This window comes from Sphaeramia orbicularis, chromosome 12 (genome assembly GCF_902148855.1).
Source record: "Sphaeramia orbicularis chromosome 12, fSphaOr1.1, whole genome shotgun sequence".
NCBI lineage: Eukaryota > Metazoa > Chordata > Actinopteri > Kurtiformes > Apogonidae > Sphaeramia > Sphaeramia orbicularis.
Window position 1 is genome coordinate 44,799,489 of NC_043968.1, and position 72,089 is coordinate 44,871,577.

The 72,089-nt window shown below is 38.2% G+C and overlaps 1 protein-coding gene and 1 non-coding gene across 3 annotated transcripts; both read right to left on the minus strand.

Annotated features, from left to right (window-relative positions):
* Window positions 1-6,685: 6,685 nt before the first annotated feature.
* pthlha (parathyroid hormone-like hormone a) lies at window positions 6,686-30,810 on the minus strand. Of its 2 annotated transcripts, none has more exons than XM_030151089.1 (4): window positions 30,699-30,810; window positions 13,958-14,078; window positions 9,115-9,642; window positions 6,686-7,390 (listed from the first exon to the last, which is right to left on the minus strand). In XM_030151089.1, the coding sequence occupies exons 2-3, from the start codon at window positions 14,062-14,064 to the stop codon at window positions 9,138-9,140; spliced, it is 612 nt and encodes a 203-aa protein (XP_030006949.1). In that variant the 5' UTR covers window positions 14,065-14,078; window positions 30,699-30,810; the 3' UTR covers window positions 6,686-7,390; window positions 9,115-9,137. The 2 variants fall into 2 exon arrangements, with proteins under 2 accessions (XP_030006949.1, XP_030006948.1); XM_030151088.1 differs by lacking the exon at window positions 30,699-30,810 and adding an exon at window positions 14,356-14,803.
* trnat-ugu (transfer RNA threonine (anticodon UGU)) lies at window positions 10,972-11,044 on the minus strand. The gene has a single exon. It is a non-coding gene; the product is annotated as a tRNA-Thr (tRNA).
* Window positions 30,811-72,089: the final 41,279 nt, after the last annotated feature.

Below are 72,089 nucleotides of genomic sequence, written 5' to 3' on the forward strand. Positions count from 1 at the left end.
TGACATTCTTTTGACCTGCCCCAGATGTTAGTTTGCCACACATTTATTAGGAGCATTTTAAGATTACAAAAGAAAAGTGTAAAAATGCCAGAATATAACAGTATCGCTTTAATGCATGTCTTTGGATGGTGGGAGGAAGCCAGACTACCTGGAGGGCAATACGACAGCTCAAGCAAATGAAACACACAAGCAACTGGATCCCTTGTCAAATCTTTGCCAGCATCCCCCTCATTAAGGTGAATAACAAGTTACACACCGATTATGTAACTTCATCCAGTAAATCTAATACAGGAATTTAGTTTTTTGGTTTTTGCTTTTGCTACTGACCCTGATCTGTTTGAGGTCTGCTTGTAGTGCACACAGGGAATGCAGCCACAAGTTGCGGTAATTGGCAATGATTGCAGTTAGTTAGCAGCTAAGTGCAAAGTAAATTCACAAATATTTGAAAGTATTTGTATCATAGTCTGTGTAGAGCGTGTTTGAGAGAGTGAGTAAAAGAGAGATAGGGAGAATAGAGGCAAGGCCTAAAGTGATCTTATATGTGGGAGCACTTTGACCTCATTGCCCCAACAGTCTCTGGCTGCGCAAGCATTTCCCAGTTTCTTTCCAAATATTAGTATTTTGTTTATATATTTTGTATTACTATCTGTGCAGTTTCTAAGTATGCAAAACTTAAGTTTTTCTAAGTATGCAAAAGGATATCTCTATTACATACAGAATTTTACAATGGCATAATCAAGGTATAACACAAATATATTATCAATGTCTTTAAAAGAATAAACACAAATTGCAGGATGAACATAGAATCCTTATTGTTATACATAATATTCCATCACTGTTTCCTGACACCATACCCTTTATTGTTCCATTCAAATGCTATGTTGAATGTTGGCCAACAGATGTCCCCGTATCGTTAGCCTCATAGCATAAATGCCTAAGTCATATTTTTTGGTCTAATTGTGATATCTGCACAACTTTGCTCTTCTAACACTCCTTCATTTTATTTAGATATCACAATTTGGCCAAAACGATGACTTAGGCAATTATACTACAGGGGTAATGATATTTAATTGTATCAAACGCTTTGAAATTCTGAACACATTACTTCATATTGATGTAGTGATTCAGAAAGCTTTGGTTTCTCCATCGCTACGGTAATCAATATGGATGTCAATCAGCCTGCTAGACAAGTCTACCTCACTTTGGAAGAGGGGGAAAGTGGGTTTGTGGCTTTTAGTTAATTTTGTCTTTTGGTATTTCTTTAGTTATGTTATGTAGTTCAACTGTATGGTTAACTGTATGTAAACTTGAATAGCTCCTCTGTGCTGGCTGTTAAGATGGACCAGAGAGTTTATAAGCTCAGGGCAATTAGCATTCGCTCTCACTGGGTTTTTTGCTGTTGCTAGAGATTATTGTGTGAATTTTGTGTGAATCCCTGGACACACACACACACACACACACACACACACACACACAGAGGCCACTTGGCTTTTATAATATCGATGAAAGCTTTTCATCAATCCATATTCCTAAGTCATTATAGGAGGACACCATTTCAATCAATGTACCAGCAGATGTAAAAAACCTGATGTCTGAATACTTACTTTGTTAGATTTAAATCATATACATTAAAGAAAAATAAATATGCTGTGTGGACAAGGCCAGGACAAGCCCCTTCCTTTTCTAACAAAATGTCCTGCAGTAATACATGTTAGACCTGTCACCTCAGGCAAATGACAGTTCTACTCTACATGGAACATAATGTGTAAGTAAGTTTCCCAACTCCGTATTTAGTGAGGAGAGATGAAAATACTCAAAATGCAAAGTAACTGACCTGCTGAGAAATATGCAAATCACCACATACCTTTAGATGAAAATCATCAGAGGAGTTGAAGCTTTCATCAACTGCAGGAATGATCTTGGCAGAGACAGAAATGTTTCAGAGTTCTGCTCTGGTATCAGTATTATCACCTTATGAAGTTGATGAAATAATATCAATCTACACCATAATGTTTTATTTTACTACAAATTGGTTTGAAGTTATGAGAATGCACTGCAGCCACCAGATGGCGTTAGTGTCTGTCAGATACTGTATACCAGTGGCAGATTCACTGATTTTCAATGATGCACTTTCTATTTTGTGCCATGTTAACCCATAAGGATCCAGACATCCACCACTGACCAAAACCATCTACTGATCTAAACTGTTTAATACCAGTTAATCCATTAATCCTATCAATACATGAAAATAATTGGTGTAAAATACAGTTTGTCATCTTTTCATGGCCATCAGATATGACCCATTTGGATGTTCAGAGGCTCTGTAGTGAACGTGGAAACACATCATCTTCTACATTAATTCACTAGTAAAACCCATGGAGTTGGACCAATGACAGTGGATGGAGACACTTAGTTTTCTGTTTAGTTAATGATATCTTTGCAGAAAAAAGTCCCTTTTTCTTCAGTTTTCTCTGTTTTTACATAACCTTTGAAATTACTTTGAGTTTTCATGATCATCCAAATCAAATATCGAAAATTCAATATAGGAAAATACATGATTTAGAGTGAAAAATGCGATATGTAGAGGATAATATTATAATAAATGGTGATAAATTGTGTAAGAAATGTTAAATGCAGAGAAAAACTCATTTGGGCATGGCCACCAAAGTAGCTCTGGGCCTTTATGGGTTAAAGCAAAAATACATGACAAATTTGTTTGGTTTGCCATTCAGTGGTCGGGTCCATGTAGATCTGGACACAGATGTTGTACTTTTGCTTCTGTACAACACCATGGTGGATCCGAAATGGAGCAAACGAGATATAATTGAAGAGTGGACTTGCAGTTTTAAATCCACAGGTTTAGCAAAAAATATTGAATTAACACTTTAAGAATTACAACCATAATACATTTTTCTTTGGTTTCTGCTGCCAGTGGAATTTTGTGTATATTCATGAAACTTTATTCATTTATTTTCCAAACCTCTTAGTCCTTGAGAGGGTCACAGCTGTCATATATAGGCGAACAAGCACTCACCCTTCACCAGTTAACCTATTGTGGTGCATGTCTTTGAATGGTTTGAATAAGCCAGAGAACCACAGGAAGAACATGCAAACTCTGACCTTCTTACTGTGAGGTAACAGTGCTCACCATTGCACCATCATAACGCCTGATTTTGCTTTATTGTAAATTAAATTTCACTTTTTGTAATGTTACACAGGACTGGTATATTTTAGAAAAGTGAAGCACAGCATATAGCATTAAAAAGAAAATTAAATGATTATAAGAACATTTTTGTACATGGATTTATGAATTCATTCTTCTAGCTCAGTCATCTAATCCAAGTTTCTGTTTTGTTTGAGTGTCCAAAGCTTTCTTCAGTCTTTACAGAAAGACCAAGTTATTTCATCAATACAGTATCATAGAAAGGTCTCAACCTCAGAAATCAATTATTTCCATGTGGTAATAGAAGGAGGATCAGAGTGAGGAGAAACATACAATGGATTTAGTGTTTTTGTTTTGTTTTTCTCTCAAATCTTAGGCTATTCCCATATTTTTTTTTTTTTTTTTCGAATCTTAACCAATTATTTTTGGGCCTAAACGTATTCAGTCTTCAACTATGTCACTGTCACAGCCTTTATGCAAAAGTTCTATATATTTTTTTTACACAATCAGCAGTATTTTGTGTCTTTTGTATCATGCATACATGTTGTTTTTGGGAGTGAGTGGATATCGACCTTTACTGACAGGTAGGAAGATTTGTTGCAGACTGAGGGAGAAGCAACAGATGCTGTGCAAGAAAAGTCAGTGATTCTTTTTAAACTGGTTAGAAAATAAAAATAACTTGTGTGAACACGTGTCAAATGTAAAGCTCTGCTGAATGATTGGAACAGTGCTGTATAACACATTGCTTCAATTCTCAGACAAATGAATTCCTTGAAACATGCAATCCTAGCAGAGTTCATATTCACAGCCCAAATCCAAATTCATTCAGCTGATGTCACATCATTACAGAAAAAAATGAACTGCATTTTGCAAATAAAAGAATGAAAGCAGTGATCTTTAATGACTTTCCATCTCAGCTCTACAACCCTAAACCCTAAAAAGAAAATGTGTAGTCCACCCAGTCAGCTCTGTGTGGGATAAATCTGGACATCTTGAGGTATTTTCACTTTCGCTGATGTGATCGGTGCAGATGTTTCCCACGCTCACAGCCGATCAGTTTGCTTGGTGAGCTGAGGGTTTTGACTCATGCCAGGATCGATCCAGATGATATTATGGACCCAATAGTCCATCTGTCTCTGTAAATCTGGGCCTGGACTCCAGCTGCAACACTCAGGAGCTGAATGGACCGCAGGATTTCTGATTCTGCTGTAGGAATAAAAGAAGCTGACACTGTAATTGGCTCCTTTTTCGTCCCTCCAGATAAATGTCATCCAGACTGAACTCCCGTCCAAAAAAAGGCTGGCGTTAATGAGCTATGACACAACATGAATGGAGGGAGGCTCCTTCTCCATGAGCCAGTGATCAGTTTTACATGTCACTTACTCTTTGTTATGGGCAGGATTAGTCATGCTGTTTTATTTTAGCTCTGGAAGATTTTCAGTAATTCCTTTAAAGTGCAGCCCATTGGGATTTTTTTTTTGTTTTCTTTTAAGCTCTTCTCTCATCTGAACAATTTAAGGACTTAAAGACTCCCCAACTGAGAATCTGCTTCCAGGCAGAAATGTTTCCCTTGCGTTTGCAGAGTGGAAAATGCACATAAAAACTTAAGGCAGTGATTTGTAGAAGGATTTAGACTTGTATTTCATCATATATATTATGAAGACAAGATATTTTTTTTAATCAATTTTGCCAGTGGATCATCACAGGACAATTTAGAACTAGTCCTTAGTTGGAAAGAGCTGATGTGAACAGGTTATTGTTATCATGATTTGATACAAGCAGCATCCAGGAAAAGCACAGTCCTTCAACAACAAAGATAAGCAGATGGGCACAAATTTGCTCAAAAATGTACAAGAAAACACTGGAAAAGAACTAAAAGAGTTAAGGAATCAGAGCAATTTCTGTGAAAAAATGTTGTAAGTCAAAGGTGAATGCCCCCCTGACCTCCACTTGTTTTATCAATATGTGATAAAAAACACATGGGCCCAGGATTACTATGGAAAACATTTGTCAAGTCCTACTTTACCTCTGCCTGACATTTGTGGAAAAAAGAATCCCTATGTTGACTGTGAATGCCTCTGACTTCTGATCCATGATGGAGAACAAAACACATTTTCACAGTGTGATGATATGGAAACGATGTATATGTACGATTCAAAACTGAATGACTTTTCCACAGCATGTTCCTGTTGTATGTTCCACAATGTAAGCTTTTGTGAGAAGAGCAGGAGTTTTGTCACTGACATGTTAGAGCAGGGGTTCCCAAAGTGGGGGTCGCGAGATGATTTTCAGAAACTTCTTGATGTGGTCCCTGAGGTGGCTGTACCAAATTTACCCACATAGTGTGCATGTGTGAAAAAACCGGAAGTACAAAAATAATACTGGGGTAAAAATCATATGTGACACTGCACCTTTCTGGGGTAATCGGAAGATAAGCGTGTGAAGGTATTTTTTTCTACACTGAGTAGGCCTACTTATCCTACTTATTGAATAAGTAGGACAGAAACCTGCCAACCCATGCACCCCCCTGGGATGACACACTGCTGCCGCACCAAGAGATATATTTCACATGAAAACAGTGGTATTATTCTGTGACTCCTGTATGCACGTTTTTTTATTTTTGTTTTTGTGTTTGTTTTATGTTTCAGTCACTTCGGGGATAGTGGGGGTCACCAGTCTCCGGCACCGTTATTTTGGGGGTCGCAAATTTAAAAGTTTGGGAACCCTTGTGTTAGAGGACAGGATAAGAGGGGACTTTACAGTGGATTACCCAGGCCTGGGACAGGACTCCAGATTTTTACCCAATTCTTCACAATCACAGTCCAGCCTCCATGTATTTTTCATGATGTACTTCTCTGGTGTTTCATGACTATGATAATCTACTGGAATAGGCTTGAGCTACTAATGTGAATCAAACCGACTCTAACATGTTCTTTATGTCTGAATCTTGTTCATGTGTATATTAATTTATCAGTGCATGTCTACTTGTGTTTAGAACATAAACCTGTACTTTATGATCTATAATTCACCATAGAGAGTTTCTGTGCAGTTACATTCGTTACAATAAAAACACCTACACATCTCTTAAATTACAACTGTTAATTTTATACTTAAGAATTTTTATTGCTGTATATATATATATTGTTGGGTATATATCAGACGTAGCTGCTACTGTTTTACTTTTTATTTGTCAACAACTAACCACTACTATCAAAGTATTTTAACAACCAAACTAAACCATTGAACCATATCATACAGTTACATTTATCACTTCCTCCAAAACATAACCTAACATGAACAATGATGTAAAGGCTAAAGGTGATGGATGTACCTGTGGTAGCTGTTTGTTAAGACATTACCTATTACAACTTGATAATCTGATGATATGTGGAAGATAGTATCAGTCAGGTTTTGGGTTTGTTGTTTTCCTTCTTTTCATTGATTAAAAAAACAGTGAGAAACTTGTGATGCTTAATAACTGTCACAGGCACAAGAATAAATGACATCAAAGATTGAGCAGACTCAGATACTGTCAAATATTTAATCCGTTCAGTACAGGGTCTTTATCTCAGTGCAAGTGCCAAAAACAACAATATTAAGCCATTTACGTGTTCGGTTTATGTACAAATATGGACTTTGGCATCGCGACGCAGAGCTGGTCGTGGAGGAAACACTGAAGGTAGCAGGTGGAGTCGGAGTGAGGACGCATTGTGGACTGAAAATCTTCAGGAAAAACAGCAGCAAAGAAACAAAAACTGGACAAAGTAAAGAGTCAAGAATCGAACTGAAAAATAACACAGAATGACGACCATCGTCTTTTTCTTCATTTCAATCAAACAAATCAATCAACAAAATTAATGGTATATATATTTATATTTATATATCTAAAGTGCATTATGGTACAAAAATATAGAAGGTCAGCAGCACCTCGATACATTTACAAAATAAATACACCATTCAGACAAAATAAATTACTGCAAAAAAAGAAAAAAATCTGACATAATTGGAATAAAAAAAGAAAAAAGCAAGGATTCACAAAGATTAAAATCTGTTGCCCCACAGGGCATCCATAAGTTTTTTTTTTTCATATCATATTCTGCTATCTATTCTGCTATATTTAGAATATTTACAGACAATAAATATTTTCCAATTTCTTTCCAAACAATCACGATTACAGAAGACTGTAACATGAATATTTAGGAGTCTGCTCCAACTGTCCATGGGTTTCTGAAAGACAAACAGAGAGACAAAAGCAAGTGAGTTCACTGTTTTTATTTTAACAGTAAGAAAATGCACACATTAAGAGCAATCAGTCTATTAATGCCTTTGTTATGGAAACCTGGACTTTAAGTGGGTAATATGATAAAGCTTATTATACTGATCTACTAACGGAATTAATACTTTGACAAGACAAAAAATGATTTAATTGCTTCTGCTGAAACTTGTTTCATTAGATTCTATGTTTGGTACCACCTCAAGAGTCTGCTATAAAGAAATAATATGACTGTGTTTATATAAAGTGTCAGGTAAATTACAAGTGAGTTTTGAAAAGTTGCAGAAAAGAGTAAAAGAAAACAGAAAATGAGAATCAGACATCTTTCCATTAAGTCATTTAGAGCAAACAAACTTTGCTGTGTATTCTGTTGCTGTTTTCTATCTCTGAGGTGGAGGATTAATACAGTCCCCTCATATTCACATCAGTTCACACAACTCGTCATGTTTTAACATTTTATGGGAATATCCAGGAAGATGGCATTAATAAACGATCAGTCCTGAGAGTAAACATTCACTATAATAACATGAAAAATGTAATTCCGTAAGCACAAGAGGTAAAAACCATCTAAAGGGGTAGTTTGATCAACATTTACTGATTCAATAATTGAAAATTCACAAAAAATATGCTTATAAAATATGCTAATAGATCAATCAGGACTGAATATTCAATAAGTCTGTGTAATAACATGCCCTATGTGATAAGTAAAGGTGATCCATATACTGAATACAAGCCTCATTTCCAGAGTCATAACTGACTCTGTAAAGCCCTTTGAGATAACCTTGTTGTGATATTGGGCTATACAAATAAAGTTGAATTGAATTGAATTGAATTGAATTTCCCTTTTTTGCCTAAATCATCTCCTCATCATGCTGGTAAAATCCCCTACACATTATGCGATCCAACCCCTAAAATCTAAGATTATTGCAGAGTGTCAAGAGTGTGACATGGGCCTGGTTAAGTTATTAGTGAAATCTGAAACAATGAGTTATTTTGGGAAGATGATATTCGATAGATCTTTTGTGGTAAGTAAAGTAATATCTAGTTTAAATATGGACATATGAATATATTATTACTATATAGGACAATATGGAATATTATATGTATTTATATTATGTATGTATGTGTTTTTGTTTGTTTTGTTTTTCTTCTGTTTAGTTTTTATTAATATCTGGTATTCATGTCTGGTAGGAAAAGTTGTAAATGGGTATTATCATATTAGTGTATATAGGTAAAAGGATGTGTGATATTGCTTTTATTATTGTTGTTGCTGTTGTTATTATTATTATTATTATATTCATATAAAATAATAATTGCTATATAATGATCAGTAGGAATAGAAATTGGGGGTAGGAGCACATACATTTTTACTTCTTCCTACTCCTTTTCGAGCATGTATAATTTCATTTCATTTGTTTTATTATTATTATTATTTACTATTATTTATTTATTTATTTATTTAGTTGTTCGTTTGCTTATCAATCATTTATATACCATTACTTATATTTTGTTGGTTGATTTTTGTTTTGATTTCACTGTCTACATGTTCGAAATAAAGATTTCATTCATTCATTCATTCATTCATTCATTCATTCATAAAGGTGGTGCATGAACTCCAGTCCTGAACACAGGTGACAGTTTAATGTGTTAATAAAGTGGTTGATTCAGTCCCTCTCACCTTTGTCAGAGTCTGACAGCGTTTTAGCGTTTTAGCGCCCTCTGTAGGCCGAGCAGGGACCTCCACTCCAGGTGGAAGCCGCTCCCGTGCTCGTCCTCGTGCCCCCAGCCCAGGGAGCGCGCCCGTCTCTTCCTCTTCTCCCCCTCCCTCCTCTTGCCGGACCTCCCTTTCTTCTTCTTCTTTCCGGGGGCCTTGTATGTCTGGGACTTGTTGGTCTCCTGCGGCAGGTTGGTGCCCTCCTCCTCCTCCAGCGGGTAGGTCAGGATGTTCTTGGTCCCCCCGGGGGGCTTGGAGTGCAGGGTGCTGCCAGTGGTGCTCAGGTGGATGCCCAGGCCGACCCCCGGCAGCCCGACGCCGGCGCCGCTGCTGCCGCCGCCCCCGCTGGTGGTCCTCACAGGCACAGGGAGCTCTCGGATCTCGGCCGTGTGCACCTCGTCCAGCAGCTCCTGGAGCCACATGCGGCGTTTAAAGTCCTGCAGCGTCCGGCCTTTGTCGTGCATCAGCTGGGCGTGAGTCACAGAGCGCTTACTGCAAAAACACACACAGAAAAAAACATCCATTATTCCTCTGGATTAGTTTACACCACTCTGAACTGCAAGAAGTAAAATTAGGAAACATCTGTAGTAGTAAGAACAAGTTTATGTATGACCATAATCACGTGCAAAAGTAAAGGATGTAGGATTTAAGTGAAGTATTGTAGATTGCAGCCACATGGAATCATTATATCCTCTTGAGACCCAGCAATGCATTTTTATCCTCTTTTGGGGACAAGTGTCACAGCTTTACTAAAAACAAATGCTGTCCACTGCAAAGGACATTCCCTAAAATATGTCTGCATTATGCTGTTTCCAATCAGGACAACTGTGTGATGTAAAAAGGTCAAAACCTTATCTTTCCTGGGTCTCAGGAGGATATTTACATATTTTCAGGTCGCACAGGAAATAAAAAGTAACATATAATTGGTTAAAGTCAAATATACAGGTTATTTTAATGCTATATTGATGTTATGTAATGATTTGTCTATGAAATACAGTACATACAAGTAAAGACTTAATCTGATTATTTAGATCATTTAAAGATTTAAGATGATTTGTTGCTGTTCATAAAAAATAATTGATTTGTTTAACCAGAGGAGGGCAGTGTGAAATAAAGAAGCAGCACAGAGACTTCAAACAGCTGAGGAGGATCAAAAGGCAAGATTTTCTATTTATTTTTCAAGTTTTTTGGTCTCAGGCCACAGAGGAACCATCAGAGATGACTTCTGTTCCTCTTATGCTCTCTTTCCTCCCTTTGTTAAAAAGGTTGAACTCTGGTCAATATTCCCCCAAAAATCTCTGTTAAATTCATGCAGTGAAATCACCAACAACATGATTCATCAAACCGCAGCAGCTGAAGTCATGTCCAAGTTGAGGTTTCTTCTCTTTCACTTTTCACAGGAAAAGCAGTTTTCCTTTTGATTGTTCATTAAAAAAACATCTTCATAAAATCGAGGGAACAGTGAAACTTTGGTCCTTTGCGTTTTATTCGTTTGAATATTAGCTGACAGATTAATGGCAGCCAGATCCTGAGGGGTAAAAACTGGCACCATGAATGCTGCAAGCCAATTATTTGTGGTTCATGAGCGAAAAAAAAAAAAAAAAAACATCAAAGACTTTGTGCAAAATAAAACTGAACAGTGTAAGAGAAGTTTTTGGTAAAGTATTTTATCAAAATAAGTGCAAAAGTGAACAACTCAGGTGGTTGTTGTTCCTGTTGGGTGAAGGTGGCATAATTTGTCACATTCACATTACAACTTCAGAATGATTGAGGGTGTGTTTGTTTTGATGTGTCTTCAAAAATGAAAAGTGAAACCTTAATAGGCCCCAGTGAGATTTAAACTCACGATCCCTGGTTTACAAGACCAGTGCTGTAACCCCTGAGCTATGGAGCCCTGATATAAGGCAATTAAGCCCCACCCACAAGAGCTAGGCCACCAATCAACAAACGCTTCATACTACACCGTCTATGCATCATGAATCTCCACAAGGGGGCGCCATCTGCACACAGACACTCGACTACAATAATCACTAATTTCTCTGCATTTCCAGTTCGATTTGAACCCATTTGTTCTCCAATTTGCTAGAAACTAAAGTAAAGTGTTAAGAGAGTTGAAAAATATTCATAATTCAAAAATGGTGATAACTATGTTCAGTGTTTGTAAAATGCCAGGCTCATTTTCACCAAAAACTAGAGAAAACAACTAAAACCACAGCAGGACTGTCACCAAACTTCACTCAGTTTTTTTGCAATTTGTGAATAACATGAAGATGTACAGACAAAACTGTTTAATAAATTATTATACTGTCCAGACTGAGTTTCAAGGCCTGAAAGTAGGAGAGGAGGTGAGTGGACAGAATAGGTCTGATTCTCACCAGATGGGACGAGGCAGTGGCTGACCTGTTATCTTTCACATACAGTGGGAGCAGCAGAAGGATCGGGGCTTTGCTTTGCCGCAGTGTCGCGTTACTCAGAGCCTTAACTCTTAGAAAAACAGAGAGGCAGAGGGCACGGCTTGAAGCCTGGGAACAGCCGACTCTGCAACGCCGGCCAAACACTTCAGGTGTCTGAGCACACAAACACACTGCCTTCAATGGGTATGAGCGGCAGCTGACTGGAGATGAGTCAGACTTTCCCATGATGCCCTGCTTTTATCAGGAGGGTGTGTAGCTCCATGGGATTCAATATGATTGGGAGATTCTACGACAGAGGCCACCACTTTGTTGGAAAAACTGAAGCCTGTTGATCAGCAGGAGTATGTCATTTCAATTTCTTATTCAGCTCCCCCAACGTCAAAGTGTATTTTCCTGATGAATAATAATAATATCCTGAACAAAACTCACCTCCCAAACACAGAGGGAGCCCCTGAGAGCCACTTTTGTTTATATGCATACAGATATTTCCTGTAAATCGCAGCCTAAAGAGAGAAAAAAACACACACGCAGCCGCTTTGAAAAGTGATCTGGCTCTGTTTTTACCTGTAATAAAGCTCACATCAAACACTTTCCAGAGAGAGGAAAGTAGGAGGAAAATGGCCCTGATACATCCTGAGGTGGCAGCCGTCCAGCGCTCCCTGGCCTCAGTCTACCTGATGTTAATTGTCTCTCTCTGCAGGAGACGAATGAAAGAAGAAGTGTGTTTCCTAAAAGCGGCAGTGCTGCCGGGTGGAAGCCTGTTGACTCAGTCAATAGTTTGCCTCAGATATCGACTCGTCCTGTCAGGATGATACCTGTATGTAACATGTGTTTTTTAACACATCAACTCTGATGAAGAGATCATGTTCTGATTAACGGGACAGGATAATAGCAATAAGTGACTTTTCCAGGTCAGACAGTTAAACGTTTCACCTCCTCAGGCTTTTTCTTTTCTTTTCCATATGTGATGCTAAACTGGATATGTTTGGTTTTGTATTGTCAGTTGAATAAGAAAATAAGCAATAGAATAGATCTCCTCATGTCACCGTCTCATATTTCTTGAGATTTTATAAACAACAGGATTCATGGAAAATACACAACACATTAAGTGATAAAATAAAAAGTGATCCTTAATTGCAGCAGTAAGTGTTGCTTTTTCTCAAAGTTAAAATTAAATGGTTTTGTGTGTTTAAAAAAAAAAAGGTGCTCCAGTGTCAAAAGTCTCTTTACAGGCTCATAAAAGTTCAGCTTCCCTAACATTATGTGTGAAATTCAGACTAAAGTTAAATCTGAAACTCCAGAAGAGTTCCTGAATAAATCCAACTGATCCACTTCCTTTATAAAAACCATCCAGAAGGCCACAGCCGCAGATGAAGGAGGGTCAAAGGTCAGCAGCTTCCATCGTCGTGTGATTTTTACCTCACCGTTTTCATCACGCCTGTATTTTCCTTTCCACTCAGGTGGCATTAACCCTGTCCTGAAATCCTATTAAGTGCATATCACACAACGGCCAGAGCGGCGTTTCCCCTGACATAAGCATAACATCCCACACACATTCACGTAAACCTGGACGACACTGTAAATGACTCCTCTCTTTTCATTCATCCACTGGTTTTAAACTAAAACTGCTGCCAGCAAAATGCATTTCAGATGTGATCTTGCTTGACCAGTCAGGAGGGACAGAGGGCTGATGGGAGATCCGAGCCCTACAGCATCCTCCCACTGCTTCATTTAAATCTGATTTCATCCAAAAATCTCTCAGCAATATTATCTATCCAACAGGAAAAGCCTACCAAACTGTGCTTAGCATTCTGGCTTCACAACTTGAAAGAACATTTATTCTGCTTGGCATAAAACACTTCGGCAGGAGCAGCAGGTTTGGTTTGGTCCACGGCCGAGCTGAACATCAGCATTATTCATTTCCCTCCTTTACAGAGACTCAAAGTCTTTGTCCAGAGAGGGATACTAGAAGCAGGCAGAGGAAGGTTCAGAAAGCCCCAAACCTCAAAATGTCAGGTAAAAGAGAAACAACAGCAAACATCAGCCCTCCTCAGTGAGGGGGGTCAGCAGGTTTCAGACGGGGCTGCTGGGAGTTTATCACACTGAAACGCTCTCTGCTTTAAGTAAACACACAGGTGGGCGAGGGCTAACTAAACAGCTACCGGCACGTTTCACAAATGAACACATTTTCCAGCCTCTGCTCGCACACCACGCAGGGGGGAGCATGGAAATACATGAAAAGATGTCGGAAAAATATCATTTGAAAGTTTAGTCTACTTTTTCCCTTTTTAGCTTCTGCGTTCAGGTTTGGGAGCATAGACCTGACAGTGGATTACAGATGAAATGAGAGTGGAAAAGGTTGAAAAGTGTGAAAAAATAAAACTCAGACTTACATTCTGTTACTCAGGGCATCAATTGGCCGCCCATAATGTGGAACTGGAGAGCAGAGTAAGAAGAGAGCGAAGCACCACTGTTGCAGGACTCTACTGGAGCAGAACATCTTGGAGATAAATTCTGTAAAGACACAAAAATGCATTTATTTATACCTGGTAAAGTTTGCTTTAAATGCATGTCAGGCTTTAAGTTCAGCCAGCTGAAGAGTTTTTCTCTGAGCTGTAGTTGTTGAAATGATTAACAAAAACCTCTGCTTCACTTCAGTAAATGCAGACGAGACGACTGCAGAAACCAGTCCAACATGTTTAAGAGCAAATTCCAAATAAAACCACAACAAAGCCAAAATTTAACAACAAAAGAGGAGGAGAAAAAGAAGAAGAGTTGAGGGGAAACTTACTTTCCCACAGCAGTGTGTCCCGCACACAAATAGATAAACACAAATTAATCACTTATGTCCTTTCTCAAACTTTCCAGTCTGAGTTTTGATGCAAAATGTCTCAGAGAAAATCCAGGTGACACCTCGGGGAAAGAAAAAAAAAATCCCCTTGAGCCCAAAAAACATCCACACGTTTGGCTTCTTAAAGCAGTTCCTCAGTTTAAAGACTCCTCAAAGTTAGAGAAGAATTGTCCAGCTGCAGCTCCAGCAGTCGTCCAGGTGTCCTACAGTGGAAGGTGTGTGTTTGGTGATGGCAGGGCAGACAGCGGCGGGACGGACTGGGCATGGGCTACTGCTGCTGCTGCTGGTGCTGCTGCTGCTGCTGCTGCAGGTCAATCTGATGGGAATGTTTGCTGCATGCTGCCTGAGTGCCTGAGCAGGTCAGAGGCTAAGGGAAGGGGAGGACTTAATAACAAAGAGGAGGGCTTCCATCATGTCTCTGCCCCTTAATGTGTGTGTTTGAGTGTGTGTGAGGAGTCAAGTAGTGAAGGCAGGAGAATATGGCAGGTAGGTGGCGCCCGAGCAGCACTCAGACTAGGTCTAAAACCTCAGCCACAAAGTATGAGCAGGGATTAGTGCCAAAACACCACCTACCCACTGATGCTACATTTATTCAGAGAAAAAAAAAGACTGTGTCTGAATTTACATTTGGGGGATGAACATAAATAAATTGGGTGACTTATATTTGTGTCTCAAAAATGTCTAGAGAGGAGGTAGTCAAAAGAGTAAAAAAGTTGTACAGTAGTCAGAGGGGATTAATATTAATGATTTCAACCCAGTAAATGTGTAGGACTTTCATTTCTTCATGATGTTGGTCTCATGAATTGTTTTCAGTAGCAACTGCATGAAAAAATAAGTAGTGATAGCATTCATGTATCTCTTCACATGGTTCTTCACATTTGCTATTCTTACAGTTTAGAGACAATGGTTTAATGTTTATCAAAAATGTGGTCCTTACAAATAACAAATCTTTGATATACCATCTTACTCTGATTTTCATGTACATTTTAATATTTGTGAATTTTGACTTCAAAGATAAAAATATTTTGATTATTGTTAATTGATGCATTAATTCTGCTGTCTATTAAGTATACATATATACGAGAATAGTGACTGATCCCTTAAAAGTGTCAAACACAATGGTCTCATTGATTTTCATGCAAAGTCTTTAACACCATGGTGTGTACATTTTTGGTCAAAAAATGACTTGAACATGTGAGTAAATAAATAATTATGCACCCGTAAAGAATGAAAAAAAGAGAAAATGATCTAAACTCCAACCATAACAATTGTTTCCCTTTAGCAAACTTTGAAACTAGTGCATAAAATACGTTACAAAGCTAAAATTTTTCTGTTTTGGATAAATCTAGTCTTTACAAAGCACATTTTTAAAGAAGCTATTGTCCTTCATTAATGCAAAATGGTTAAAGCATCTCTACACGAGCCTCAGCTACTAAAACTGGTTCAAATGACATTCTAGATCAGGAACTTTCCCATCACAGATTAAGTACACATTATTAGGAATAATTCAATGAAAGACAAAGACAGACTAAAAATAAAGCAAAAAGCAAGCCAACGTAATAATCAAAGCAAAAGACAACAACAAAAAACAACATGTGAACCTGATTAAACACTTAAAAGTACTTTTTTAAGTACAGTTCTTCCATTGGCATTACACAGACTCTGAGACTGTTTTGTGTTTGACCAACTTTTTGTTCTTGGCTTCTATGTTAATAAATCAGTTCCATAAATAATCTGTAAACAATAACCATTTATTACATGGGTGGGACCTCATCACATTTTTTTTGTCAGCAGTTGGTAAACAGAAGTAAACAGAACACTGAGGTTGAAGAGTAGTATTCCAAGTGAATGTGATGCTATATTTTGGGGGCAGAGAAGGTGTAAAAACAGGCTTGTGACCGGATCTACTCCCCAGTTAAGCAGATAAACGAATGGTAATGTGCCATTTGTTCTCCGATGTTCCCAGTTTGCAGTGTGTGGTGTGTTCCTGCATGTTCAGCTAGTGAGGGGTTAAAAGCAGAGGCTCAGTTTCAGTGTGTGTCGTATGTCTGCATATCCACTATCAAAAATTCTTATTCTTCTTTTTCTATGACACAATAAAATTACAATATCTTATAACAGGGGTCTCAAACTCATTTTCTTTCAGTGGCTACATTCAGCCCGATTTAATCTCAAGTGGGCCAGACCAGTAAAATTATAACATAATAACCTATAAATAATGACAACTCCAAATTTTTGTCTTTATTTTAGTGCAAAAAACCCCCATTAAATTATGAAAATACTTACTTTTATAAACTACCCAAACAAAAAAGATGTGAATAACCTCAAAAAACTGGAATTTCTTAAGAAAAATAATTGTAATTTTAACAACATTATGCCTCAACATCTCATTTCTACATGTGCAATATGGATCGGATCTACAAAGACACTAAACACTGAGTAACAGGCAGAAAATAGTTAAAATTGTGCTTAATTTTCTTTAGACATTTCAGGTTGTTCATATTTGTTCAGGTTATTCACATTTTACTGTTACAGGATAGTTTGTAAATAGAAATATTTTCTGCAGTAAAACAAAGACAAAAATTTGAAGTTGTCATTATTTATAGGCATAGTGTAATATTTTTTCAAACCAAGAAGAAAATATGGAGTCATTATACTCTGTAGGTTATTATGCTATTATTTTACTTTAGATCAAATTGATCTGTATGTGGAACCTGAACTAAAATGACTTCAACAGCCTTGAGTGTGGAATTTTTGCACTTTGCAAATTCACCCCGGATTGGAACCTTTGGCGGGCCACATTTGGCCCCTGGGCCGCATGTTTGAGACCCCTGTCTTATAAGGTTTGAGTGTCTGAATGCAAGATGTAAATCATGTGTAAAGATTCACTTTATTGTTTCAGTTATAACTTGGAACATAACGTGCCCTCGCTTGAAAACCCTCGTCCTTCAGTCCACACCAGGCTATCTTTATCATTGATTGTCTGCTGCCCTCGCTGGTTGAGAACTGCTGGTGCACACTGAAGTTTTTGCACATACGGATGGACAGACGGACAGACAGACGGACGACGAACTGATGACAATACCCTGCAGCGACGCCCAAAGGTACAAACTGATTTTTAGCTTGGTTTAATGTCTAAAAGCTGAATCAAAACTTAACAAAGTGACTTTGAAATGAATACACAACCATGATTATATAAATTATTGCTTCACAAAATCCTGCAGGTCATAAAATACTTGGTTTTGAACCCAGTCTAGGTTTATGAAATCCAAACGCACTGTCAGTCTGCATCATTCACAGGTGTCTCCACAATGAACCATTGTTTTAAGACTTGTAGGTACTTCCTGTCTGATGCACAGTGACAGCTGATTTGAGTACCTGCCACCTCACTGACCCTGGGCCATCGTTGGCCTTTGCACGCCCACTGCTGACCTGAAGAATCATGTGGTCTGTCTCAGGTATTCGATCGGCCTCCAGCCACAACTCTGAAATCTCAGCAGAGGTGATGAGGTCTGGCAGCCTGAGCCCTGATCTGTCAGCAGCGTCAAGATCTGCACCGACATGCATCTCTTAAAGAACAAAATAGCAAAAAGCCGGCACAGAGAAACGACTGTTTGGGGAACAGTTTCCAAGCTATGGAGAAACTAATGTTACAAGATGTTCAGATATATCCCGCAAGTGAGTCAAAGAGAGGATTTGGTGCAAGTTACAGTTAAAACATAGCAGCTATAACCCTGCTGAGAAGTGAATGGCTCTAAATACTACATTTCCTATGAACCTCAGCTGGCGATCACAACAGTCACTATTCAGAGATTTCAGTCACATGACGCTGTAACGCTCTATCAAGCATCAACTACAGCTTAGGTCGGCCATCTTCCCACCTGATAAAACCCAAAAATAGGGTATAAATCACCTCACATCTCCGATATGTGAACAAGCTTCTAACCTGAAATTTTGCTGGGATCCATATGCAACACCTGCCACAGTGTTTCAACCACTAGAATCACTGGATTATAGCAACGTTTAAACTGGGTTGAAAAGTTAATGCAACAATAAAAGGTAGAGATGGAATGACTGCATGTGAGGATCAATAAGGAGACTGCAATGGTCAATGAATCAATGTAAGAAACAATCAAACGCCATATTTAAAGAAAAATATACCACCATTTATGGGCTATAGAAGTGTGATGCAGACAGGTGGTCTGGTTCAGTGGGTAGAACTTTAAGCCAGCTTCAGAATTCTGTAAAAATACTATCTCCTACTATCAACTCTCCAATCAGCAGCTCAGGTGGTTTGTTACTGTATGAAACACTGCATCAAAGTGTTAAACTATGATGGTGGAATTTTTGGTTTAGATTAAGGTCAAGGTGATGGTAAAGTTTATTTATACAGCACATTTAAAACAATGCCAAGTGCCCAAAGTGCTGTACAAAGATATGGGTAAAAAATACAAGACATGATACAACTACTAAAAATAAAAATAAAAATAAATATAAGATATACTAAAACTGATAAAAACACAACATAATATTTGGACTAGATCGAATCACATCTTTTTTCCAGTGTCAAGTCAATTGTTCTTTGTAATGCAGGATGAGGAGAAGTTTTACATGTATGGGTCCGATCAAGTGGTAACATGTGGACATATTTCATGTTTCATGTTCAACAGTCTCTATCACATAAGCAGAGTAACTTATATGCATGTATTATACATATTTGAGTAGGTATTTAGAAGCCCTTTAACATTATGTATAACAATGTTTGGGGAGATAAAATTTTTAGGTGAAAAATGTCAAATTACTGCTCGGTAACACGCAGACTTGAAACAGACATCAATTTTTTAAGCTTTACGCAAACATTCAAAACATGAAGTTCTCGACAGAAATTTTTATCATGTAGGACAAAACCTTTTAGATATTATGTTCAACTATGCTGAAAAGAAATTTTGGGGTAAGATATTGAAAAGTCTCTGTTTTATTGACATGAGAATGTGGTAACATGGACAGGTTGCCATAGTAACATGTGGATGACTCTTTACCATAGGATGCATCACCCAAAATGGATCAAAACATCATTCCTTCATGAAAGTTTCACTCCAATATTTGAATTATAAGTAACTTGAAAATTACAAATTGGTATTTTTGGACAGGGCCTTTTAAGTAAGTCACAAATATCAATAAAATTCACAAAATAATGAAAATCTAACTCTTCAAACTTAACAATCATCTATATAATCAACAGATCGAATACATTTTCAAATTTTTTTGATATAATTTTTAGCATCAAATTCGAGCTATGGCTATGGTGTAAAAAGTACAATTGGTTGTAACTTTTTTTCTACAAACGGTATTTTAAAAGGATAACAGATCCATAAAATAGAGATCTTTAGCTAAAAAAACGAGCCCACTTGATAAATGATGTGTACAAATTTACTTTTTCATGTTCACTCTCGCTTGATCGGACCCGTATGTGAATATGTTTTATGTTTCTGGCTTTTCCCTCTGAGACAAAAAACACAACCTTGTTTCCTTGTCAGTTAGAAAATCTGACAAAATAAAAGCTATCAATCATTTTTTCCAGATAAGCCTGTTGAAACAAATGTCTTCCAGGAGTGCATTACTACAAAGATGCATGAATAGATAAAGACAGAATTCATCCCAGACCCATGGATGTTAAATATAATGTGGTGTTCCACCAGACAAATACAACAGAGAGTGATAATGTAGTTTACATCTCACCTTCAATGTTTATGTCCAACAATGGGAAGCTTTTATTTTATTTATTTATTTGTACGACCAAGTCTGTTTGAAGAAAAGTGAGATATGCAACGCTGCAAATATTAGCATTGAAGCCAGAGGAAAGGATTTTTTTTTTCAAAGCAACAGTTAAAATGAATTCCTCTAATGTGCACAGTGAAAGACATGAGGCGTTCATGATGCACATTTCTACGTCATCTTCTTCTGACCTTTAAATCTGTAACTAACTGACCCTTAAAGCCCAGTTTAATTTATTGTTGTAATTAACCGTTATCAGCTTCTGCTCTCAAATGCGTTTCTTCTCTGTTTTCCCACAGAGATCTGAATATTAGATTACAGGAATCTAATCGGGTCTAATCTAATCATGCTGAATAAGGCTGTGGGTGGAAACATTTCTCGTGTTTATGGATCAAACAGCTTCACACTTTAAAGCCTCAGACCACCAACACTGTCACTGCTGTGGCTCAGTGTACTCTTATGTAACTTCTCATACTGTGCTGCATTTATTAACCTAATGCTGCTGCTAGTCCATGCATAAAAAGCACAAAGTAAGGCTGAATTAAAGTCTTCCAGTTGATTTACATAGGAAGAATAATTTCCCCCCTAATCTGTCCAACATACTAGTTGGATATAGTCCCGACCAAGATCATCATCACAGTGGGACGTTTCAATCACTCAGTTCAATAATTTACAGAAATATAATGGTTGCTTTCATAAATCCTCTGTCCTGGTCTTCCACTCATGCAATTGAAATTCCCAAACCGGATCTCCTCACTTTGAGTATCAAGCATCCTCTCAGTGTAAACCACACATGGACTTTCCCACTTGTCAAAAATACGGTGAAGGAATTGAGTCGCCAGAATAAAATGTTGTTGTTGTACATTTCTGCAAACCGCACACACATATAATGTCACACACACACAAGTTTTAACCAAAATTTTGTTTTATATCTACATTTGGAGATATGTGTATATCAACACTATGTTGTTTTATTGCTCTTTGTGCTTTTCAACGGTATTTTCCAGAAATTACACTCATATGTAACTATTTAAGAATGGTTAGTGATTGATATGCCAATTTTTAATGTTTTTTCTATGATATGGTTTACATACTGACAGTACTTGGATTAGGAAAAAATATGACAGCATGATTTAATACAGAAGAAGTCAGCTAAGATGTAATGAGAATTGACTGTATTTAGTAATATTTTAACTAAACCATGATCTCCTCCTAACCCCGGTGGTGGTCGTGGATTTTGTAAATCTACTAGATCTGCACAATGAATCACAATTGCAGTGATATTTTGGACTCAGCGACACTGGCCCTGATAATGACACAGATCAACATACGACAACTGACCGCCTGTTCCACCTCATCCACCCTTCACTCATGCGTTTTCTTTTCTATATCTGTCTCTGCATTTTTGTTGAGTATTTGTTCTTTGATTGCCCTTTTGTATTAGCTCTGTATCTGTTTTTACCCGTTTGTTGTGTGTTTGTCCCTTGGCTGTTTATTGTAAAGCATCTTTGAGTACCTAGAAAAGCGCTGTATAAAACCGATATATCGTTATTATTATTATTATTATTATTATTATTATTATTATTATTATTATTATTACAAGTAGACTCATAATCCTATTTGTTCATGGCTATCTCAAATGACAATATTGCCCACAACAATCACTATATGGATTTGTTTTTTCACCTAACTGTGCACCCCTCAATTAAACCTGAAATACCTGCTTTTGGGATACAAACATTTGGTGAGTCAGCACAACAATGTTATGAAATGGAGATATGAAACCTATTTTTGGCTTATAAATGTAGACATTATATGAATCTATGGTAACATTTTCATCTGGTGCCTGGAATGGGTGAAGGAGTCATCATTCGTCTCAGCAGAACACTGCAGATGGCTTTTGCATAACTGAACTCTCTAAAGTGCATTCATCTTTGTAATGAGAGGTTTATGCACTGCAACTCTACCATAATTGAATTACAGGGGGCCACGTCCAAAATTTTGTGTAACTTTCCAAAACTGACAACTTGACATTCACACCCACTTTGCACAGAGTTCAACTATGTGGAGGTGAGAAAGGAGCAAGGAAGAAGCTCCCATCAGAAATACGACACTGAGGGCTGAATAAGAAATGGTTTGAGCTGGAAGGAGCAAAGACGAAGGGACAAAGAAGACGACTGTTTATTTAGTGAGTTTGTATTTTTCATATTCTTCTTTTAACAAACCATATGAGCTTATTTAATGATTAACATTTCCAAGCTTTTTACACTTTTGGTCCAATAAGTAAAAAATTTACTTGTGTAGTTAAAACATCTAAACTCAGACATACTGTGTTATTATCAGTGAAACAATGCACGTACAGGCATAGAAATGATTTTTGATAGATCACGTACTGAATGAAAGAACATCCTGTACCAGATCGTTCAGGATAAATGCTACATCCCTTGGGGAGGATGTGAAAATGTGGGTGGATCCAAGTTTTATGGCTACACCTATACTGAATTTATATGGAGATTCATACATCACATAGGATGAACTGTAACCTCCTGACTTTTCCTTTCCAAGTAGTAAAACTCTAAATAGAAAAACATCTCTGCACTTAGTGTGACATGATGGACTGTGCATATAGTGATAACAGTGCACAAAAAGAGAGAATAATAAAACCAGTGAACTTGTGAGAAGTTCAGACCCTCCTGCTTCCATAACTCCAAAAACGTAACCAATCACCACAGAAAGTAGACAGGAGGATTTGTCTTGGAGAGTAACTATTGTTGAGAGCAGTCCTGCGAAATTTGATGTTGGAAAGGTGTGGCAGGAAGAGGTTTTGGGTGACGTTTGATGATCTGACAAATGTTTTGTAATTAAATCATGGTATTGTGTTTGCCATCCAACAGTTGAACTGTAATGATGACTGTAACCTCCAGAGAGTCTTAACAGGACTTCAGACTGTTTGATGGATCAGTTCACAACCCAAGAAATCGTTAAACGTACTCAGATTCCAAATGTCTCGGGAAGGAGTCAAATGGCTATAACATAACATTTATCATGTAAGTGTTGTTTCCAAACATGTTTCAGTCCACTATTCACATGATATCCAGATATAATAAAAACTGGTGCAATTACACATAAATCTGAGCTCAAAACATGTGAAATGTTGATGCCACAAACTTGTGTAAACATTTTTTCCCACAAATGATTTCCACACAGAGAGATAAGACCCTGCTGTGTGTGTTGGGCTGGTTTTCTCTCTCTCACAGATCTGTTCTTAATTGTAAGAGGCGACAGCTGGAACACATTGCTGATATTTCAACACGTGTCAGTCAGAGCAGTAGAGGGGAATGGCGCTGCTGCCCGCAGTGTTTGTCTGACTTACTGTTGTTTGCTCTTTAGAGGAGGGGGAAGGCTCCCATGTGTGGAGGTTAACTCAGGAAACTCACATACTTAAAACCACCAATTCAAGATTTTTACCTGATTACATTCTTAATTTGTACATTTTACATTTTTGGTTTTGGTATTAAAAAAGACAGATTGGCAGTGGAATTTATGCATTGTTTTCTGCCATTTCCAGTCCATATCCCCAGATTAAATTTGTAAAACAGAACATTTTATTATATTTGTCACTATTGTCATATTACAGCCTTCACATTTAGTTCACAAAGTTGATGTAAAAATGTACAACACAACAACTCTGAAGAATTAGGACAAGAAATGGAGATCAGCCCTGTTGGCTGGTGGCAGCAGAGGTCCTGATGCCTCCCCGCCAAAGTTAAGTCTATGGTACATGTGTGAAAAAATAGATTGTAATAAGAAGTGGGTGTAGCCACCATTTGTGGACAGTCAGGCAATTTTTTTTTTTTACTGTGTTTGAATGAGCTGGTTAGTGTGAAGGGTGATGGGTAAAACTTACTAAACTAGTACCACAGCTAACATAAAGAGGTGTCAAACTCCATGAAGCATTTGCGATTAGAGCCAAGGTCTTTTAAATTTGGCATCACATAGCCACTAATATTAATTAAAAATTACACTTTAAAATACAGAACTAGTTTCAATGTCAAACGAAGAATTAGAAGCTTTCCTTATGATTTCTTTCTGTAGACAAAGTGAATCATGTTAATTTGTGTTCATTTTCTGAAAACTTTAGTATTTGATGATATAAATAGGTATATTTTGACTTGATTAGACTGTAACAGACATAAGTGGTATCTTGGTTTCTATAAATGGTTGATTGAGTAGTTTCGACAGCTAACATGTTTTAAATAAACTCATGCAAACCAACGATAGGGAACTACATTTATGATCTCTGATCTGATGGATGATTTAAAAACTTTTTAAATTAAAATATTAGAAGATTTAAAGTGTAGTAAAGTAATGAACTGAAGTGGGGTTATGTGCATTTAGTTACCGTCTCTGGGAAAAAGTCAAATACTGCCATATTAAAAGCTGGTCCTGGGTATGTTTTGGTACAACTTAAATCGTCGTAGCAGCAAACCCCTCTGAGTGTAAAGAGCAGCATTAAAGACTGAGGATTAGGCCACTGAGCACTCCCAAATGTTTAGCTAAGGTTATGGATGGCCTCCAGGGTTTTCAGACAGGCAGTTCTCTCCGAGCTGCTGCAAAAAAACTCTGAAGGGCAATGATGGCTTTTCATCTGGTTGGGAGACCCTATACATAGGGTGCGGATATAGATATTTATCAGGGCTTCCCTATGTACTCTGACTCAACACTATGTCGACTGGCTGAGTTGAGTCAGACTATGTTTTCAATTTAGTCAATTATCTCAAACATTCTGTCTTGGCGACTGTGGTCTGTGGATGTGTCCTTGATATTTACCCAGAAATAGCAGCTTCACTGTAAAGGTCACAGTATGAACATAAAAAGCACACAATGAACACATTATTTGTAGTGTTCATAGTCATAAAGACTGACTGCCAACATGTGGTGATGCAACAGACCTTTCTACTGCTCTGTTTTTTTTTTTTTATTCATTAGTGTTGTGTTGCGCCCGATAATAAACAAAATCCATTGTTCCTTCCCAAGTCATCAGTTGGTATATAAAAAAGTCAACGTTTAGATGGTGAATGATTAGTGCCAGGGAGAATCATGGGAGTAGTTTTCCCCCAGTTGTCTGCAAATTAGTCAAGTTCCTTCCATTTTATGAGCTCCTCTGGTTGGAGTCAGTTCAGGAACAGAAAGTCCAGAGAGTTTTTTTTTTCTTTTACACAGGAGAACAAAAGGGGGAGTGTCAGAGGATCAGCAGAGGGGAAAGACTACCTGTCGCTGTTCCTCACACCTCCTCAGATGCCCGCCTTCTGCAACACTTCTGCCTGGAAAGAAAGCTCTCATGTGCCTTTGACCTGTGAAAGCTACTTTACCTGCACGTAAACAGGTACAAGAAAAAAAATCTTTTCCTGGCAGTGGGCGGCATGTGGGGTCCGAGCCAGGAAAGCTGTTTTAGATTCATAGAAAATTGCTCCGTTTTGGCAGAGCACAACATACACAAAACAAATGTCCGCTTTTAATCTTTGCAACCGCACCCCCCACCTCTACTGCCTCTCCTTTTGAAAACAATTCTCCTTACAAAGGCACGTACTGTTAGCACCCCCCACCCCCACCATCAGTGGTCCTGACTGTGCCACCCGCTCCATCCTGAGGCCCCCACACTGATACCAAGACATGTTAACCCCGTCAGGTCACAGCTTCCAATAACATCTTATCCTCTTCATGAGTAACTCACTACTCATTCAGTGTAGAAAAAAAAGTGAAACAAGCTGCCACAAGCCCAAGTACACATTTCTTACACCACAGCTGAAATGATTTTTATGTATTTTGATAGAAGCTACTATCAACCCATATCACTGTGAAATTAAGCACTCTAAAAAGTAAGGATGATCTTGAGAATAAAAGTGAGTATTTTGGGGTTTTGGAATGCTGGTCAAGCTAAATGTCACATTTCCTTGGTCTCATTACAGATATTTTTGTTTTATTATTATTATTTTTTCCCCCTATGTTTCGTATTATGTTTGTGTCTGAAATGAAGTAAACTAAACTAAATATTTTCCCTTTTCAGAGTCTGAAAAAAATAACTGAAATGTCTCATTGCATCATTTGTGTCTGGTATAAAAAATAAAATCCAATCAAAATCATACATCATCCCTAAATCTGTCATGGAATGTAACCTAAAATGTAAACTCAGGTACAGAACTGTTTAGCAAATGACACTAAAATGAACCTAACTAAAACATAATTTCCACAAATTTAAACATTATTTCCCCTGGGCGGATTGTGTTTTGATTAAATTCAACAAAGTACACGTTAGAACTCGCTGGATTTGAGCTGATGTTTGGAATTAGTGACATCCTGAGGGAACTTCTTAATTTATCACTTAAGTGCCTCAATTATCTTTTAATGTGCAAAATTAAATACAGACAGCTTAAATTATCCTTAATTCTAGTTCCTAACCTTTAACCGTATTTGCAATATGTCAAAGATTCTCTTTTTCTTTTACGTTCGGATGACTAATAAAAGAGAACATTATAGAAATTCAGTATTTATATAACTTGAGTATAATAATTCAAGAATAAGTTAGAATAGAGGTAAACAAAATAATTCTTGAAACATATTTAACCCTTAAAGACCTAAAATGTTTGTAGTGACTTCTGTATTAATACATTAAATGATGTATCACCATTTATTATAATATTATCCTCTACATTTTGCATTTTTTAATGAAAAGCTAGTATCAATTATTATTAATTGAGCATAAAACACTGTCATTAGTCTAAACTACATTACTGGTCAAACTCACTGCACTGGGGAATCAATGTTGTAGAAGATGACGGTGTTTCTATGTTCACTACACACCTCTGATTGTCCAAAGGGGTCATATCTGATGACTTTGAAAAGATGACAAACTGCATTTTGCCTAAATTATTTACATGTATTGATAGGATTAGTTGATCAGAAGTTATTAAACATTTTATATAAGTAGATTCTTTTGTCACTGGTGTGTATTTGGGTCTGAGGATTAAAATTCACTCGTGACCTTGGACACAGAAACTGACAAAGATTACAGTCATCCTTTTTTATGATGAAGAGGCCCACATGGATGCTTAGCCTGTAAAGTGCTCAGAAAATCTGACATCTACCAAAGAAGACTGTGTGGGATGAGTAGGAGCTCCAGATGATCCTTTAAATGGAGCTTGAGGTAAGAAACATTAAATCTTCTCACAGTCTAGCAGAGCAGTAGTTAGGATTTATCTGTGAAAACTTTGTCCAAATCCATCACAAATGTCTACTGATCTGAAATAGTCCACCTAGATTAAATCAGATCTATTATTCTAAAGAAGAGAGGGGGTGTTAAAGGGTTAAATCCCCTAATCTGGATTTAATCAGCCCGAGAAGCAGCAGTACCAATCACATTTAGTTGTTTTACCACCAAAGTTCCTTTTCCATGACCCATCAACGTCAGCCTGAATATGATGAGTTTAAAAAGCTGTTAATGTATAAAACTAAGTGGTCCTGTTCCTCGGCAAATGTGAAAAAAAAGTACAGTAGTGACCTCAGTTTCCAGTTAATGGATGTGATCGCCGCTCGAACAGCAGCTGTGTGACTCGCACTAAATCACAGAGGAGCTCTCAGGGTGAAGAATGGAGGCCGGACGGTGAAATGATGGAAAAGTGTGAGCAGAGGGGAGGGGGCAAGATGATGGATGATGATGATTGAAGGATGATGAAGAGACCATGAGACGTTTAGCTCATTCTCCTCTCAGGGGTGGCCTTCCTTTCTCTCATCCTAACCCCTGGCTTACCTCGACCCTCCTCCTCTGCGGCCCCAGCTTCGCTTGGTGGCGACATATTTTAGTGGAGGAATTCAGGAATGCTCATTTTTTTATAGATGGGATGGCTAGAAACTGCTAAAGACAAACTCCCAGTTTTCTTCGTCCCATGCCCTCACTCTCATTCATATTGTACAACATACGCCCACCACAGGAACACATGCTGCACCACCACTGTGCAACCACAAATAGTAATTCTTCAGAGTTGTACACTACAGTGAGAGCTGTGCAGACATATTTGCAGAGGTTTGTTGCTACTCTGGCTGACCCCATGACCATCTGACATAATGTGCAAAGTGGAGTCCACTAAAACACAGTGTCTCAACCTGAGGTTTGAGACTCTCACAGGGCTGCTTCACAGACAGGAAAGCCCAAAATCCAGTGATGCTTCATTTATGGTGATATGAGACACAGAAAATCAGATGATCATAACTTTACATCTGGGTGATTGGAATTTTTACTCAAAATGTTACTGAATGGTTCAATTGGTTGTGAAAACAAAAGGTCGTGGAGGAGACGGCGGCCTCCGTGTTTTTGTTCGAGCTGCACTCCGCCCACTTTGCTGACGAATTCTGTAACTAAATTGGAGCTTTTCTGAGGAGGTGTTTGGTTATACAGTCATGATTTAATCACATCATAATGTAGATTCAAGAACATTGTTTGACATTTTGCGTAAAAGCTATGCAGTTAAAACTTAAGTGTACAACACTTTTACAGTATTCTTGCGGGAAAAAAATCCTAACCTTTTACTATATTGTAACTCAAGTGGTCTGGAAAAAAACTGATTTCTTTACCTAGATTTGTTTTTGTTTACAGGTGGTCGGTGCAGGTGCTTCAGGGATGTAAATGAGATTTATAGTTATAATCACTGCTTGTTGTTGAAATTCCATTGACCACTCTGTGCAGTTTCTCTAACCATAGACATGAAGCAAAGATATAACATCTATTTTTATATTTAGTGTTTTGATTTGGACAGAGGAGAGAGGTGCAATAGGAAGGTGTGCATTTTGATATTCTGATTTAAGTTTTTTTATTATAAAAATGATAGCATGTAAATAGAAAGTGATATAAAGGAGGATTATATTGATATCTACAAATATGTAATCCAACTAGAGCTTTGGAGAAAACTTGAGGGCAAAGAAAGTAAAGTTAATTTAAGTAAGATTGAGTGAAGTAAGGACATAATGAAACATTTTACTTATAACTGTTTAAATATCAAAATAAAAGTCACATTTCCTGAACTACATCAGATGTCAGTTAAAGCTAACAGCCTGCTTTCATTTGTGTGTCATTTAAAGTCAAAGCCACAGAGTTATAAATATATTGTATGTCGGAATAAGTAACTAAAATGGGACAGCCAAAGTCAAGCTCGTCTCTAGTTTTTTGGCAGGTTAACCCTCTGTGCACGCTGCATGTTAGCGCAGCGTCAAGTTCCAGCAACGAACAACTGACAGCATTCACATTGAGATTCATAGAAAAGAGGAAGGCGCCTGCAGTCTGTGTGTTTCTGGGTAACTTTTGCAGATGTCACCAGATGGGTGTACATAATCTGCTGGTGTGTCACACTTGGATCCCACCGAGGCAATCATATCCCTGCGCTCAATTAGGTCTGATTATGGTTAGTGTCGTGCTGCCAGCTAACTGCATTAGAATATGGAGAGGGAGAAAGAGTGGTTTTTAGCTGGTTGGACTTGCTGAACAGTTGTCATTTGCTGTGGTCCTTATGTGTTTAGGCTAATGGTTTAATTTCACATTTAAAGGGAAAACGACGTACATAGTAAAACTGACCTACTAAAAATCGCTGCAAAGATAAAAACAACATAGACCATTTTTCTGAGCATTTGAACTGACAACTGAATATTATCAAATTACTCCCAGTAGATTCATTAAGTAATAGAAGAAAAATACAGAAGCATTTTTAGTAAATTGCATAGGGAAACATACACACTCAAGCTAACAGATCACCCCAATATTTGACTTAAACGAAGTTTCTCAGTGGTGATAAGCATACGATAGCAGCCAAGACTGTGAAGCAACAGCAAACTATACTGATGAACATTTTAGCATTAATTGGTTTATATAAAAAGACAACATCAGCTTTAAAATTGTTTTGGATCAATATGTTTGCTTGCACATGACTTGACCACAACCTTAAGAAAACAAAAAAGGCATGGACACCATTTAAGAATTACATAAAATGCTAAAACACTATTGTTAGTTTAGTTCTTTTTAGTCAGTGAAAGAATATTTACACAAACCAAACTACAGGGATGTAACTTGCTAACATAGATTAGCAGCCACTTTGACTCTTGTTTATGATTGACACTGCCTTAAAAGTCATAAAAAAAAAAATCAAAAAAAAAAAATCAAAGACACATTTAGATTCCTAGGAACTAACATGAAATGAAGCCAAAGGTGAGCAAAGTCTACATTATATCCAGATGAAGTCTTTTCTGTTGTGGATAATATATGGTGTAGTGCCTATTTACTTTAGACCAGGTTTTATTCTACTTGGGATACTTCAATTTAAGATGGACTTAAATTGTGAAGAAACTAATTACTTACAATGGTTTTCCCCAAAAGCCAAAACTTATTTACAAAAACTAAGTGCATACGGTGAACAAATGTGAATCCATGTAAACATGCTGCTGAAAACTTTGCAAAATGTACTCACTTTATGCAGGCTTGTTGCTTCCGGATCTTCAGAATCTCCTGAGGAGTTGTCCAAAAATGTCAAAGCTTCCTCTCTTCTCTTGTCTTATGTTGTGATCCTCTGAAAAGAAGAAGGTCGTCTGTTTTCTTGGAGGCTTCTGAGTGTCTCTGCACTCACTTTGCTTGGTTGTGAAGGTCCAAAACGCTTTATAAATAAGGTTAAGCCCTCCTGCTGACATCACACAGTGGTCATCAGCATCATCTCCGCCTCATGGTAGTAGAAGACTCCATGGAGCTGCATATGTAATTAGATGGATGAACTTACTCATTCTATCTGCTCTTCTCTGCCTCCCACATCCCTTTTCCTTGTTCCTTTAGTTCCCTCGTCCACAGGAAACACACCACAACTTTAGTTCAAAACATAATGTCAAGACTAATGACACATGTGAGCGCTTCTCCTTGCGATCTTTCCTCTGGCCGTTAAATTTCATGTTTTCACCAGTTGTGGTTTTGTGGTGTTTCTTCTCTTACTTTGTTACAGATTGATTGTCCTCCTGGTGTTTTTTTACTTTTCTGCACGTCACTGAGGCATGGCTATAAAACCTAAATGTTAAATTCAGCCTGAAAATGTTATGTCTACACCTACATAAACTTTACTTAGGCAGATTAATGTAATAATTTAAAGGCCGATTATGAAAACAGTGTTGAGACATAGAGCACTACTATAGGCTGGAGTTGTCTCTGTTTTTGTCTCAATTTAATTCTACTCCATTAACTAATGACCCCCTGGTGCCAGACCGTGTTTGACTGACTGGAGGAGGAGGAGGAGGAGGAAAAAAAATCTCATCAAAACATGGTAGTAGTGGTTTTGTTCGTCACGCCTTCCCCTGCTTGCGTAGCATCTCTCCTAATCTCCAACACGAAAGTAAAGTGTTTAGTTTCCAGTCGTGCCATCTGGTCTGAGGTTCTCTATGTTTAGCAAAGGGTCGTGGTTTAGGTTTGTGAATGCCGGGTCAAACACTCATGCTGCCTGCCAGTGTTTGGTCTCAGAGAATTCCAGCAGCATTTAATGTAAAACCTGCTGTTTCTAAAAGGAAGACAAAGAGAGTTGATGGGCTGGTTTAAGTGAGGTACACACATAAGGATTTTCTAAATCTGAAGAGATTTTTTATTTGTCACAGACCCCACACGTAAAGACAAAAAATCAGGCACTGAACAGTTTTGATTGTACTGTGTGTGATGTGCTCTGATAATCTCAGCGCAGCAAACACATAACAATTCAGTCCCACCATTGATCTAGAATTTAGACCTCCAAACCAGAAATCTTGTTTGATCAAATGTGATCTAACAAAAACGAAGAAGAAGAAACATGTGGGGACAGATAAAAAAAAAAAAGACAGAATTTTTGCAGATACGGGCCCAGGTAAAATTAAAGTAAATGCAGGTGGGTAGCGGACAAGGAAGTGAAAAAATCAAAATTCATGGATGAAAATAACTTGCAGGGCATTTAATGATGATGATCATCTAATCTGACCATGGTTAATTCACATCCGGTTTTATTTTGAAGTGAGCTTAACATCTGTTTACATCTGGCCACAAATGTCAGCACATATTAGAGATTTAATGATGGCGTGTGTTTTAGGCAAAAATGAAAGCCCTTAAAAGTGAGTTAAGTGTAGACAATGTGTTTAATAGCAGGTAGGGTCAGGTTGGGGGTCTCACGTACACGGGCACAGGCAGGTGTGGGTTTGGAAAAGTGGAGTTGTCAGCTTTCCCCACACACAAAGAGTTTTGGTTGTAAATATGGCACAAGTTTAATATTTATGATTTTCGGCCCCGACCCATTTCAGAGCCGATTATCGGGACAAATTCACTCTTAATACGCCTCAGACCACAGGAGAATCTTATAGGATAATCTTATAAAACAAAAAATAATTTGGCATTTGCCATCCTTGGCTGGGAATGGGGAAAATTGGGGTGACAACAGCCCAATTATCTTTAAGTGTTTACCCCGCTTTAAAATATAGAGGCAAAACATTAATTTAATGCATCAACACAGTGTTTTTGCACAATCAGCAGAGTACATGATATGCGTTTACAACTTGTACTGCAACCACTTCATAGTGAATAAGAGTGAATATGAGTGCATGCGTGATGTTTAAATGAGTACTCTGGCCTTCCAGAAACTCACTGGATTCAGTTCATGTCAGTTTAGTGTCAGAACTGACTCAGCAGAGAATAAAACATTCACACTGGGTGTTGTTTTCTTCTTTTTTGATTTTAATCTGAAAAATTGGTTTAGTGATCTATGAGTCAGTGTGTTAAGCAAGATGAAAACTGCAGGGGAACCAAGGGGAGTTTGGCTCTTCTTCATAGGGCAAGACCTCCCATGAAAAAAAGATTGGTGAGGTTTTTGGTGTCTGGAGAACGAGGGAAAAGGGCTCCTGAGCATTTACAGTTCAAGACCCCAAAGACAAATGTGATACCATTCTGCCTGAATCCAAGGAAAACTACATCATAAACTGTAAAGATATCCATCCATCCATTTTCTGAAACCATTTATTCCTTGTGAGGGTCTCTGGGGTACCAAAGCCTATCCCACCCTGGTTCACCATGGACGTGTCGCCAGTTCATCACAGGGCTGTCATGATATCTACAACTAAACTACAGGTAAGAAAAACACAGTAAATAATGGATTTGAAATGTACATGACATGTATTCTGTTAAAAAATAAATCACAGCATTAATCAGATTCACTGATAAAATTTGATCAAATGTTTAATACGAAGACTGTCATGTTATTTTGAGTCTAAGTAAAAATACTTGAAACTTTGAGATGCTAAGGAATATTGGTATGATTTTAGCATCTAATAATTAAACGTTTTAGCTTTTTATTTCTAGCTAAAGTGGACGCAAAATAGTGATTTAATTTTCCTTTAAAAAGTTTTCAAACTAAATGGGAATTTTGTCAAGGAAAGACAAAGGCGGTATTGTTTTTATTGAACATATTCTCCATCAGCAATAAACTATAACTGAAAAATTGCCTCACTGATAATGAAAGTAGACAACACAAATGTAGAAGATTAAAGACAGACAACTTCTACTTTCTGAAACAAACAAGCAAATAAAAGAAGCTGGAGTGCTGTAAATTAAAATAGCTTGCTTGAAAAACATAGATGTAGATGGAGGAATGTTTTATTTGTTTTGTAATGTTCCTGGAGAAAACTTTCTTTCCACAAAATGTTGATCTTCCTCTTCCTCTTTGTGCTCTTTAATACTTTAGTCACCACACCAGATCATGCGCCAATGATGACTTATCTAATCACCAATAAGCTTTCATACTGTAAATTTACCCATGATTCACTGCCACAGGTGGACCCTAAAAGAGTTAAAGGCCAAGGACCTTCTTCAAGGAAGCGTATGCTGGTAAGGCATTTCATGATGTGTTCACAAATGTAATATTGTGAAGATGTGGATGTGGCAGATCTGCAGTTGTAGACGTCACAATGAACAAATTTATCACTATTGATTTTAGCTGCCTTATCAGCTTATGTTACTGTTCAGAGGTCAGAGGAGACTGGCCAGACTGATTCAAGCTGATGGAAAGTAAGAGTAAGTCAAATAACCACTGGTTACAATCAAGGAATGAAGACGAGCATCTTATGATGCACAGCATGTTGAACCTTTACACAGATGGGCTACAGCAGCAGAAGAACACACTGGGGGCCACTTGTGTCAGATAAGAACAGGAAACTGTGCCTTTGATTTGCATAAGTTTACCAATAGTGGACAGCAAAAACTGGACAAATGTTGCCTGGTCTGATGAGTCTGTACTTCTGCTGTGACATTCACATGGTTGGGCCAGGATTTAACATAAACAACATGAGAGCACAGATCTATGCTGCTGTGTGTGGTAGTGTGATGATGTGGAGGACATTTTGTTGATACACTTTGTTCCCTTTGTACCAAGTTAGCAATGATTAAATACCACTGCCTGTCTGGGTATTATTACTGACCATGTCCATGTCCTCATGTCACCTCAAACTGGTCACTTCTACATGACAGTGACTGTTATCTGGTGACTCAAACACAGTCACCTGATATCAGGGTAGTTTTGCATCATGTAGTGACAATGTGATGCTATGTTTCCATCACTTTGATGAATCTGTGCCACCGTGTTTGTGCATTAAGGCAGCACCATGTGGGCCATTTGGAACTACAAGCTCATAGTCAAGTAGCAGTGACTGTTTTGTCTTAAATCTGGAGCAGCCATTTTGGTAGCTATTTAAAGTCATTCTCTGTTAAGGCGAAGACACACCTACCTGATTTTCGGTGGTCGGATGTTGTCGGGCTGTCTGGCCAGGTCGGTGACATGAGTCTGGTTGGTGTGTTCTGTGCGATTGGCCATTGTTAATGCCGTCACTAGTCTTTTCAGCTGATTCAACATGCGCAAGCAGCCACTACCAGTCATTCAGACGGACCAATCTGATTGGTGGAGGGAAAGCCCTTGACTAGTGAATCAGTGAACAAGAAGTTTCCAAGTGAATACAGGTATGCGAAGGTACTCCACACTATTATTGTCTTCTATAATAGGCCATTCACTGCTCATATCATATCTGAATGAGTGCCAGTCAGTGTTTTCTATGGACTTCATTCCATGAAGTGAATACTGTTAGCATTGTTAGCATAGTGAGATTTCTACTTAGTTTTCACCTGCGACATCTTTCTTCTTCCACATGAAGAAGCCCTAGAGCTGACAACACCAGTATCTTCTTATTACTAGCCATCCATTCAACGAATACAACAACAACAACCCTTCTTGACTACTCAACACTCTCTGCTGACAACAATGACTGATGACAGCGAGCTCTGTGTTTAGAGAAGTGTTCCATCATTCTCCGGTTTCATGTGTTGTACAAGCACAGAAGATACGCTGAAGTCAGTAGTCAATTTGGTGTGTTCTTCACTCTTTTTTGACTGTGTTGGGGAGACAGGAGTCAACTGATCAGTCGGGCTACCTTTACTTGCGACGATCTGTGGTCGGGTTGGTGTGTCTTCGCATTTAGGAAAAATGTTTAGTTTAGTGACCCTTTGAGTTGGTAGATATCAATGCTCATGATATTTGGAACAGTACATCTATTTATCCTGTAAAGCTATGCATATCAGTTGGCTAAGCTAACGGTTACATCTCCTACTGTTACTTGTAAACGGCATCTAGTAGCTCATAATTGTCATGTTTACCTGCCATTAATGCATTTTTGATGATAATGAATTTGAGAGTGTTTTCAGTTTAACACATTTACACCACAAAACGATTCAACTTTAACCTCATGTTCGAGAGTCTATGTGTGGAGGTGTTTCTTTGGCTGGATTTTGGATTAATGAGTTAAGTCAATCCATACTCTGAACCTTTAATGTCTGGCATAGAATGTGAGAATAAGATCTACCTACAGACTGAAAATAGAGAAAAAAACAACAACATTAATTTAAAACCAATACAGTTAAGAGTAAATTAAAAGAAGATGTTTAGCATTTACTGCAGTTAGAAATTGTGTTGTTGGAAAAATAACTGAAAAAGGTGTGATGACGCAACTCTGCTGCTGTAATTCACATGTAACCAAATGTATTTATTTATCGGTTTATTTAACAGGGACATTGTGCATTAATTCACATTGCTGTAAATGTACCAGAGTTAGCCTAATGGCTATTTTTCATCTGCACTATAGTACCGTGCATTAGACAGTATTAATGAATTCACTGAAACATGAAGTCTTCATCATCATATTAACTTTCAGTAAAATGCACTATCATAATTTTCTTCTCCCTGTACCTTTCATGTTCTTCTCTAATGTATATAAAAAGAAAAAGCGCCAAAAATATTGTTTCAGAGGCTGGGTTATTATGATTTTAATGATGCTTTCCTGCTGTGTATCAGTGTTACCAAGAAGTATCTTTTTTTCTTGGAACCATTGCTCATCAATGAAACCCCATTAAATTATTACTCCTAATTAAATGTCCGGCTGATGTCTGATGCTCTTAATATCAAAGACAAGGCTAAACATAGATGCAAAACATTGAAATGGCACTAATAAGATAACAAGAGAATCGTCATTAGTGGGATTTTGTCCTGATTGTACATTCTGCTCTGCTAACACAAGTTCAATGTGGCTTTTATTTAGAAGCTTTCTTCTTTATGAAGACTGGATGAAAATGGTGCTGTAAAATGTTTCCACATGTGTAAGTGTCGTGTTTATTATAGAGATGTAAAGAAGAGAAAGTCAGAAACAGACAGTATATTATTGCAGATACAACCATCTTCCGCTAATGAATGTGTTTTTGAAGCTGCTCTCTGTGGCAACACAATTAACCAATTAACTTCCAGACATGTGTGATTCATTCGCATCTTTAAAAGTGGAAAAATAAGATAAAAGTGTGTCTCATTGTGGATCCTCCATATATAAGAAGATACACCAAATAAACAACAGCAATTCAGGAAGATGAAAAACAGTTTACAAACACATGAACGACGAAACACAGCTTACAACAAAGTGGAAGATTACACAATTTCATTGTTAAAAGACACAATCATTTCAAAGGGTGCATGCAGTTTAATGTATCATGTTTGACAAAAAAACAAAAACAATAAACTATTTAATAACTTAATAGGACAGTGATTACGTTTTGCTGTATTTGTTTAAACAATGTAAATGGCAAACAAAAAGAAGACAACATAAACATGTGAAGCAGACAGTAAGACTGTACAACACAAAACAGACAAGATATTGGGTTCTTTATTTACTGTTTTAGTGGGAGTACTTTTCTTCCTGTGATTTCTTGTGTAATACACAGTTACAGAACAACCTACAGGATTTATGCACGATGCTGAATGGAAACACATTATATATAAATATCGGAACATATTTTCTCAACAAGAATTCAGTGGAAAAAGTCTCGGTTTTCAGTATCGCTCCAAATTACATCACAGTGGAGTCATCTCAGACCCACTATAGTCCTGTGACTGAAACAGTAAACAAATGAACAAACAGAACCGTAAACTACTCAGACCTTCTTAAATCCAGCCTCAGTTGTTATTTGTGATATTTTGCCTTCAGTACACTTCACAACTATGACTTAATATAAATGGAACTCCATCCTTCCAGTACAGTATATACAGAACACATCTACTAGCTGTTCCACACTCCTTGGTAAATAATTTATTTTATGACAGATATCCACAGAAACAAAGAAAAGCTGTTATGATCATATTCTGCCACAAGTGTCTGTCCAGGATGGAGAGGAGTCAGTCATCACAGACAACATGAAGTTTTACTAGTACTGGGTTAAAATGGTTTTACTGGGTTTTCTGACACTTGGCACTGGAGCTCACAGACAGAAACACACTGCCCTCCATTTAGATCCTTGTTTGAAAGACATCACATTTGCAGTCTCTTGCCCTTTTCCTTTTCAATCCATTTATCCCCTGTAGTGGTGTAACACAGCATGGAGAATAAAGACCCAGTGCTACTTTTGTGGCAGTTCCCATATGATTTTCTCCTCTAAATTTATTCTTTCTGAAGTGATTTGTCACCATTTATTATAATATTATCTTCTGTGTTTTGCATTGTTTCACTGACAGTAATATATTTTGTTATATTTAATTCACTGATGTAGGCATTTATAAAAGCTCAGATTAAAGTTGAGGGTTATTATATCAGAAACACAGGAAACTGAAGAAAAAAAGTGACTTTTTCAGTAAAATCTCTCATTAATCTAAGTGTCTCCATCCACTGTCATTGATTAAACTCCATGGGTTTTACTGGTGAATCAATGTTGTAGAAGATGACTCTATTTCCATGTTCACTACAGAGCCTCTGAATATCTAAATGGTTCATATCTGATGACCATGAAAAGATGACAAACTGTATTTTACAACACTTAATACCTCCACCAAGGAGGTTATGTTTTTGTCCGTGTTGGTTTGTCTGTTTGTTGGTCTGTCTGTGTACAAGATAACTCAAAAAGTTATAGATGGATTTGGATGAAAATTTCAGGAAATGTTGATAGTGGCACAAGGAACAAATGACTAAATTTTGGTGGTGATCAGGGGTGGGGGGGGGCCACTGATCTGCCTTGGTGGAGGTCTGCGCTCTCCGAGTGCTTCTAGTTTACATGATAGGATTGATGGGATTAGGGCAGCCATGGCTCAGATGGTAGAGCGAGTTGTCCAATAACCAAAGGGTTTGCAGTTCGAATCCTGCTCTGTCCCAGTCATGTGCTTAGGCAAGACACTTCACCCTCCTTGCCTCCAGTGCTGCTACTCACAGTGGTATATGAATGTGCATGAATGTTTGGTGGTGGTCAAAGGATTTGCAGATTGGCAGCCACGCTTCTGTCAGTCTGCCCCAGGGCAGCTGTGGCTACAAATGTAGTTTACCACCACCAGAGTGAATGAATAATGGATCCATTGTATGCGTTCATAGAAAAGCGCTATATAATTCTAATCCATTATTAGTGGATCAACAGGTATGAAACAGTTTACATCAGTAGATGATTTTGGATGACAGTGTCTCTGCCAGGACCCTGTGATGCATCAGCTCAAAAATAATAAGCCTGTATTAATATTAAATGAACTTATTCTATGTATGTTTGAGTACTGGCGACACAGTGGTGCACACTGGTGCCTCACAGCAAGAGGGTCCTGGGTTCGACTCCAACGCCTTTCTGTTATGGCATTTGCATGTTCTCTACGGTTACTCTGGTTTCCTCCCATCATCCAAAGACCTGTGCTAATAGGTTAATTGATTAGACTAATTTGCCCATAGATGTGAATGTGAGAATGATTGTTTATTTGTCTCTACATGTTTGCCCTGTGATGAACTGGCGACATGTCAAGGGTGTACCCCACCTTCTCTTGAAACGTATGACTGCAATAGGCTCCAGCGACCAGTGACCCTCTTGAGGATAAAGCGGTTCAGAAGATGAATGAATGAATATTTAGAGTCAAAAAAATCCACATAAGCATGCTAGATTTCAAAAAATATTCCAAGGCACTGTAGGATTTGTGTAAAAATAAAATGTGTTTATTACTTAATGGCAGTCTTTTAAAATACAGCCAATGCGTTGGCTTATTTGGATTTTTTTGACTCTAAATAGCCAGACACACCACAAGTTTCCAAAGAGCACCTGTGGATAATCACCAAGAAGAAGACCCAGCAGCACTTCCACTCTGTTGGATTAGATGAATGAATGAATGTTTGAGAGCCACATCAGAGACAATCTTTCATTGTTCTTTGAAAAAGATAATAAAGCTGTTTCTGAATTCTGATATTTCATGATCCCTGTTGTCAAAGTTAGTGTGGCAATCTGTTTACGTCTTATAAAATGTGAGCTTCTCCACTGCTCTTCCTTCTGTTATTCAACTTTTTTCCATTTCTGAAGTGAACTGAAAGCTAAAACACCTCAGATTGCCACAAAATTATTAACAGCACACGTTACTATAGGATTGTCATACACACCAGTGATCTGTGGCTGTTAACCTGCAAGTTGCACTACATTGTTTATAGTCTATTTTGCAACATGAGTAACATACTCTGTCATCTTCATCTCCTTGACAATGAAAACATGTTTATCTATAGAAGTGGTTGTGAAAGAGTGTGTGGAATTAAGGAGCTGCCTGTGTTCTTCTTCTGATGCTTTCCCAGAATCCTTTTTCCCCCTTGAGTCAGTGAGCATATATTACTGCCCTGATCCCCTCTGTCAGCTCTCATATGTTTCCCAGTATGGTTTCACTTTGAAAGCATAATTTGATTCAGTTACATTTCATGCAGAATATAGTCAGGCATTTTGAAAACACAATGAACAACACAAGTACAGACATGTTTCATTCTGTAGAATCACAGCAGATCTCTGAAGTTAAAGAATCTATCAAATGACATGCCATCCCGTCAACATCCACCAATATTTACATAAGAAGAAAAACTCTTTCTTATACAGTTACAGTGATATTTACCCTGCTGCTTTCTGCAATATGTGGGGTCTTTATGCTTCTCTGGATATGCAAATCAGTGGCAAGAAACTGAAACATGACACACAGAGAAAATACAAAAAAGCTTTTGATCTGTTGGTAGTTTTTTTTTGTCGGTGCAGGGGGTAGAAGCAAACCAAATGGAGAACTATCTGGCAAAAAATTTGAGTCTGGTTTAACTTTAGCTTAACAACACAATGGTACATCATCCAACTAAATGCCTCATTACCCAATAAAATGTGAAAACGCACATTCCTTTGAATCATAACTGTGATAACTTTCCAAAACTGTAAAACCCTGTTTAAACTGAAACAAATTATTCAGTGTTTTTTTTTTTTGTTTTTTTTTGTTTTTTTGCATCTGTGCATCAGGCTCACACAAAGATCTGATTTTCAAATGAAACTACCTGAATTTTATTTTATGTATCACCAGCACCAAAAGATACACCCTGACCAATATAGGCTAAAGTACTATTATACTATATATGAAGTTTCCAGTCTGAAACCTGCCGAATGGCATCTGCACATCTTCCTACACTGTTTTGATGATGCATTTCTTGCCACTGGAATAATGTAGTTGAGCACAAAATAACAGAGAGTAGGCAATGACAGTGAGGTCTTATCTAGACTACCAGCTCAAATCTGTTTTCAGTAATTTCAGAGTGCATCCAGATTGATATTTTGAAGTCTGGACAGCATAAACCAAGATGAATTTTGTGCCTTTGAAAATCAAATACAATCCACATGGTTTGACATGTGTCCAATCAGATTTCTACAAAATGTACCTCAGTGTGGATGTAAAGGCTGCTCAAATTGGACTTGGACAAAATATTTTTGTGTCACTTGCAAGTTACTCAAATGGCAGTGTGAATCCAAAGTGACAGAAGTGCAAAATCCACTATTGAGAACAACATAAACAGCAGACTGTGGACAGATGCTGTTTCAGAAAAAGCAGGAAGATACATCTGATGACACATCTCCTGTATAGCAACATAGTAAATGAAGAGTTTGTTGTTACTGTAGCAAACCTCACAGGTTGGTTGGTGATGTGCAGAGACACAAATCTAATTCAATCACTTCCAAATATTTGTGTACAGAGAATACCTTTCTGTTCTGTGAAACAAGCCTGATTTGCCTGAAAATGATTGTTTTCAACATAAATGCATTTAAATAATAATAAAGAAAGTTAGAGCTTTTCATGTACAAAGCTGTGGGGGTGGGGAGCACATCTGAACTTCCTGTAGGCTGTTTACGGCCCTGGTGGTGTCTGCAGATTTGCAGGGACGTGGTCTTAAACATGCTCTGTGCACTTAGTCATTTTGGCTCCTCTCTAATTTATATTAAAGACCTGCAGAGATGCAGATTCTCTGATTCAGCCATCCTCCCAATATTTACTGTTCATGTGTGATGAGCTGTTTTTCTTGTGGTTGGTTTACAGCAGTTTCCATGTGCAAAGGTGTCTTCGGAGATTAAGCTTGCCTACGAATCTGTAATTCCAGCCGCATTTCTTCCACTGCAACAACAGGGACACGCCAGGCAGCGGCTGAGCTGCAGAGGATGGCGCCAGACACAATCACATTTTTCCAGCTAAAGAATTAAAACATAGGTAGTTGATTGTTAACACAAAAACGCAGATATAGATTTGAGCTCTGATCACTAATGTCAGTACATGCGATGAGGCTGGAAGGCTGTGGACAGGAGAGCGTGGCAGCAGAAAGCAGCACACGAGCCAATAAAATGTATAATTCTGCAGCAGTGGAGCCGTCTGCCTGGCTTCACTTGAAATGGCTTCAGTTTGCTTCAATTTCCAAGTTGACTTTCCGCCACACGAAGCAAATCAGACAGCTCACGCTACTATAAATAGCTCCATAAAACACTGCTCGCTAATAACAGAGTGCAAGTAGACATATGTTGATTTAAGTGCCTGTGTCCACAGGCCTGCGAGTTTCCATGTGTTGTGATTTGATTATCACTGGAGAAGTTTAAAGGTTCATTAATGTGATGACACAGGACTTAAGGCATGTAATTTATTTGATTTCAGTTGGTCTTTTTAAATTCAAGCGCCAGAAAAAAAATAGAAACATAAAGGAGACATACTGCAGATGTTTGGGAACACATTTATTATACCCCCCCCCCCCCCCCCCCCAATTTACTAATTAATGGATTCAGTTTTGTTATTCTCATGAATTTTGAGTTCTTACATTACTTGTACAAAATCAATCAATCAATATTTGGGTTACTGCAGGGTTTCTCAACCTTTTTTGGACCATGCTCCACTAATTTGTGGGGGTAGGGGGTGCTATGTAATTCTAAAGGTAACATGACGGACCTGTCTGAGGAGGACGTGGTGGGTCATACAGCTCTGTAGATAAAGCTGTGAGAAAGAAAAACTGAAAGGAGCTCCACTCACTTTATCACTGATGAGTTGCTGCTCCCGAAAACAAATTTTTGACCAGGTGGGGGCGGGCGGGTATGTGCAGATTTATAATGTGTTATACAGCAGTAGTCACTAACGCGCACCCCCCCCCCCCCCCCATTAGCGTCAGTAAAGCATCAGTAATATTACACAGCCTTTGATAATTTTTGAATGGAAATTTAATTATGAGATAGATAGATAGATAGATAGATAGATAGATAGATAGATAGATAGATAGATAGATAGATAGATAGATAGATAGATAGATAGATAGATAGATAGATAGACAAACAGACAGACAGACAGACAGACAGACCTCCGTCCAGAGGGCAGGTGCCAGTACAAAGGGAGGGCATCATTATTTAAGATGGAGGTTTCCATCCTCTGTACCTGCCTGGTGTACAGGGATGATGGACTCACCAAGCAGAAGACCAGACCATTTCACTACTTATTCTAAGGATTTTCTTTGGTTTAATTCTAACTGATCAAACCATGGCACTAAAGAAAATGATCAAATGGATTTGATAAAAACATGATTAAACAGTCATTATTGTTCAGTCAACATCAAAGTGGGCAATTTCCTTTAACCAATGTGAGCACTGCTGTCCACAGTTCTCAACAATGCTCAATTTGATGTGGGCTGTGAGATCAGCTGCTACCTTTGATATACCAGGATTGGTGCTGAGCTACGTGAACTGACGCTGCTCTCTAAGTATTATTTTTTAGATCTAAATACGCCAAAACATTGTGAGGTTTGTGGCTTCAAGGGCTAGAGTAAGTAACTGTTTTTACAAAAAGTCTCGCCCTTTAAACATGAATCTTTTTCAGCTCTTAACGGAGGCAAAGACGGGCAACTTATCTAGACTATGCCTTGTCTCACAATGGGTTCTAGAAAATCATATGTTCTATAGAAGTATGTAATTATTCATGCGGGGATTATTAGTTTGGTGGGATTGACTTTGCTAACTTGTCATTAGTGACATTGCTCTGCGGTGGAAAGTGAGATTCCAGTAAACACTCATGGCTGCATCATTAACACACTCAAAGTCCACATTACAGTCTGTTAGCTCATCTCACTCCCTGACCTCTTGTGATGTGGGGGGAGCTGAACAAGCTGTGTAAAAATGGGGGTAATCCCTCTGGGCCAGACGAGGCTGATTGGATAATGCTATAATAACACAGCAGACTGAGAGTCATGGTGGAGGAACACCGCAGTCAGACTGATCTGTGCCCAGCGACCGCCGTGGTTTTGTCTTCACAACTCCAAACACACTCAGCCCCATGCTCGCAGGTTTTTGGCTTTTCCCGCTGGAGGAGTGAGAACGTCCCCCGCTCTGACGCATGACCACTCCCTCTGTAAGTTTGTCATGGGGCAGCAGAAAGAGAGAGAGAAAGAGATACCCAAATCTGAAATGATCCTCAAACGTCAGACATGTCCAAAGTTAGAAAGTGGTTTCTATTATTGGAGCTGCTCAGTGTGTCAGAGTTGTGATCCCGAAGGATGGAAACCTTATTCAGTTACAGACTTTAATTTCAGCTTTTCCTAAATCTCTTAAGGCTGCACAGTTATCTAGAAAATTTACTGTGCAAAGTCATGGTTCCCAGAGAGTGAATCATTTTGAGAATTTGTCGACTTTCTGCCCTTTATTCTGCCCTGACATATTCTTTAGTTTCAGTGAAGAAATGACTGAATCTAACAGGAAAATGAGAATAATCAAGCCTGACTTTAACCAGGGATGATGCCATTCATTGCACTCATATCACATACTAGTGTCCATACAGTATAAGGCAGTTAGAATCATTTTTAATCATCTTGTGGAGGTTTTGCATTGTGACATCACCTGGGTCTTTATTTACTGATCTTTCATCGTTAATGGATAGTTGAAACAATTATTGGATAAATATACAATGTAAATAATGATTAATTGCTGGCCTAATTTGAGAGGGTGACAGACTTGTTTTGATGTTCACAGACAAAAATTAAAGTAGGTCCAGTAACAGTGTTAAAATGCTCTTCATAGGGTTAGGGTTAGTCTAAAATGAATATACAGTATAACAGAATTTAATGATTTGCACAATGAAATCCATATTTCATCCACAATAGAACACATAAAACAAAAGGTCATTTGAATAGTATGGCACTAACACCTCTCCAACAGTTGGGGCAGGGACATGTTTCCTACTGTGTAACATCCCCTTTTAAAAACAGTCTGTAAACCTCTGTGAACCAAGAAGATCAGCTACTGTAGTTTTAAGAGAGGAATGTTGTCCTGTTTCTGTCTGATATAGGATTCTAGCGGCTCAATAATCTAGGGTCATCTTTATTGTATTTTTCCTTTCATTGTGCACCAAATGTTTTCATTTGGTGTGAGGTGTGGACTGCTGATTGGACTCAGATTCTTCTACTACGAGGCCATGCTATTGTAATAGATGCAGTATGAGATTTATTATTGTCTTGTTGAAAAATGCAAGGTCTTTCCTGAATAAGACCTCGCCTGGATGGGAGTATAAATTGCTCTACAATCTGAATATACTGTTTGGCACCGATGGTGCCTTTACAGATGTGTAAGCGCCCAATTCTAACGGTGCACTAATGCACCCCCATACCATCAGAGATGCAGAATTTGGAACTGAGCATAGATAACAAGCTAGATGATCCCTGTCCTCGTACGTCCGGAGGATGTGGTGTGTTCACAGACAGTGATTTCTGCGTGTTCCTGAGTACATGCACTGATCTCTATTACAGAAACATGCCAGGTTTAAATGCAGTGCTGTCTGAGGGCCCAAAAATCACATCCATCAAATATTGATTTTGAGCCTTGTCTCAAGATTTCTCCAGAATGTCAGAATCTTTTGATGATTTATTTACTGTACATGATGAGCTGTTCAAAGTTCTGCTCAATTTACATTGACCAACAACTTTCTAAAATTGTTTCATGATTTGTAGGTTGGTTTTTTTTTTGTTTTTTAAAATAGTTTGGTGAAATTCGGCTCATTTTTACTTCTGAGCATCTCTGACTGACCTCTTGACAATTATCTGTTGTAAAATGGTCCTCTACCTGTTTCTTTTTAGCACCATTTACTTTTCTCACATTTTGTTGCCCCTGTCCCAACTTCTTAGAGATATGTGTCTGCCATAATTTTTTCTTGATGTGGTTCATTTTCTAAGTAACATTTCACATTTCATGTTTTCTACGTACCATTGTGAATACAATAGGAGTTTATTAGATTTGCAAAATGTTGGATTCTGTTTTTATTTACATTTCACACAACTTTCCAATGTTTTTGGAATTGGAGTTATCCAAAAAATGAAACCCAAGACTGATGATCACCATATGTAATTATTATAACAGCTTCTAGGTTGTCCTCATGCACCCAATGTGCTGCTTCTGATGGTCGAACAAATTAGATGTGTTTCTATTCTTTGTTGGTATAGTTTTCTGAAACACCTTTGCAAATCAAGAATGTTTGTTCCACATCTGATGTTCAATTTCCAAATGACAAGGAAATGTGTTTTTTTAGAATTAATTATTCCTCAGAGAAACAAGCTCTGTCTTTCATGTTTCTTGTGGTCTCATTTCATCACACAATTACATTGTTAAAATGTAATGAACCCTGCAACTTCTAGCGGATGCTAACTCCTTACTTTATACGACTCATGTTCAACATTATTGTAGGATACAGATGATAAAGAGGAGTCACATTACAACTTAACGACTGTAGACACTTTCTTCTACTTCCCCTGCTTGTTAGGGTGTAAATTAAAACCATCAGAGTCTAACACTCACACGTGGAGTCTGAACGTGTCATTTCAGTACAATGAAGTTGAAAAACTGTTCAGTGACCAGCGACAAGCCCAACATTGTGACCTCATGCTAGCTCAGTGCCTAGCCAAACAGCCCCCTGCTATGACTTATTTACTTGACCACAAGTAACTCCTCAGATCATTTTATATGTAATGATCGATGAAAGGCAATAAATAGGCTGTGAGAGGTCTGTTTCTGCAGCCGAGGTGAGTACTTGCATTTCTGATTGGCTGTGGCAGGTTGCGGTGTGCTCCAGACTATAATGCACTGTTTTGCTGAACACTCAGTGTGCAGGTGTGATGCATAATGGCTAAAGGTCATCGGAGGTATCACACATTAAAGAACACAATTTCACTTCATTGAAATAAAGTCCTCTTACGCATGTTCACAGTGTCTTTTACTTCTGTCCATTTGGAACACTCATAATGATTAAGGTTCTACTACAATATTGTCCGTTCTTGATACATATGCAGTTGGTAAAACAACACAATAGACCTTTTACACTGCAGATGTTACGACTTAAGTCAGAGAACACTTGAATATAAAATGTGTCAGTCTCAGGCCTTGGAATTGTGCATGCTAGTTCGCTAGAAAGGCCATTTGGAGCGATTAGAAACCCATTTGCAGTAGTACCTGAGAACCTCTGGTGATTTGTGATAATTGCAGAGGTCGTTCATGATCTTGATCCCATGTGAATCTACCATGTCAATCATTTGTTCTGGCATAGTATTTTTCCTGTGTGACTTGATCTCTGTTACAACGTATTTTGTTTTCTCTGTGTATTTTCTTTATTTCCCATTTGGGAACTATGGAGACCATGCTGGTTGTTATATATAAAGGTTTTAAAGGTGTATGGGGTGGAAATTCGGGAGGCACATGTTGTGATATAACATGGATAAGATGATGAACTAGCTAACATGCATGTCAGCGACAGTAAGGATCATTTTCCTATCTTTTACCAGGCGTAACAGGTCTTTACGTGGTAGCCTGTTAAGAGGAAACCTGCACATTAGATCTAAGAGATAATGTCCCGTGAGGCAAAGAAACACAGATGTGGGGTTGTGCTTACTAAATCACATAGCTTATAACAGTCCCATTTGAATAGCCATTGTTAATGTTATCACTAACATCTCTGCTTTGCCTATATTTCCAAGTCAAAGTGTTTACTGTGCCAAAGCTTTATAATTTTAACCCTCAAAAACCTAAACAACTGCTGTTGACGAAAAGCATCTACTGATTTAAAATGTTTAACAACTTTTCAACTACTAATCCCATCAATACATATAACTAAAAGACATAAAATTCAGTTTCTAACCTTTTCAACAGCATTAAATTAGACTGTTTGGATATTTAGAGACTCCATAGTCAATGTGGAAACACTATCATACTTTGCAACACTGATCACCAATAAAACCCATGCAGTTTGACAAATAACAGAGGTTGGAGATGCTGTTTTTATGTTTAGTTAATGATACACTTTGCAGAAAAAGACACATTTTCTCCTGTTTTCTCTGTTCTGATATAAAACGCTTTGAATTTACAATATGATCAGTAAATTAGAAATAGGAAAATAGCTGATTGTCACTAAAAACACAAATAGGCAGAAGATAATATAATAAATGGCAATAAATCAATTCGGTAGTTAAATGTAGAGCAAAATTCATTTGGAATATGTTACAAAAATAGTTGTAGGTCTTTAACCTACAACCTAAAGGGTTAACCTGATTCATTTTAACTTGTTTTTATACAATGACAAATAAATAAACTCGATCCAAAATGTCCAAATCTAACACATCTATTGACCAAAACAAAGGTATGGGTCGATTTCATTGACTCCTAAATGACATTTATGAGCCATATATGTTGCAGATTTGCTGTTCTCGAAACTAAACAAATTCGCACCCGTAAAATGACCGCTATTAACCACCAGTAATGTTAAAATATAAAAACTAGATGATGCATATAGACTGTGACAGTGCCATGATAGTTTGTAAAGGATTGTCGACAAGGCTCAAAGTAGAATATGACATGACGATCTTTGTTATGGTTACAATGACAAACACACGGTCATGGGATTAAAGTAGTATTGTTTCTGATGCCATCACAACAGTCCCTGTTCTGTCTTGTCAATTGCAAATCACTGCAAGTGTCATAATGCAAATATGGGCTGAAAAAAAAGTATGTTTTGGCAAATGACTAAAGAACACAATTTCAACAGAACGACAAGCTCTCAATACCATTGAAGCATTGAAACGACATAAATGAAGACAGTTTTTATTCATTGTCAAAGTTATATGTTGCTGAAAAATGTTACATATATTTGAATATAAGACTGTAATTTTATAAGAAATAACATTAATATATCAAGACTAAGATTATTCTTTGGAATGACTACAGAACTTCAGCTCAAAGAACTCTGTATAAAATCAGCCCATAATTCAAAGGATATTTTTCAGAAAGAAGTTACTTAATCATTAAATAATCATCAAACTTTTGATTTGGTCAGTATCTTAAAAATGGATAGTATGGCACAAGGCAACAACTCCACCGAAAAGTAATTCCATTCCACTGAAGTAATGACTGTTACATGGAATTCTGAACTTGCAGTGAGTTTGTCCACTGGTTCTTCATCTAAATTGATGTTCCACTTGTTCAGGAGATTTGTATCGTCCCATTTGAGTCCTCTTTATGTCCAATAATCCTCCCTTGACCTCTGGCTGAGAAAAATATTTGGATATATAGCTGCTATTTGTTCAAATGTCACAACAGAACTTTACAAGTATACGTCGTAAATATACAAGTTTGGTGGTAGGAAGGTAGGTGCAGATTTTCTCACGGGGCGTCACTGTGGATTCCCACATTATTGAGGAATAAAACGCTCATGATTATTTTATTGTCAACAGAAAGCCAGTTATTATTTAGTGACCTTGAGGTTTTATGATCCTGTCATTTGGGATACTATACTCTGAGCCAGTTGAGCAATTTCACTTTGTTTTAATGCAGAAATAATTGAAAACATTAAGAAGAAACTTTTCTGGGCGTCTTAACAAATCTGACTGACGCCCACTGGTCTGTTCACCATCGCACCATGAGAACTGTTAAACAGGACAGTAAACATGTCACAGAGGAAAATGGTTGTTCTTAAATGTTGCATCCCAGTTTGATATGTTTGCATAACAGACTGAAAAAGACCACAACCCAGAAAAAAAGAACATGATTATGAATGTAACAACACCTGGCTCCTAACTGGGCTTTCAGACATTAATTCTGTTTGTTTACTGAACTCGGGTTTCATATCACGTTATTAGTTTCTAAACAACTGTGGAAAAAAATATGTGACTCTAGGCCTGACATATACAACACAAACTTGTAATGGTTGAGGTGTACTTATTTTATTTACTACCCCCTCCTACTCTCTGTGCTCACATATACTGTGATTTAATATAGATTTACACATGAAGTGACTGGACTTCAGTTAATAGCTGGTGTTACATAAAAAGAGTTAGTCGATCGAGTTGGTCTCCACAGACCCCCATGTTTTGATGCCCAGCTTTAGAGCCGAACTAAATATATTGAAAGCCTGGTACAAAATGCTGTTTTGACCTATATAACTTATCACCCTGTTCATGGTGAAGGGTTAAAGTTATGGTCTGAGTGTCAGGTGAGTGCACCGTTTAACACATTTATTAAATAAAACATATTTTCTTCTTCTAACGGACACTTGTGCTTAAATTATATAAACAAGACTGACAGACTTTGCAACACAAATGTTTCATGAAGTGTATGTTTTTGCCCTCGGCCCTCGCCACAGGGCTGTCTGTCTGTCCGTCCGTCCGTCCTTATGTGCAAAAACTTTGGTGTGGACTGAAGGCTGAAGGTTTTCAAGTGCGGGCACATTATGTTTACTATACTACTATAACACACAAATAGAAATATTAATGCAAATATTTGATATTCCTATTTTGCATGTTTGTATATTATGCAACATTAGCATTACTATCAAATCAAATGTATGCATTAACATTTATCAAATAGTTGAAATGACTTAATCGTATTCAACCAAACTGTTATTTAACAGTGTTTTCACTACATTAGTGTTAGGTTTAACCCTGTGCTCTTTCCCTGCTCCACCCTCTTGGTCACTACTGGCCCCAGAACAAAAAGCCAAGACTGTGACAGTTAAATGCATATGGTAGATGCAGAAAGTATTTTTAGCCTTTGAATTTTTTATGCTTTATGTGAAAATAGTGACTGCATGTACAGCTCTGGGAGCGTTCAAACTCAGGTGACCAACAGGCAGTACTACAGCTGCTGGTCTGGGTCCAGCTGTGGTCGTATAGTTCTGTCCTCGCTGTCGTCCCTCCTCAGGTTGTCGGCGTGTGGCCCCCAAGGGCCCCGGTTTGTGCATGGCTCTCGTGTACTCTCCTGGGTGCCGGGTGTCAGCCAGCTGGAGGCCCACACAGGCGAGACTCTCTGTGTTTCTGCTCCCAGCAGCCCCCACAGCTCCTTAAACCTCAGGCATCGCCACAAATGGCCGCCATCGCTGCCAACAAACACAGAGCAGAAAACTCACAGTCTGAGCCTGGAGTTTGGCCTCTGCTCGGGGTAAACACAACCCGACTGTAACGCCGGCAGGGGCGGCCTGCCGTTTGACGAAGGCGGGATTCCACACACTGCTAAATAAATCCCTCTCTTTCTGTTTTTGAGGCAGCTGTGATGTCATCCAGCCGTCTGTGGAGCAGCCACAGTGTCAGACTGTGGGCTCGGCTGCTCTGATAGGCTGCTGGAGGCATGGGCGGGCTGGTGGAGGCCAGCGAGTCATAGCTGTGACCTAGATCTTTACATCATAATGGTCAAACGTCCACCTCATGTTCTTCTGCAGCTGTTTAGTGACAGTTTTATGTAACTGTGTTTCTAATTTGGTTGAATTATTCTCGGTCTTGATCATATTAATTTTGCTTGTCTTCCTGAATGTCCTCGATGGTGGTGAGCAGGGGGTTCTGTTTAGGGCTGAATATCCACATGTGACAAGCGGACTATTAAAAGCACCAGTGGGCGTTGTGTTGTGGATAATGTCTGTGGTGTCGGTCTAAAACCAGAAAGCTTCACTTGTTATGATACCAAAGTAGAAAGAAATACACTTCTGGCTCACGTCAGAGGCCTAGGAGTAAGCTGGGGCTTACCAACTCTGCCAGAGCGTCTGCCAGCAGAGCTCTGTGGTCTCTGCAAACTCAGTGTGCACTCAACACTGTGCACCACGTTTTACACACTGGTTTACATCTCTGGTTAAACACACAACTAAGGCGAGCAACTACTCATCTCTGATCACAGATCAATCAATTACAAAGCTCTTCAGTTGCACCAGTCTGTCTTTCACATGCTACAAAAGCTACAAAAGATTATTTTCAGTGTCATTAGGTCGAAGGTCAGATTTTCTGCAAATGTCCAAAAACTGTGGCATTGATGCTCAAACGTCAGTGGTTTGTTTCTGCTGCTGCAGTGGGTCACACTCATTATGGTCAGTTTAGAAATGAGTCCAAACAAACTCAACCATTTTCCTCTTCACCAAGTTGTATTGAATGTCTCCATCTTTGCCTAAGAAGCATGAATTCAGTATTGAAGGTTGGAGTTGTCCTTCACTCCTGAGGCCTGGAAAACCTTTGAATCTGTTATTTGAAGATTCAGGGTTTTTCCCCTCTATATTTATTTATTTTCCCCACCATTAAGCTCCATATTTTGCTCTTTTGCACTTGATAGGTTGTTATAATGAAGATGCTGCTGATGTGAGCACAGTGGAGTGAATGTAGTCCCAAACAAAAGCTTCCATTCTGAACAGGATAACTATTAAATTCCCATCATTTTGTGCATGTTTACAACATAAATTAAGCAGAGATGAGAAAAAACTAACAAAAAAGACTGACTGTGATATAGACGCTCTGGACATTAAAAAGTTGAAGGGAAACAAGAAAAACAAACTGGAAATCAGTGAAATGCTTCTTTAAATGGTGTGAAAACATTTAGCAGTCTTCTCAAATCTTGGCAGTAGGGTAAATCTTTATTATCCCTGTAGGGCAGTTTGTTTTGGAAAATGGGTTAGATTGTCATTAAAAGCTAATAGTTTGTTTGTGTTGAGAGAACACTGTGTTACATTTGGATTATTACCCACTTGAGCATCCATTTGTGCTGAATATGTCATCAGCATGTTTTCATAATCCCTCATCTTTAAAATCCTGAATGTTTATATACCACTGAATTATGGCATTTGGTTTACTCATTATACTGCAGAGATGAGAAGCATGTTTTTAGACTGACAGAACTACTTGGGATTCTGTATTTCATATTAAGCCTGATACTTGGTGGATTAATAATTGTACCACTTTTGAGTGCAGATTTCATATAACACCCCTTTCATCTAAAATGATCAGACTGTCCTCCAAAGCATTAACATGTTCAGAACTCTGGAATTTGTTTGTGTGTTGCTTTGTTACAGGTTAGTGAGCATTGGATGAGACCAGCTGGGGCACCGTAAGGGGGGGGGGTTGAACATGACAAATTCATGGGGCCCAGTGTTTGTGGGGGATACAGGTGGATACAGGCTAAAAATTGTGAAAATTTCGTGTAAGATCTGCTGTATAATAGAGGAACAGAAGTCAGGCGTCAGACGTTGAAAGCATGTTAAGTTGCAGTTTTGTTTCACGTCAGTGTAACTTACATTAGTTATGGACCAGACCCCCACGTATATATACCCCCACTCTGACAGATTGACAAGATACTGAATTTTAGGAAGTGTCTACAATGTTTACCTTTCATGGGGCCCACAATTGCTAGCGGCACCCCTGGACACCAGCAATTGTTCTCAGTTTCCTACTGATCATCATCTCCAACCCTGGAGTTATAATGTTAGGATGTATTCAGACCCCCTTCGTTTGGTCCATTTAAAAGGAACCAGAGTTCATTTCCCCGTACAATCCGAACTGTTTTTTTTGGTGTGATTACAAACAGGCAAACTCTGAGTCAAACCAAACAAGTGGACTGAGACCATCTAAAAGAGGTGGTCTCCAAACGGACTCTGGGCCGGTTCACTTTTAATGTGAATATAACCCGCCTCAAGTTGAAACAAACCAAGGAACCATACGCCTTTTTCTGCTTGATGAGCCACCGTAGCCACATGGAATTGTGGGTACTCAACAAAAGTGGAAGTAGCTGAGCCGCATAGGTAGCCAGAGCTAATAGCAGCAGCCGTGAGCCATGGACAGACGTGGAGCAATGAGGAGATTGAATGTCTCATTGACATTTGGTCCTACTACACGTAGGACCTCCATGGTTGTTTTCATCAACATCCGCCATCTCTAATTCACCCCGCCCTCAACTTTTCTGTCCAATGCCAGCACAGTTTGTCACATGTGTGCTTCTGTTTACAAATTTTGGTCCACTAGCAAAAAGGGCAATGAGAATGTGACCCAAATGGAAAAAATAAAGATATGAATCAAATAAGCAGACCAAAGGACTTTCCAGGTGTGAATACACACTTAAAATTTCCATTCAGTCAAGCCCCTTATTTTGCTCCTTTCACATTTTACAGGAAATATATATACTGTATGAAACATTTAAAGACTAGTTCAGACCAAAGATGTGTGATGAAACTGTTTTCAGATGAGCAGTGGGACGTTGCAGTGGTGTGAAGAGGCAGCTCAGCTCAATTCAAGCTGTATGTTTTTGTCATTATTCATGGCCTCTTGCTCACCTGTCATCAAGAAATGCTAGATTATGAACAAATGTTCCCCTGGTGAAATGCTGCTTCAATACTTAGTGTTTTCTCTGGTTATTGAAGGTGACACGAAACGGCTACAGTCAGGTCCATAAGTATGTGGACCTGACTGGTGAGTACCTGAATACTTTAAGTATTTTAAAATGGTTGTAATTCCTTAATAGTGAATGTCATACTTTTGGTGAATGTATTGAATTACAGATCTAAGTTCACACTTCAGTCACATCTTGATAGTTTTATTTCATATCCATTGTCGTGGTGTACAGAGGCCACATTACATCATTTGTGTCACTGTCCAAATCCTTATGGACTTGATTTTATAAAGGTGTCATATTAACTTAACATCTGTTTTTACAGTCATGGCCAAAGGTTTTTGGAATGACACAAATGGATTCTTTGCTTTGTTTGTTAGTAAAAGTCTTTGAAATCTATATAATAATTCTAATTGTTGTTCAGTGTACCTCAGAAATATGTGGAAATTTAAAAAATAAAGGTAAATATAAATATGAAGAAAAAAATAAACAAAACTTATTACCAAATCTTTTGGCGACAACTGTACAATTTAGAAATTGAATTTAATGGGTACCTGTAATGAATTTTCATTGCTAGCTGCCTCAAAAGATCACTAGTGGTTCTATCTGGTAACTTCTGTTATAGCCTGTTGTCAAGGGCACACAAGTACTAAGTCACTGCTCTGTCAGTCAAGCATGGTCAGAGACATGTTGCCTCCTTCACAAGCTGTTCCAGCACTGGTAGTGATGCAGTAATATTGTATTGTCTGATTACCTGCGCTGTGATGGACTGGTCACTGACCCAGTGCGGCAGACACCAGTCTAAGATGACACATTATCGCCCAATGCTGGGTCACGTCTCTAGGACAATGATGGAGTGCAAAGCTTCCGGCTGCACAAACAGCAAGCACAAGCACATGCTTTCCACTCAATCTGCTCCCTTACTGTTACCAGTTTACTTGCACTCAATCACCCAGAATCAATGATAGTACATCACTACAGGCTGGCAATGGCTCCTCCCATAGGGTCTGTCCCCGCGTGTAATTCACGTAATAAAAGGTCCGGCGTTTTTACTGAATTTGAGTCTCTCTTGCTTATAAGTAATATACAAAGCACAATTAATGTCATTAGCATGACCAGTACAGGTACACATTAAACCCTGGGCCATTAAGTTCTAATCAGAATCATTTCAGTCTAACAATAGATTAGCCGATAGCAGAAGCTTCTTTCATTCATATGACACCAAGTTAGGATTAGAAAACGACAAAGGTCAGATAAAATATGTAGTCATCGGTTCATAGTGAGACCTTTACTTTTGCTTTTCTTTGTGTTGTTCAGTGAGTTTAGGTGTTAGAGAAATAATACTTGTACTGTTGGATCTGCTTAGTGTTAGCTTAGCGCTGCAATGTTTGTTGCATTGGTCTGTTGTTTTATTAAATGATTCATGACATACACTGGCCTCAGACTGTTAACTTGTTTATTTAACATATTTGCAGATTTAAGTGTTTGTTGTTTGGATTTCCATTTCCATGGCAACACAGATGGAATAGTGGCGGGGGCAGACAGGCTTAAGAGGCTACATATTTTGAAATGGTAGTAATTCTTTAATGGTTAATGGAAAACTTAAGTTAAATCCATTGAATTAAAGCTGAATGTCCACATTTAATCCCATCTTGATAGTTTTATTTCATAACCACCATGTTACATCCAAATCCTAATGGACTTGACTGTATAAGTTAGAAATGTTCAACCATGTAATTTAATTACAATTTAGGACTTCAATCAATGCCAAAAATGCATCTGTACCAAGTCACTCACTATCATGATCATTATCTCAGTCATATTTTAATACTACAAATTATACCCAGCAACAAAAATCCAGAAATGCTAGCAGAATAGAGGGAGTATATGTTGATTTTGTGTAGCTGCATTGGTGTGAACTGGCAGGCCAATGTTTTCTATGTAGTTGTGAGTTCTCATCTTGCTCAATGTGCAAATTTTTGTCTACAAAGTATTATGTAAAAAAAGTCGGTCAGCCAGAGTTGTTTGTTTCCCCTTGGGTTCAGTTAACCATGGGTATGTTATTGTTAGTATATCATCAAGCACAGTCCTGACCTTCTCTTAACATCGAAATCCCATGGAAACACTAACACCAGCAGTGAATTTGTCATATAAATGGTATTGTCTGTGTATCTGTAACCCATTTTAGTACATTCATCTGTGATGCAGACTTACATTGTTCCAAACCCATCACCAAGCTTTGTCATTGCAGTACACCTCAGCACATTTTTCATACAAAGGGAACCTCCTAAACTGTTATCCCTGAAGCAGGAAAAGCCACACATGAAGTTAATTTGTCCTATATTTGGTTGTAAAAGGCAAACTGTAGTTGGAACCCTTTTAAAAGTTGACTGTGAGTTTTATCATAGTGATTCAGTCGTTAGGATTCTAATCCTGTGAGTCGAACATGAAGTTTCAGTTTACTCCTCATATAGAAGTTTGTCAAAGTGCCTATGAGTGTTTGAGCAGCATCTGGACCCCACAGACAGCGGCAAGGAGGGGCTGCTGGGAAATCTGCCAGCTGGAGTCAACAGCGACTTCTCAGGAGGTCTGAGTACTGACACCTCCCAGACAGAGGACTCTGAGGAGACAGCAGCAGCCGAGTCCAGCACTCTGACTGACTGGAAACACTCCTGTCCTCTTCAGCCCTCTCTGACTAATTTACCCTGTCCTCACCTGTAGGTTTTTATATTAAAGCAGCGTGTGACTTTCATCACATTTTTTTTTTTTTTCCAAATTTGTAAAACCTGAGTGATAGCCTAAATTTCCAAAAAGGCCCGAGTGACATTTTGGTTTGTTATGTAAACAAGCGGAGTGTGTTTATGATGGATTCATCTTCGAAGTTGTTCACCATGAGGGATTCAGGTGCGTAAGCTCAGAAAGACTAATGGATTAGTGATAATTAGGCTATCACTGGGGTTTGACACATTTGAAGAAAAAAAATTCTAATGAAAGTACTATGCTGCTTTAATGTCCCATCGTGTTCTACCTGACACGATCTTTGTTGTCTGACCTGTCATGTCCTAACAGTTTGTTTGTTTGACTTGTTTGTTGGTAATGTCTTGACCTTGTCATGTTCATTCTGTCCTTCTCTTGACCTGTCTCATCTGTATAATTTATGTCTTTGCTGGATTTTCCTTGGCATGTCTTGTCTTTAGATGTTTATCTTATTCAGAGCCGTCGGGATGACGTAGGCAAGGTAAGCAGCTGCCTAGGGCCCCCTCGCTGAAGAGGGCCCCCGATGGCCGCATGGTCATTTATCTGTACAACTTATTAAAAACCATCCATTGTAAAAACAAAACCACCACAGTGAGGCAGCGCTAATCCTCTCCTGTACTGTTTTGTGACTGGGGCCCCCCAAACTAGAGGGATTCCCCCTATGCAATGACAAATGCTATGAGGGTCATGTAGAAGTGACCTCCGCCCTCGCGCACCCCCCATCACACCCCCCACTTGCTGTCAGTGGAGGAACAAACGGTCTGTCCACACTGAGCACGGCGGCGGCCATTTTAAAAGAACAGCAACGATGAAGCGCTCCTACCCTTCAGGGTTTGCAAAAAGACAAAAAACGAAAGAAGAAGAGGAAAAACGCCAATGACACAGTGGTAAGTATTAAGTAAACTATTGTTTTCTCCAAATAGACTACAACTGTGTGATATGTTTGAAAGTGTGCAAACAAAAGCCCTCACATCAGTGACCAAACACACAGATAGATGTTAGCATGAGAGGGAGAGGATTCAGTTCAACAACTAATCATATACACACAACACAACTGTGTTCTGTGTGAAGAATTTAAGGAGAGAAGAAACACAACTTCTCCATCGCCCTTTTCTACTGTTGTACAGCGTTCCAAAACCTCTGTTGAGCTAAATAATTTGGATGTGGAGGACCGAAGTACGACAGCATTAAAAGTATTTAGTCATGAAAAGCCAAAGCTAAACCTACTGAAGTGTTTTCACTTACTCTGGACGGTTGTCTGCTCCTGCTGCCGTCACCCACACAACTTTATTCCAAACTAAATCGTCTGCTCCTATGAATCCCATCCAGTTTGGACAAATAATCCATCCAGTTCAATGGACATTTTCGGTTAGCTAGCAATTTCTGTTGGTGATCTGTCCATCCCATTAGGAGAAAAATCTCCCTTTTCCATTGTGTTTCTCCGTCTCATCCATACGTCTGTTCCTTGTGTGTCAGCTGGTTTAGGCACAGAAGAGGACTAGAGTAGGACTGCAGCAAAAGTTTGTATTTTCAAGCCAACATTTGTTAAAGTCCCTCACATCAGCTCTGTGCCCTCATTGCGTTTTCTCTTCATGTTCAAGGAAAGCACACGTAAACAAAACATGAGGCGTTCAGGAACAATTAGAATAATTAGGAAATTAGGTGTTTATTTTTTCTTCAGGTTAGAACATGTAGCAGGTGGAACTAATGTTTTAGCGTTGGAGCACCCTGGACTCATTTTAGGGACGTACAACAAACAAATCTACTGCCATGGTGATCTGTCACTGAACTAGACAAAGAGTTTAGGTTTGGAGAATGGACAAGAATTGGACTGGAAAAAAAATGTGCAATGCTTCTGTTTTTGCACAGTTTGTACAGTTTGCACTTTGATGTTCGGAGATGTGCAACATAAATGGGCTCATTACAGCCACTGATACTGTTAGAATGTTCATCTTTGTTACCAACATTTGTTTGTTGTTCTATAAAAAAATTTACCTTATTATCATAGCTGTACGATAATTACTCATTTCCTATTTTTATTTGGAAAAATAATGTCTCAGGGAGCAGTCTTGTTGAACTCATTTGTATTGTTCAATCATATTTATTTTTAATTTGCACAACAAATTATTCAAGGAAAAGCAAAAAGTATTCTTACGATATTGATGTTTCTTTCTGTAAAAGTAATAATTGCACCACAGGTACAATGTTGTTGGGGTTGAGGGGGGCTTGGAGATTTTTCATGCTCCAAAGGGGGGCCTGACAGAAAAAGATTGAGAACCACTGGACTATGACAACGTGACCTTCTCCCATTGCAACGCAGTCCAATCTTAGCCTCATTGATAAAGTTTTTTTTTTCCTACAAAGATGTTTTGTTCCAATCCCTTGAGTTCTCTTTGCATTGGACATGCACCACTGCTCAGTTAAACATAGACATGAGTTCTGCTGTTGATTTCATGTGTTTTGATTTAATCATATGTTTAAATCAAATCAACCAAGACCATTTGAGATTTTTTTCCCTTTCCTTGACTGTTTTGGTTGCTTGATGCAGCACAGTAATTTGACTGTCCTGAAATAGTTACATCTTTTCCATGATATGTCTTTGTTTAAGTTATTTAATCCTCAATGCATCAATTGGGATAAAATAACTTGTTGCTGAAACATAATAATCACTACAGTAATTATCTATTGATCTGTTTGATTAGTTAAATGCAGATGGTGACATTTTTTGATGACGCTGTGTATGATATTGAGAGATATATCCTCGTGAGACTCAGGAAAGTAGAAGTTTTGGCTTTTTTAGTTTATTTATTTATTTATTTATTATTATTATTATTATTTTTACATCAAATAATTGCCTTTATTGGAAACAGCCCAATGCAACAGTTTTTTCAGATGCATTTTTAAAAATTTTATGGAATGTCCTTTGCCGTGGACCACGTTTTTTTTGTTTTGGTGTGAAAGCTGTGAAACTCTTGTCCCCTATAGAGGACAAAAATGCATTACTGGGTCTCAGGAGGATATATTACTGATATCAATAACATATCTGTGTTCAAGGGTCATTAGACTCTAAGGCTCTTAATATTTGCTAAAACATGACATTTCATTTAGTTTGTGTCAACATTTGGGAAGTAACAGATGCTATAATTCAGTGAAGCTCCTACTTTTTTCCATCATCGCAGATCCTTTAGGTTATGCTCTTGTAATGCCATAAGCGTCATTATCAGACTTACTGAATCATACTCTGTGACCCCCCCCCTTTCATGACCTACTCTGTATTCTCCTGTTCACTTTTGTTGTGATCTGTCCTTACTGTGTTGACCATTTGTAGTGTAACTCCCCCTACTCTGCTCAAAAGCCCAAAAAGCAGTAGTGTGGAGGGTGGGAGGAAGGTGAACTGGCAGGTGTGGATGTGGAGACAGTAGTTACGAGACACCTGCAAAACTGTAAGAGGTTCTGTCAAGGTAACTTTGAGTTTTTGCATTGCTTTGTCACCTAAAAAAACAGGACTAATGGCCCTGTAGCTCACCAGCATGTTCTATCAAGAATCAATTACAACTTGAATTTGCAAGATTGTCAGGTTCTGCTGCTATGTTAGTCTTGTGGTCTTGATGGAAGATATCAATCTCCCAGTAGAAGTGGGTGGTACTGTCACTGGAGGATAACTCAAAAAATTAAATCAAAGTCCGTATATGACTTCCTATCAGTGCTCAATAGATACTTAATTGATATCTCTAACCATTTCCATGTTGTAAACCAAATATGGTCCGCTATAAGTAAAGGCCCGACACTTAAAAGTGGAAACAAATTTTAGTGTATGTTTGTGTGTGCAGCTTTGAACAGAGGGAGGAGTGTGTGATCAGTATCAGCAGTGACATCACTCTGCTTGATGTTGTGTTTGTGTTTGCAGTGTTTACATCTGAGCTATCCAGACGCACCGTCACTCTGGGTGTTCAGCAGTGTGTGATCATGTTGGATGGTGTTTGTTTAGAGGGGTTTGTTCAGAGATGATAACTGGGGGTAGAGTGAACAGACAGCAGAGTGTCTCCACCCTGCTCACGTGCAGCTTGTCCATCATCACATCTGAAATTGTCTGCTACTCTGACAACTGTTTATAAAATCAACTCTTCTTCTCGAAATGTATCTTAACAGGATGTTTCATCTTTTGGGGAAATTTAGATGTTTAACACATGAAAACCAATAGGCTTTGGGGTGACGTTACTTCAGCCTACTTTCATAACAAATCAACTTTATTTACCTTCATCAATGTGCCTCATCTTCCTAGTTCAACCCAGTGACACTCTTAAAAATGTAAATCTGAGAAGTTTTTTCTTAAGATTTCATATACTGTATGTTCTGCCTTTAAACACAACATTACACATCAGTCCTTTATCATTTTCAACAGTTTAATAACCTTTTACTCAATAGACATTTAGGGTGGCACAGTAATGCAGTGGTTAGCACTGTCACCTCACAGCAAGAAGGTGGTCTGGGTCTTTCTAAGTGGAGTTTGCATGTTCTCCTCATGTCTGTGTGGGTTCTGTCCAGGTACTACTCCCTCCAACCATCCAAAGACATGCATTAGTAAGTTTGTTTTGTTTTTTTTTTTTCAATGTAAATATCCTGAAGGTGTGAATGTGAATGGTTGCTTATCTGTACATGTCATGGTGTACCTCATCTTCGCCCACTGGTGGCGGAGATTGGATCCAGTACCCCCACAACCCTCTCAAGGACGAAGCAATTTGGAAAATGGATGGATGGATGGACATCTGTCTGTAGATATCATCGGGAGGGTAGTTTTCATGTTTTGTTTTTTTTTTTGTAGTAGTGGTAGAAATATGCCTTTTTAGTTTTTGGTAACTCTAAAGGACAGTTCCCCAACCTAAATACCTCTCAATAATAATGCTTTGTGGCCAAAATTAACATAACATACAGACAAATGCATTAATTTTCCTTCCACAAATGGTCAGGTGATCAGAAATATTTTGGCTCCACAGGGTCCACCAACATAAACTGTTTGGACCAGGAAATGAGGTTTGTGATGTTTTGAAGTCAGACTTAACAAGCAGATGGACACAAGATGCTTTTACTGGCATAAGTCATTGTAGATCCGTAGATATGAACATAAAACATGATCAATGAAATAAATAAAATAGACCCCCTGGCTATGGTTGCAGGTTGCCAGATCTCACTTTGGGAACCACTGAGCTTAGCTGCCTAGATATGAATATGATAACATAATATGATGTTAGAAAAAAGTGAATTTCACAAACTGTGAAGGATTTATGGTCAGAGCCAAGAGGGGAGCTGCTCTCAGAGTTCATGATCCTGATCAAAGACAGAAACCATTGGACTCCCTTGTGAAGGTCTCATTTAATTTGACATCAGAGAGGAACTGCCTCTGTTCACTGCACAGTTTTCTTTGTGCTGTTTATGTGCTTAGGTTTGGTTTGAACTCTTGAGAATGGGCATGTTGGGATTGGCTCTAACAATGCTTAGATGGGTGTGGGTCCAAAAAAAGAAAAAAGAAATGCCATGACAGTTAAGAGGAAGATGCACTGTTTAAAAAGATTGTTTGCAGGTTCCATTTTACTGAGAGGGAAACACCCTCGACTGTCTCAGCAAAGCATAGTTTACAGAATTCATTTCAATTTGATGAAAAGTAAACTGCACTTATGCCTTTAAGCAGTTGTTTCAACTAGAACAGTTAAATGGGCTGTTCTTAGAGGTTGAAAATGCCTGAGGGGTTAAAAATGTACTGTACATTATGAAATAAAAATAAACACACCGCTGCCTCTGACCTCATTCTTCTGAATGGAGAAAAGAAAAGAAAGATATTTCTCTTTTTGTGTGTGTGTTTTTTTCGTAAACTAACAACTTGGTTAAACGTCACGTTCTATTAAAACCGCCTTGATCCCATTCTCGACAATAATGCATTCCAGAGTTCTGGAAAAATCTCAAGGTTGCCCCTCCGTCTTGGAAGCGAGCGCTAACAACGGTGCGTGCAAGTGTTTCTGCTGTTTTCACTGCACAGACATTCCTGAAAATGAGGGTAATACACACTGCAGCCATTCTGTCTAATGTTTAAATTGCTTATCTTAAAAGGAGAGCCACAAACCACACGTTTTCCTCCTTTCAACACTGGGCTGTCAGTGAATGATGTTACTATTGATCTGCAGCCAGTCGGCCTGTTTTCTGTCTGTCTCTGCAGAGTCCATTTATTCATTGACTCCCCAGTTTGGGATGTGCTGAGCAGTTGACAAAATACATTCCCTGATTAGTATTAGGATTATTATTTATGTTATTCTGCTTCCAGATCTTAGTGGATTAGTATTAACTCATTAATTCATTATATAGCCACATAAAGGTTAAATCAAATAAAATGACAGATGTTAACATATGTATTAATTAGTGAATATGACAATGTGATGAAAAGTAATTATTTTCTCTGGGATGACTTATTTAACAAACTCTGATAGTAAAAGTCAACATGACAGAGTGTCTGAGCTGAATTTTGCAAATAATTAATAAAAAAAAAAAAAATTAAATACTAAATAAAATTAATTAAGTACATTAAATAAAAGTTCTTCCAAACTGTAGGCTATGACACAAAATTATGGATCATAGAAAAATAATAAAAACACTGTACATGCACATCAGTAGCCCAGATATTGTATGACTTTTTAACTATCTTTTCTCTGTGTTTGTAAACACCTTATCGTGACATTAGTGACTCAGATAATCTGGTTTTGAGAAACCAGGATACTCTATCTAGCTGGAGAACTCTGATAGTAACAGGATTACTGTCACGTGTGTACATATCATCGTGGTTCCTGATGGTTGAGGATTACTGAAAAAATGCTAAATGACATAAAATAAATGCAAACATGGCAGCAGCAACAAAAGCCTTTCGCTTGTGGTGTTAGGGTGGGACAGAGTTCTGTCTTTCTGTAATGACAAAATTAAATATACTTGGCAGATCAGATGGAAAAGGTATTGGAAAGCTGACTGTTTCAAATCTGTAGTAAAATGACAAATAGGATGCTGGTTTCCACAAATCAAGTCACAGTGGAAAACACAACAGAAATATAAATATATCACAGGAATATAACTACGTGGATTAACAGAACCAGTCCCTAAACTCCATCATAACCCCTGCCACCAGTCACAGCTGTGTAGCTTCATCTTCCTCCTCATCATAGGTGGTGATAGTAACAGAATAACAGGTGGAGGACATGTTTACCTGTAGCTCTCATCACCCATTCCTGCAGTAGATGAATAGACATGCTTTCCATGTAAATGCTGTATCCAGAGTATGATCTCCTGCCTTCATCGTCACCACTCACTTATCCATATAGTTATGATAGTGTTTATTATATGGTCCCATAGATGGTAGAAGTTTCTATTATTTGTACTAACTGTTGTAATAGTTGTACATCTGCTGTTAGTACTTGTATTTGTAGTAGTAGTATTAACAGTCATGGACCTTTGTTCTGGTTTCAAGTCATTATACTAACACCAGCTGATCTACTTTTGACAGTTCTAGTTCAATTATCTGTGCATCAACTGCATCCATATGTCTCCCCCTACTTCCCCCTTATCTCCCTCTCCCTGAGTCTCTCTCTATCTCTATCATTCTCTCTTTTTCTCCTCCTTTACCCTCCATCTCTAACCCCAACTGGTCAAGGCAGACGGCCATCCTCCAGGAGTCTGGGTCTGCTCCAGGTTTCTGCTGTTAAAAGGAAGTTTTTCCCTCCACTGTCACCAGTCACAAGTGTTTGCTCCTGGAGGATTCTGTTGGGTTTCTGTAAATTGGCTTAGAGTCTGGTTTTGACCAACTCGATATGTAAAGTGTCATGAGTTAACTTTTCATATGATTTGCAGCTATATAAATAACATTTGATTGATTGATCGATCAATCGATTGATTGATTGATCCAAACTGGGATAAGCCTCATAATTAGAGTTCTAGACTATATGCACGCAGAGTCTGTGACCCAATATGTGAGTGAACATGTTCCGCCCAGAACAGCTTTTTAATCACACAGACAACAAAATGGTATTTGCCCTGTTGAATGGAATTTTGAACAGACAGACACCACCATTTACTTTCTACAGTCAGAAATTATCATACCACCAAACTATGTCAAACCTGAAATATCACCTTAACACACAACACATAACATCCACCTCAAAGGAGAGATCATGAGGAAACTAAAACAAACAACTCACACTGCTATGATTCTCTCAACATTCCCTGGAATTACTGTTGAGACTGTGATGACCCATTGTAGCATCATTTTATACTTAAGATCAAATATTGACAATGACGTTAAAACCCTGCAGAAAGTAGATTCCTGACACCAGGACGATGTGTAGCATCAGACTTAAACAGCTTCCACAGTAGCTCCATTTCTCTGTGATTAGCTATAGTCAAATACAGTTATTCAGTTTTCATGGTCATCAAATATGACCCATTTGGACATTCAGAGGCTTCGTAGTTACTGTGGAGACACCATCATCGTCTACAACATTGATTCACCAGTAAAATCCATGGCGTTGGATCAATGACAGTGGATGGAGACACAGGGTTTATGTTCCGTTAATGACATTTCATTGGAAAAAAGTCACCCTTTCCTCAGTTTTTTCTATTTTGATACAATAACCTTTGAATTACTCTGAGTATTTATGAACATCTACATGGTCAATCAATTAAACAGGAAAATAGATGATTTTCACTGGGGAAAAAATGCAAAATTCAGAGGATAATAGTATAATAAATGGTGATAAATCACTTAGGAAGGTTAAATTGAGAAAAAAACATTCATTTGGGAAGTGCCACCAAAAGTCACACTGGGTCCTTATGGGTTAACAGCTATCATAAATTAAATATTTACAATATTTATATGTTACACTTACACTTAATTTAGATCAACATGAGTAATTATAAAACATGTAATAAATAACAGTTTTTAACAACAGACCTTAAATTCAAATTCAAGAACTTATTGCTATATGCACACACTGCTCAAATACAGAGGATTTTTTTGTGCAGAGTTGAAAGAGTCAGGGAGATAGGAGGGGTCTAAATACAGGTGTAACATTACATACACATACATAGATGGATAGATAAAATCTGTAGAGAAAGAATTTGAGAACAAGTAGGACACTTAGTAATAAAGTAGCAAAGCCTATGAATAAGTAGTAGTGGTAAAAAGCAGAAATCTGTAACAAAGTAGAAAATGAAATGCGAAGTATACAATAAATATCTGTAAAAAAAAAAAAAAAAAAAAAAAGGGGGGGGGGGTGTTGCAAACATCTTTAAATGTGTAGAAAAAATCTGAAAACAGTGGAGTGGTTGAGCATCTTTCCTACATTCATCTCTAATAAACATGCAGGGTGTCACTGACCTGTGTTATTTGTATTATATTATATTGCAGAAATACAGGATACGTAAGAATCAAGAGGAGATAAGACTGGAATGATTTGGTAAATCTTTATCTAAACCTCACAAAAGGAGTGGATGGGAAATGTTCACCATTGTGACGGGAAACCGGCAGGACTCGGAGGTTGATCACAGGGCAGAAAAGTTTAACAGCCTGAGGAATTTATGTTGAAGGTCACTTCAGGTCGTCAGTCATAACCACAGTCCCGTCAGCCGGGACAAACATTTACAGAGCTGACTCCGCCTCCACGTTGACGTCACAGCCTCAGACGTTACGTCATCTTTATCAAACCGGTCTGATTCGGATACCTGACCACAGGTGTTGGCTTTGTGTCGACGAAAATAACCTCAGTGGGACGGTGTATGTGTTTAACCCAGTCATGTGACATTAAATGTGCCATGACGTCAACACAGGTTCTGTGGTTTTCAGTGTTCTTTATCTGACTGTGCCAATAACACTAGTTGTTTAGCACATCAGTTAACATGTGATGAACAAAGTAAACTAACCTCTGTGTCATTCTAATTTTATCACTACACATTTTTTGCTGAAATCAATCTGATATGTTTTCTTCATAACTGACTTACATTAAAAATTTCTGTGGACTTTTCCAGTTTTCACCTCTGTTGACCTTATATGATTTTATTGTATATTTGGGTTCTCATGTCTGCATTATAAAGGGTTAATTAGACTGTGGACTTTAAAATAAATCTTTAGGAAAGTCTTGTAAAACCACACTAGAAGAAGAAGAAGAAGAAGAAGAGGAAGAGGAAGAAGAAGAAGAGGAAGAAGAAGAAGAAGAAATCAACATAGTATACACAGATCAGTCTTAATATTATGTCTACTGACAGGCAAAGTGGTAATAATGTTGATCTCATTCCAATGGGACCTGTCAGGGGGTGGATATATTAGACAGGAAGTGAACATTTAGCCCTTTAAGTTGATATGTTAGAAACAGCAATTTGGGCAAGCGTATGGATCTGAGTAACTTTAGCAAGAGAGAATTTATGATGGTTCAATCATTGGGTCAGTGCATCTTCAGATCTCGGTGTTCATTCCCAGTGTAAAGTGGTTTATACCTACCAAAACTATCAACAACCAGATCCCAACCAATGGTTCATCTATGGAGCAGAACATTATCACCACCTGTCTAATATTGTGTAGGTTCCCCTTATTCCACAAAAACAGCTCTGACCCAAGGCCTAGACTCCACCAGACCTCTGAAGGTGTGCTGTGGTATCTGGACCAAGACGTCAGCAGCAGATCCCTGAAGTCCTGGAAGTAGAGAGGCAGGGTCTAAATGGATCAGATTTTTTTGTCCAACACCTCCAACAGATGATCAAAGATCCTCAGATTGGGAAGTCCTTCCTTAGTCCATTTTTTTTTATACTAACCACTGCAGAGCAGGAACACCCAACAAGACCTGCAGTTGTGGAGATGTTCTGACCCAGTCATCACCGTTACAGTATAGACCTGGTCAAAGTTACTCAGTTCCTTAAGTCGCTCATTTTGCGACTTCCGACACATCAGCTTCAAGGACCAAATGTTCATTTGCTGCCTCATATATCCAACCCACTGAAAGGTACCATTGTAATGAAATAATAAATATCATTACCACCTCTACTGTCTGTGGTCATAAAGTTATGGCTGATCGGTGTAGGTTGGGGTTTAATTTGAACAATTCTTTTTTTGTTTAGGAAGGTTTCTGACTGAGTGAAATGATATGGAAATGCAGCAAAACAGAAGGAATTTGTAAGTAGTGAACAGTAACATGGATCATCACAGGTTAAATTGTGGATGTTTTGTGGGTGAAACTGTTATAAATGTCTGCAAATTAAGTTGTTAAATCAATATGTAAAGAATGATCACATGTATGCTACAGTATTTATAGGCCTAATTTCTTAGTTTTGTACTTATCTTGGAAGTGTTTATTTACTACACAACGATATATCCATGACATAACACGCCTTCACCCACAGGTAGGATAGGCTCCGGCAGTGCCATGACCCATATGACGAATAAGAGGTTCAGAAAATGGACGGATGACAAGTAGCATATGTTCCATCATTCCTTTCTGCACCTTCCTTGGTGATGAAGCCTTGTCTTTCACCAGGTTGTTGGTGGACTGTATTAAATAACACATTAATAAAATTTTCTGCTCCCGCTGTAGATGGAGAAGGAGATCGAACTGAAGGAACTTTGAATACATTCAGTCATTTTAAATGAATGGGAAAAGAATAAATCTGAAAGTAGATGTTTGTCTAATTGATTGGAATCGGGTTCTGCTTTGAGATGCTTTTAAGGAACATACTTTTAGTACGTTTTAAATTATTGATGGTGTTTCATATGTATGTTCTTAATTTAGTGTTTTTTGTATAGTTTTAGAACTTACTTTTATTGTGTTTAATGTATATTTTTAGTGCAGATGTATGGCTGTGATTTCTGTTTTGTGTAACTTCTGCTGCTGCTGCTGCTGTCTTGGCTAGGACACTCTTGAAAAAGAGATTTTTAATTTCAATGAGTGTTTTTCCTGGTTAAATAAAGGTTAAATAAAATTAAATAAAATGATGCGTATTGCATGGGATATAAGATATGTTTGTAGTCCATGTTTTGAACACTCATCACCATTACCAACTCACCTAACATCTATGTAGTATAAGTACAGTCAGATTGCCATGTCTTTTCCTCCATCCTGGATTCTGCTTTACATTTGTTTCTGACCTCTACACTTTTAATCACAATCAAGGAAAAGTGGTCAGTAAAGAAGTTAGGAGGTAATTGTTTGGGTCTTTTCAAGCCAAACTCTTCCAGATGTTCAATTCATGCGTAGTTTATAATCTGTGTGAGATTTTCGAAGCTTTCAGTTGTTGTGGACAAATCAATCTGTATGTGATGTGATTTTTGAAGGAGTTTGTACATTCTGCCTACACACAGAGGACATCAGCTGAGTAGTGGACTTTGGCTTGGACGGTATAAAACCACATGAATTTGGAAATCAGACCCAAACCGCAGTTGGAGGTAGTTTGGAAAGAACTTCCAATCAGATTGGTACAGATGCATCTCAGTCTGAACGCTCTGGCTGAACTTCTGCTGGTCAGACATTTACCCCTGTAGCCCACAGAATTAAATTCATCTGCCAAACTGTTTGTTTTAAGGCTGCAGTCAGTAAAGCTCTGCATATTTCCTCACTCTTTGTTGAAGGAACATGTTCACCAGCTTATCCAGTCAGGGTCTCACTGTGGTTCATGCACATGTAAAAACCACTGAACTTTTGCTCCGTGTCATTTTTTTTTCCTACATAGAAACACGTCGTTCTGCTGCTCTCTGTTGCCAGGTGCACCTGAGCTTCAGCTAACTACATAATTGGATTGGCTGCTGTGTGTGATTGAATCCTGTTAACCTATTTCCTCTGCTTGCAGTCGGGAGTGGACTCCACCCATCATACGACACCGAGCTTCAAGGCTGAAAGTCCAAACCGTCAGTCTCGCCGAGGATTATGGGTCATTACAAGCTATTAGTCTCTCAGTTCTCCAAATAAACTCTTAATGATATCACATTCTCCTCAGTGTTTCCTTCGCTGAGCGGCTGAACTACTTTATAATTCACTTCCATAACACATTTACATATATTTTAATGAGTCTGCAAAACAAATACTTGAAGGCAAATATGTTTTATCTGTTAGATGCTTTGCATTTACTTGTATTTGGAGGTGGTCTAGCAAAGCCGAATACTTATTAAATGAAGTTAATAAGAATAATATAACAATTATATAACAATAATATGCCTTTTAGTTACCCATTGAGAATAATTTCACAACTTTGCCATCACACAGTATTGTCTAACAGGGAACTAAAGCCATGAAATGGTCCTCAAACCCACCAGACTCCTTTGACAAAAACACCAGTTTTACCTTGAGCAGAAACCCTGCCTTCATTGGCTTTTTATGTTTCTGTGTGACTGACTTGTGTGAATTAACACATTACTTATTGGATGTTAATGGTTGATTCTATGTCAGCACTGGCTGAGGGTGACAAATATTGACATCACTATTGATGGGTTTCATCATCATCATCAAAAAAGTTACATTGCAGCTAGTTTCTATGTCCAGTACTTCTTTAAATTTGTTTATATTGTAACATCTTCAGCTGAAGAAGAATTCAGATTTGTGTTTTTATGCATGTCTATATTTCCTAATCAGAGTGACATGGAAGAAACTTGTAATTATAACAACTCTTACGAATACAGCTGCCATGTATTTAATGAGATGCAACTAACTGGCACACACATTTTTAGGGTTCTTTTAGTTTCAGCATGTGAGTTCAATTTACATTGTCCCTCATTAGAGTCAGTATCTGTTTAGCCTATTCTCTGCTTTTTAATTAAATGGGATAACAAGTCTAGTCCATAATCAAACATTTTAGGAAATAATAATACACCTGGATGTTACCAGCTATGAAATGTAAAAAAGAAGAAGCAGAAGTCTGTTTCTAGCTAGTATAGAAACATAGTGGTGCACCGGCTCATTCAACAGTGACAAACAATGATTCATGTTTTCAGGCAATGAAAATGTAACTATGAACAGTATATTCCTTCTCCAATTAGGTCCTCCTCAGTCATAAACATCAGACCTGTAAAATGTGGGAACAGAAGGTCAACATCACTCGTCAGATTTCAGAATTAAGTATTAAATGTAGATTTTACAAAGAAAAAAAAGTTTCCAAACTAATCTGCTACATAATCATCAAGTAATGCAGTAATAAGGGCATTTTATAGTGGTGATATAGATAAAAACTCTCCCAGTATGAAAAGTCTCAGGTTGACGAGCCGTTCTGTATATGTACTCAGAATGTTTGCCTGCGTGCCTGTGTGTATTTATCTCTGCATATAGACATGCCTGTTTTGTTTTTTTCCCAGAGTGCCTGTGGCAGGTGCTGGAGGATTCCCGTTAGCTGTGGAGGGGGTGCAGGGTGGGTGAAAGCCACTGTGGTTTGGGGTCTCATGGCCTGGACCACCGTCAGTTTGCTCTGTGGCCGCAGCCTCTGTGAGCACGCTCAGTGCAGCCACACACTCATCAGACCTGACAGGTTAATGAAAGAGCGGAGGAGGAGACTTGGTGAGGAGAGCATAGACCTAATGAGGGAAAACGCTGCCCCACCACAACCAGCAACCCCG

Coding starts and splice junctions, on each gene's coding strand:
- pthlha (XM_030151089.1), bottom strand. CDS start 14,064: ATGTTCTGCTCCAGTAGAGTCCTGCAACAGTGGTGCTTCGCTCTCTTC. Junction 9,643..13,957: donor GATGCCCTGAGTAACAGAAT/GTAAGTCTGAGT, acceptor GTGTTTTTGCAG/TAAGCGCTCTGTGACTCACG.